The sequence below is a fragment of the Carcharhinus amblyrhynchos genome, chromosome 1, assembly GCF_965287045.1.
Source record: "Carcharhinus amblyrhynchos chromosome 1, sCarAmb.v2.hapA, whole genome shotgun sequence".
NCBI classification, from domain to species: domain Eukaryota; kingdom Metazoa; phylum Chordata; class Chondrichthyes; order Carcharhiniformes; family Carcharhinidae; genus Carcharhinus; species Carcharhinus amblyrhynchos.
Window position 1 is genome coordinate 17914396 of NC_137324.1, and position 72089 is coordinate 17986484.

Below are 72089 nucleotides of genomic sequence, written 5' to 3' on the forward strand. Positions count from 1 at the left end.
TGCAGTGCATCTTGTACACACAGCTGCCACAGTAAATCAGTGTTGGAGGGAGTGAATGTTTGTGAAAGGGGCATTAATTAAGCATGCAGCTTTGTCCTGGATGGTGTCGAGCTTCTGGAGTTGTGCTCATCCAGGCAAAAAGTGGAGAGCATTCCATCGCAATCCTGACTTGTGCCTTGTAGATGGTGGACGTGCTTTGGTGATGTCCCTTGAGGTGGCAGCTCCAGAGCTGGATTGGTGAACTTGTTTGCAGTTCTGCATCCAGAGTAGGATAGAGGACACCGCGGCAGGCTGCATCTAGCCAGTGTTCCAGAGCGGCATCACTAAATTTGGACGCTGCATTTTTCCTCCCTTTGGATGTTACTTATTTTCTGCAGCTCTCTTAAGCTGCAGGGCCCCCGTTTCAATATGGAACCCAGAGATAAGGAATACTGAAGTCACGGCAGGGTGAGTGAGTCAGAGGTGTGATCCTCATGATCTACCAATTACTTACAGCAGGAATTCACAATATGGCACAAAATTCCACCATTACGAGGGACGGAGCTTGGGAAGGTCCATTGGCATCAGGTGGGTTTTTAGGATGGTGGGATGAGCGAGGCTGTATAATCCCACCCAGGTGCCATGCCAATTTTTTTAATGCCCGCTAATGAACTTTATTAATTCCACAGAATGCCCCAGTCAGAGAACATGGGCGGGATTTTACAGCTTTGTTCATTCCAACATCCTAAAATCCCACCCGATGTCAACAGATCTTCCCATGTTCCGCCCCTCGCCCGTTCCGATCCCTGTGACGGACGTGATGGTAAAATTCCGGTCCATGTTTCTGGGGAAGAGCAAAACTAATGGCCAGCAGTATGAGACAGGTACCAAAAAAATCAAATTGGAAATTCCGAAGAGAATGTGGAACTCACTGCCACATGGAATGGTCGAGGTGAATAGTATCGAATAGCTGGGGAACCCAAGGGAGAAGGGGTCTGAAGATTATCTGCCAATTGTAGATTAAAAAGATAAGAAGAAGTTCTACTGAGTGTAAGAACTGACTTACGTTCAGTTGTGCGTCTCTGAAGCATTGAGGCGAATTGGTTCACCTGAATGGCCTGTTGGCAAAACCAATTCAAAATGTTCAAATCCCAGTAAAAATCAGCAATACTGACTTCCATTTTAAGGGATATAAGACTGGTTCAGACAGGTTTAACTGGTGCCCTTCATTTCCGCATTTGACTGTTTTTTTCCTTCTTCAATGTAATCCTTTGTCATCCATGTGGACGTTTTGCTGGTCAAAATGTAAGGGCCAACTGTTACTAATAAACTCATTACGTAATCAACAATGCTTTTTGGTCTGAACACTTGCTACATTCACTGCTTATTTGTTCGTTAATATTGTACCTACCCTGAATGATATGCACAATACCTTCCATCAAGCCAAGTTCCAGCCACAACAAGCCATTGAGGGAAAATACAAGAGGTCCAGGTGTTAGAGAATTTCTCTCATTCAGTCTCCAACAGCTTTACCTCTGCATGCACTTAAACGCAAATTGAAGAATGAAAATTGAGCACTCTTGTCAGATGAAAATGGAGCTCTGACTTTATTAAATGCCAAGATAGACTGAAACTGGTCATAAACACTTGAGAATTACTGCTAACCAATTCCATGGCTGACTGTGTTGGATTGTGACCTTGTTTTATAGAATATTTAAGGTTCAATTTTTAAACTACACTATTACATTTTTTATCTTATTTATGAGAATACTCTATAGATTCAGAAGGCATTCATCTGTAACAACATGGGGTAACTTTTCACTCTGTGATTGGGGCGTACCAAGGACATGGACCAATTCCTGCTCTCAATCTGCCTGGCATCATTTCGAACACTCCTGGACATGCATGACCAGAGTGCCTCTCTGTCTCAAACAGGCGTCTCATTTATCCATGCAAATCAGTCGGGGCCCTGTGACTTGGGAGGCATGGTGCCGCAATGGTTGGCATTGTTGCCCCACAGTGTAGGGACACGGGATCAATTCCAGCCTTGGGTGTCTGTGTCTGCGTGGGTTTCCCCTGGAAGCTCCGGTTTCCTCTCACACTCCAAAGATGTGCGGGTTAAGTGAATTGGCCATTCACCTGGGGAGGAATTTCACAGTAACTTCATTGCAGTGTTAATGTAAGTCCTACTTGTGACCTAATAAATAAACTTTAACTTTAAATTCTCCCTTAGTAACTCAAGATACTTGTAGGCTAGGGGGATTGGCAGGGTAAATGTGTGGGGTTCAGGGAATGGGGCAAGGGCTAGGCTGGGGTAAGATGCTCTGTCAGAATGGCCTTCTTCTGCACTGCAGGGATTCTATAATTCTATGACTGTAATGCAAACTTGATTGGTACAAATTCCTGGACTCTGGGGGTAATTATTGATTACAGAGATGAGGCGGGACAGTGAATGGGAAACACTCGAAGGCTCTCCTCCCAATTCTCATATTCTTATGAAGGGTCATCCTGACTCAAAACATTGGCTCTATTCTCTCTCCACAGATACTGTCAGACCTGCTGAGTTTCTCCAGCTCTTTCTGGTTTTGTTTCAGATTCCAGCAACGCAGTTTTTTTGCCTCGATCTCATGTTCTTAGTGGAATCATTAAAGGGAAACCACCATCGGATACCTGGAACCAACTCTTGTATGTTTCCAGTCTCCCGGTGGGGTTAGGAAGTGCATGACTGATCTCATTTGGATTCCCTCCTCTCCCCTTTTCAGTCTTAGCCTCAGCAATGGAACTAATGGATTTCTCAGATTTCCAGATCAACGTTCAGAGGGCACAGAGCAGATTCAAATAGGGTCCGAGCACCAAACTGGTCAGGAACACTTGCCCAGAATGTCGGGTGGGCAAACCTGAACCTTGCCAACCATCCCCTGCTGTCAATTCGACTCCTCACATTCTATCTTTCTCTGATTAAATCCACCTCGCTGCTGCCTGTCTGGGATTAATTGGTTCTGCACTCCCTCCTGACAGGACACTACAGCAGATTCACACAGCATGACACTATCAAGATACATTTAAACATAATCAAGCTTGTCATTATTGATAGGTTCAAGAAATCTTTTTTTTTACAAATTTGCGGTTCAGAGCCTTGGAATTAATACAGGAATGCTTTTAACACAGATTATTATGTTAATTCGGCTGTAATTTGGTTAACAATGGGTTGTAATTATTGAAAGGCTCACGATGCTGAATTAACTCAGTATCAAGGGGAAACTGTCAGAACAGTATCATTTTGCTAACTGACCACATGTGAAGCAGGTTAAATTTCATAACTTCATAAGACATAGGAGCAGAATTAGGCCATTCGGCCCACCGAGTCCACTCCGCCATTCGATCAAGGCTGATATCATGGAATCCTACAGTGCAGAAGGAGGCCATTCAGCCCATTGAGTTTGCACTGACCACAATCCCACCCAGTCCTTATTCCCATAACCCTGTGTATTTATCCTAGCTAGTTCCCCTGACACTCAGGGGCAATTTAGCATGGCCAATCCACCTAACCCACACATCTCTGGATTTGTTTTTCATCCCCATTTTTCTGCCTTCTCCCCATAACACTTCAACCCATTGCCAATTAAAAATCTGTCCAACTCGTCCTTCAGTTTACTCAGTGTTGCAGCGTCCACTGCACTTTGGAATAGTGAATTCCACAGATTCACAACCCTTTGGGAGAAATGGTTTCTCCTCAACACTGTTTTAAATTTTCTACCCCTTATCCTATGACTATGACCTCTCATTCTACAATGCCCCATCACTGGAAGCATCTGCTCCACGTCTACTTTACCCAGGCTTTTTATCATCTTGTACACCTCAATTTAATCTCCCCTGCTTTTTGGCAGCATTTTCTGTCCAAATTCCGGATGGTGTCATTGCAGGAATGAACAGTCAATGCTTTTTGCCTTCTACAGATGTACAAGTGTGTGGACTGAGCTCTGGTAATTTTTATGTACGGCACTCTTTGTACAACAAGTATTAATTGATTGAGCAGTGCTCTCTGATGCTTTTGTTTCTCATCAGCGTCTCTGCTTTTGAATATGACGCATGTTAAAGGATAGATAGGAGTTCACAAACCGATCTGTTTCTTGGCTTCTTCAGAAACCCACTCATCTGACATTCCAGCCTTGTTTCAATGCTCTTGGTCTTTCCACTAAGGGCTTGACATTTTCTTCATTTTTTTTTACAGGATATGGGAGTCGCTGGCTGAGCCCAGTATTTGTTACCCATTCCTAATTGCCCTCCATTTCAGAGGGCATTTGAGAGCCAACCACACTTCTGTATCTGCAGGCCAGAACAGGTAAAGAAAGAATATAGAACTTAGAAAATTACAGCACAGGAACAGGCTGCAACTTTTCACCCTTTAAATAACGTTCCTTCCTACTACTACATTTACCGAAGTGGATAACCTCACATATGCTAACGTTATACTCCTTCTGCGGAAAAGAATCTTGATGGTTGTAGTGCAGACTTGCAATGGACTGAAGAGCTTGAGCATGTAGATATTAAGAAAGAGGATGTGTTGGAGCTTTTGAAAAGCATCAAATTAGATAAGTTGCCTGGACTGGATGGGATGTATCCCAGGCTACAGGAGGCAAGAGAGGAGATTGCTGAGTCTCTAGCGATGATGTTGCATCATCAATAGAGACAGGAGAGCTTCCAGAGGATTGGAGGATTGTGGATGTTGTTCCTTTATTCAAGAAAGGGAGTAGAGATAGCCCTGGAATTATAGACCAGTGAGTCTAACCTCAGTGGTTGGTAAGTTAGTGGAGAAGATCCTGACAGGCAGAATTTATGAACATTTGGAGAGATACAATATGATTAAGAATAGTCAGCATGGTTTTGTCAAAGGCAGGTCATGACTTACGAGCCTGATTGAATTTTTTGAGGATGTGACTAAACACGTTGATGAAGGAAGAGCTGTAGGTGTAGTATATATGGACTTCAGCAAGGCATTTGATAAGGTGCCCCATACAAGTCTTATTGAGAAAATGAGGGGGCATGGGATCCGAGGGGAAATTGCTTTGTGGATCCAGAACTGGCTTGCCCATAGAAGGCAAAGAGTGGTTGTAGATGGGTCATGTTCTGCATGGAGGTCGGTCACCAGTGGAGTGCCCCAGGGATCTGTTCTGGGACCCTTACTCTTTGTGGATAGTGTGGAGGGATGTCAGAAGTTGCAGTGAGACATTGATAGGATGCAAGACTGGGTGGAGAAGTGGCTGATGGAGTTCAACCCAGATAAGTGTGAAGTGGTTCATTTTGGCAGGTCAAATAGGATGGCAGAATATAATATTAATGGTAGGACTCTTGCCGTGGTGGGATTTGAATGCGCGTCCCAGAGCATTACCCTGGGTCTCTGGATTCTAGTCTATTGGCTATAGCTGAGCCTTCAACACTATTATTCCCATGAAACTCATCTCCAAACTCCATGTCCTGGGCCTCAGCACCTCCCACTGCGATTGGATTCTGAACTTCCTAACTCACAGACCATAATCAGTAAGGATAGGCAACCACACCTCCTCCAAGATCATCCTCAACGCTGGTACCCCCCAAGGCTGTGTTCTCAGCCCGCTACTATTCTCCTTATACACCTATGACTGTGTGGCCAAATTCACTCCAATTTTATTTTCAAGTTTGGTGACGACACCACCGTAGGGGGTCAGATCTCAAACAATGACGAGACAGAGTACAGAAATGAGATAGTGAATCTGGTAACAATATCCTCCCCCTCAATGTCAACAAAACAAAGGCGATTGTCATTGACTTCAGGAAGCAAGACTGCAAGAAACTACAAAAGGTCGTGAATGTAACGCAATCCATCACGCAAACCAGCTGCCCATCCATTGACTCTGTCTACATTTCCCACTGCCTCAGCAAAGCAGCTGGCATAAGTAATGACCCCACACACCCCAGACATTCTCTCATCGACCTTCTTCTTTCGGGAAAAAGATGTAAAATTCTCAGGTCATGTACCAACTGACTCAAGAATAGCTTCTTCCCAGTTGCTGTCAGACTTTTGAATGGACTTACCTTGCAATAAGTTGATCTTTCTCCACACCCTAGCTTTGACTGTAACACTACATTCTGCACTCTCTCATTTCCTTCTCTATGAACGTATGTTTTGTCTATATGGAGCACAAGAAACAATATTTTCACTGTATGTTAATACATGTGACAATAAAAAAACAAATCAAATCAAAATCAAATCTAGTGACAATAGCTCTACACCACGGCCTCCCCTAGGTTTGTTTATCCCCTGAGGTATTAAGTTGAAGAAGGAAAGACCGGCATTATTATCTTTCTTTGGTAACTCCCAGGAGCTATCAGTATGACAAGCATTTCCTTGCCATCCAAGATTATCGCAGCATCAAGGCCACAAAAGTCCAAACCCAAAATCTTTGCAGTGGAGAAAAGAATCTGCAGGGCTACGGGTAAAAGGGCAAAGGATCGAGACTTAATTAGACAAAGAGACAGCACAGGCATAATGGGCCAATTGGAGGTTTTCTGTGCTTTATATATTTCCACACTATACTTGCCGAAATCCAAAGCAAGTCGATGGTGGCGAAAGTCTCTTCACTCCTTTTCAGATGTACACCATGAGTGATGAGCTTGCAACATGCATTTTACCAATAGTAGCATCTTTCTCACTGAAACATTTGGAGACATGGCATTAGCTGTTTTGCTTGGAAAGCTATATATATATAAAAATAATATATATAAATATATACACCAACTATCATATGTCTCACAAGTATTTTGAGTGTTTGAGAGAATTCTTTAAAAGTTGTTTGCCCGCAGGACAGAAGTCCATGTTAAAATAATTTACTGCATGAGGAGCACTCTGTCAAGCTTGTGACATGATACTATATAAAAGTAAGTACTTCCAGTTCCTTTTATCTTTCTTGTCCTAGTTGTACCTTGCTGCAGTTTAGTGACACTGGAAAGTTTGATAATAACCCAGATTTTGCAGTTGAAGGCAAAACTATCAGTGTTCGCTTCATTACTCCACCGTAATGCCTGGAGCCTGCACGTGTTCAGAATAAAAATTGAAAACCTGAAGTTGCTGTCAGTGATTCTGCAGAAAATATACTGTTGAGGCAACATCAGGCTGCAAACAATGAGAAATCAATTTACACGACAAAAGCTTCCACTCTGACGCTGGCAGTCTCACTGCTGAAGAAGTTACACCTTGTTGCATGAAGTGTAATCAAGCTTTTAACAGTAGACTCCATAAAGACTGCTAAACATTCTCACGCCTGAGAAGTTAATTTTACATTTGTGGCATGTCAAATTCACCATAATGATAAAAATGTCACTTTCTATAAAAAATATGCTTTTACATTTCACGCCAGTCACAGTTATTCATTTTGCTTTCTGAGAGCCTAAATTGAAAATTTGGGCCATTAAATGTAGGAAAACCAATGACTTTCCCTTCTTGTTGACATCACTTAATTGTTTGCTGACATCATCACTGCTGACTTCAATGCTGATATCATTAGTGCTGACATCATCAACGCTGACATCATCGGTACTTACATCATCAATGCTGACATCACCACTTGCTGACCTCACTGCGTCCTGACATCAATATTCGCTTACATCATCACTAATGACATCATTTCTATTGACATCATCACTGCTAACATCATGACTGTTGACATCACCACTGCTGACATCACCACTGCTGACATCATTGCTTGCCTACATTACACTGCTGACCTAATTCTTGTTCAAAGTTAGCCCCTTGACTTGCTGCCAGATTTAAACTGCTGCCAGGGAAGTGGAAAGCCACACCATAGTGACTTTTAGATCCTTATAGGCAATTTCCTCTGAGGTCAGTGGAGAGTGCTATTCCTTCATCACTTGACTCCAGAATCCAACCAACTATTGTATACATTGGTGTTGATTCCGCCTTCCTAAGGTATTAATGTAGCAATATATTAGTGAAAAACAGCAGCTTTTATACTACCTAACTGCGTCTTTATTTTGATTTATTGACAAAATCAAACTACAATGGATCAGCCCCATAAATGCTCCGGCTACTCATGCAGGTCAGTATCTGAGTATTCTGAGGTAAGTGATTTGCCTCCAAACTTGTTTCTTGCCTTATAACAATGACAAAACTTTGAAAAATACTTCATTATCTGGTTGTGAAAAGCAATCCTTTCTTTTCCTCACCTTAATAAAAATTTATATTACATCTATCTGTTCACATATAATCAATGATATATGGGGTCTGCTTGCTAATCAACACCTTATGGTGCCTAGACGTAGCAACACTGGCAACTTTCTGCTTCCCAGACCGAGAAAACCTGATGCTAAATTGCCGCACACTACTGCCTGGGAAATACTAGTGATGACAAAGGACTGTTGAAAAAGAGAGAATCAGCCATGGATATTGAAGGAAATAAAGGAGAGTATCAAATTGAAAGAAAATGCATGCAAAGTGGCAAAGATTAGTGGGAACCTAGAGGATTGGGAAATATTTAAAAGTCAACAGAAAGCCATGAAAAAAGCTATAAAGAAAAGTAAGATGGATTATGAGAGTAAACTAACTCAGAATATAACAACAGATAGCAAAAATTTCTACAAATATATAAAACGAAAAAGAGTGGCTCAAGTAAACATTGGTCCTTTAGAGGATGAGAAGGGGGATGTAATAACTGGAAATGAGAAAATGGCTGAGGTATTGAGCAAGAATAATTGTGTCAGTCTTCATAGTGGAAGGTACAAATAACGTGAAAAATTGACGACAGGAAGGCTATGGCAGGTGAGGATCTAGAAATGATCATTATCATGAAAGAGGGTTATGGGGCTAAAGGTAGACAAGTCTTCTGGTCCTGATGGGATGCATCCCAGGATACTAAAAGAGATGGCGGGAGAAATAGCAAGTGCACCAGTGGCAATTTACCAAAACTTGCTCGACCCTGGGGTGATTGCCACGGATTGGAAAACAGCAAATGCAACGCCACTGTTTAAAAAAATGAGATAGACAAAAGGTGGGTAACTATAGGCCGGTTAGCTTAACTTCTGTAGTAGGGAAAATGCTTGAATCTATCATCAAGGAAGAAATGGTGAGACATCTGGATATGAATTGTCCCATTGGTAAGACGCAGCATGGGTTCATGAAGAGAAGGTCATGTTTGACTAATTTCATGGAATTCTTTGAGAACATTATATGTGCAGTCGACAGTGGGGAATGTGTGGATGTGATGTATCTGGATTTCCAGAAGGCACTCGGCAAGGTGTCACACCAAAGACAGCTGCATAACATAAAGGTGCATGGTGTTACAGGTAATGTATTGGCATAGGTAGAGGATTGGTTAACTAACAGAAAACAAAGAGTGGGGGTAAATGAGTGTTTTTCTGGTGATCAGTGACCTAGTGGTGTGCCTCAGGGATCAGTGTTGGGACCACAATTGTTTACTATTTACATAGATGTTGGGGACTTGGACTTGGGGACCAAATCTAATGTGTCAAAATTTGCAGGTGACACTAAGATGAGTGGCAGAGCAAAATGTGCAGAGGATGCTGAAAGTCTGCAATGGGATATAGATAGACTAAATGAGTGGGTGAAGGTCTGACAGATGGAGTACAATGTTGGTAAATGTGAGGCCATCCATTTTGGTAGGAATAACAGCAAAATGGACTACTATTTAAATGGTAAAATAATTGCAGCATGCTGCTGTGCAGAGGGATCTGGGTGTCCTTGTGCAAGAATCTCAAGGAGTTGGTTTGCAGGTGTATCAGGTAATTAAGAAGGCAAATGGAATTTTGTCCTTCATTGCTAGAGGGATGGATTAAAAACAGCAAGGTTATGTTGCAGCTTTATAAGTTGCTGATGAAGCCATACCTGGAGTACTGTGTACAGTTTTGGTCTCCTTACTTGAGAAAGGATATACTGACACTGGACGGGGTGCAGAGGAGATTCACTAGGTTGATTCCGGAGTTGAGCGGATTGGTTTATGAGGAGAGACTGAGGCTATACTCATTGGAATTCAGAAGAATGATGGGAGATCTTATAGAAACATAAAAGATTATGAAGGGAATAGATAAGATAGAAGCAGGGAAGTTGTTTCTACTGGCAGGTGAAATTAGGACCGGGGGCACAGCCTCAAAATAAGGGGAAGCAGACTTAGGACTGAGTTGAGGAGGAACTTCTTCAGACAAAGGGTTGTGAATCTGTGGAATTCCCTGTCCAGCGAAGGAGTTGAGGCTACCTCACTTTTAAGGCAAGGATAGATAAATTTTTGACCAGTAAAGGAATTAAGGGTTATGGTGAGTGGGCAGGTAAGTGGAGCTGAGTCCACAAAAAGATCAGCCACGATCTAATTGAATAGAGATAGTGATCATAATTCTATCTCCTTTACATTAACATTGGAGAGGGATAGGATCAGTCAAGTTAGAAAAGTGTTTAATTGGAGTAGCGGGAATTATGAGGCTATCAGGGAGGAAATTGGAGGCTTAAATTGGAAAGAGGTTTTCTCAGGGAAATGTACGGAAGAAATGGGGCAAATTTTCAGAGAATATTATCTGGAGTTCTGCATAGCAACATTCCAATGAGACGGGCAAGTTATGGTAGGTTACAGGAACCATGGTGTACAAAGGCTGTAATAAATCTAATCAAGAAGAAAAGAAAAGCTTACAAGAGTTTCAGAGAGCTAGGTAATGTTAGAAATCTAGAAGAGTACATGGGTAATAGGAAGGATCTTAAGAAGGAAATTAGGAGAGCCAGAAGGGGTCATGAGAAGGGCTTGGCAGGCAGGATTAAGGAAAACCCCAAGGCATTCTACAAATATGTAAAGAGCAAGAGGATAAGACGTGAAAGAATAGGACCTATCAAGCGTGACGGTGGGAAAGTTTGTATGGAACTGGAAGAAAAGCAGAGGTACTTGATGAATACTTTACTTCTGTGTTCACTATGGGAAAGGATCTTGGTGGTTGTAGTGCAGACTTGCAACAGACTGAAAAGCTTGAGCATGTAGATATTAAGAAAGAGGATGTGTTGGAGCTTTTGAAAAGCATCAAGTTGGATAAGTCGCCGGGACTGGATGGGATGTACCCCAGGCTACTGTGGGAGGCAAGGGAGGAGATTGCTGAGCCTCTGGAGATGATCTTTGCATCATCAATGGAGATAGGAGAGGTCCTGGAGGACTGGAGGATTGCGGATGTTGTTCCTTTATTCAAGAAAGGGAGTAGAGATAGCCCTGGAAATTATAGACCAGTGAGTCTAACGACTGTGGTTGGTAAGTTGATGGAGAAGACCCTGAGAAGCAGGGTTTATGAACATTTGGAGAGGTATAATATGATTAAGAATAGTCAGCATGGCTTTGTCAAAGGCAGATCATGACTTGTGAGCCTGATCGAATTTTTTGAAGATGTGACTAAATACATTGATGAAGGAAGAGCATTAGATGTAGTATATATGGACTTCAGCAAGGCATTTGATAAGGTGCCCCATGCAAGGCTTACTGTGGAAGTGAGGGGGCATGGGGTCCAAGGGGACATTGCTTTTTGGATCCAGAACTGGCTTGCCCACAGAAGGCAAAGAGTGGGTCGTATTCTGCATGGAGGTCAGTCACCAATGGAGTGCCCCAGGGATCTGTTCTGGGACCCTTACTGCTTTGATTTTTATAAATGACCTGGATGAGGAAGTGGAGGGATGGGTTGGTAAGTTTGCTGATGACACAAAGGTTGGAGGTGAAGTGGATAGTGTGGAGGGATGTCAGAAGTTGCAGCGAGACATTGATAGGATGCAAGACTGGGCGGAGAAGTGGCAGATGGAGTTCAACCCAGATAAGTGTGAAGTGGTTCATTTTGGCAGGTCAAATAGGATGGCAGAATATAATATTAATGGTAGGACTCTTGGTAGTGTGGAAGATCAGAGGGATCTTGGGGTCCTAGTTTATAGGACACTCAAAGTTTAACGTCTGTTGTAGGTAAAATGTTAGAATCCGTCATCAAGGAGGAAATAGTGAGGCATCTTGAGAGGAATTGCTTGATAGAGCAGACGCAGCACGGTTTCGTTAAAGGGAAGTCGTGTCTGACAAATTTAGTGGAGTTCTATGAGGATGTGTCTAGGGCGGTGGATAGAGGAGAGCCGGTGGATGTGGTCTTTCTGGATTTTCAGAAGGCATTTGACAAGGTACCTCACAGGAGATTATTGCAGAACGTCAGGGGACATGGAGTTGGGGGTAGGGTGTTAGCGTGGATAGAGGACTGGTTGTCAAATAGGAGGCAGAGAGTGGGGGTCAATGGGTGCTATTCAGATTGGCGGATGGTGACTAGTGGAGTGCCTCAGGGGTCGGTGCTGGGGCCTCAGCTATTTACCATTTATATAGATGATCTGGAGGAGGGAACCAAGTGTAGGGTGTGGAAATTTGCTGATGACACCAAGATTGGAGGAAAGGCAAATTGTGTGGAGGGTGATTAAGATTACCCTTCTCATCCTCTAAGGGTCCAACGTTCACCCTAGCCAGCCTCTTCCTTTTTATATATTTATAAAAACTCTTGCTATCCTTTTTTATATTAAGCGCTAGCCCAGCTTCATAGTTTCTCCTACCCTTCTTTATAATGTCATTGAGGCCCTCCAGTCCTACTACCTTTCCATCTCTAACACCCGGCAAATTATTCACGTCCTCCTCCATGAAGACCGAAACAAAAAAGTTATTCAAGACCTCAGCCATATCCCCATCCCCTACCACTAAGTCCCCCTTCTCATCCTCTAAGGGTCCAACGTTCACCCTAGCCAGCCTCTTCCTTTTTATATATTTATAAAAACTCTTGCTATCCTTTTTTATATTAAGCGCTAGCCCAGCTTCATAGTTTCTCCTACCCTTCTTTATCAACTCCTTTGTCAATCTTTGTTGACATTTAAACCTCTCCCAATCCTCTTCTCGCCCACTACTCTTAGCTACTCTAAACGCCCCCGCTTTTAATTTAACACTTTCCTTCACCTCCTTCGTTATCCACAGCTTGATGAAGTCCAGGTCTGAAGCGTTCAAGTCAGGTAACACTGACCTATACAAGAAAGCCAATTATGATCGAAGGATACCTATCAAAGATACCAAAAGACAATGGTGGACCAAGCTAGAGTCCCAGGCTAGCCACACCGAACCCAGCTGACTATGGCAAGTTCTGCAAGACATAACAGGCTACAAGATGAAGGCATGTAAAATTGCCGGCTCCAACGCACCCCTCCCTGATGAGCTCAATACATTCTACACCCATTGTGAGCAAGAGGTCAGCAAGAGCGTGCCCTCCACACTGGAAGCCCTGGATGAACGTATATCTGGCGTTACCTTTGCAGATGTCAGAGCAGTTTTCTCGATGGTCAACCCACGGACTGGGTTGACCTTCAAGATGGGATACCCGGACGTGCCCTCAGATCCTGCATGGATCAGTCGGCCGAGGTGTTCACAGACATCTTCAACCTCTCTTTACAACAATCTAAGGTCCCTATCTGCTTCAATAAGATGACCATCATCCGGGTACGTAGGAAAAACCCAGCAGCATGGCTTAATGACTATAGGCCGGTGGGTCTGACATCCATCATTGTGAAATGCTTCAAAAGGTTAGTCATGGCACGAATGAATTCCAGCCTGCCGGACTACCTGGATCGACGACTGCTGCAACAGTTCCACTGCAGACGCCATTTCCCTGGCTCTGCACTCAACCCTGGAGCATCTAGATAATAAGGATACCTTTGTCAGATTTCTATTTATTGTCTACAGCTCAGGATTCAACACTATTAATCCCACAAAACTCATCTCCAAACTCCGTGGCCTGGGCCTCGGCACCTCCCTCTGTGACTGGATCCTGAACTTCCTAACTCACAGACCACAATCAGTAAGGATAGACAAGAACATCTCCTCCACGATCATCCTCAAAACCGGTGCCCCACATGGCTGTGTTCTCAGCCCCCTACTCATTATACACCTTTGACTGTTGGCTAAATTCCACTTCAATTTGATTTTTCAAGTTTGCTGACAACACCACCATATTGAATCTCAAACAATGACAAGGTAGACTACAGGAATGAGATAGAGAATCTGGTGAACTGGTGCGGCAACAATAATCTCTCCCTCAATTTCAACAAAACGAAGGAGATTGTCATCAACTTCAGGAAGCGTAAAGGAGAACATGCCCCTGTCTACATCAATGGGGATGAAGTAGAAAGGTTGAGAGCTTCATGTTTTTAGGTGTCCAGATCACTAACAACCTATCTTGGTCCCCCCATGCTGACACTATAGTTAAGAAAGCCCATCAAAGTCTCTACTTTCTTAGAAGACGAAGGAAATTTGGCATGCCAGCTACAACTCTCATCAACTTTTACAGATGCACCATAGAAAGCATTCTTTCTGGTTATATCACAGCTTGGTATGGCTCCTACTCTGCTCAAGACTGTAGGGAACTACAAAAGGTCATGAATGTAGTCCAATCCGTCACGCAAACCAGTCTCCCATCCATTGACTCTTTCTACACTTTCTGCTGCCTTGACAAAGCATCCAGCATTATTAAAGATGCCACTCATCCTGGTCATTCTCTCTCCCACCTTCTTCCTTCAAGAAAAAGAAGTTTGAGGTCACTATCAACTGACTCAAGAACAACTTCTTCCCTGTTGCTGTCAGACTTTTGAATGCACTTACCTTGCATTAAGTTGATCTTTCTCTCCATCTTAGCTATGACTGTGACACTACATACTGCACTCTTTCATTTTCTTCTCTATGAACGGTATGCTTTGTCTGTATGGCGCACAAGAAACAATATTTTTCACTGTATGTTAATACATATGACAATAATAAATCAAAGCAAATCAAATCAAAATATCTCCTTACAACTTCCACCTCCAGTCTGTTTTAGATGAAAAATTAATACCTGGTCTCACCTGTCTTTTCAGGTGAACATAAAAGATCACAAAACATCATTTCAAATAAGGGTAATCAAATTCTTCCATTTTTTGACTATGTTTGTGATGTTACTGTGCCTTTCAATAATGTATTTTAATCATGTTTCTCTGCAAGTTTTTCAAACAGGCCCTGTTTATTTTTGTTGTTGTGATATAAGAACATAATAAGAACATAAGAAATAGGAGCAGGAGTAGGCCATCTAGCCCCTCGAGCCTGCCCCGCCATTCAATAAGATCATGGCTGATCTGTCGTGGCTCAGTTCCACATTCCCGCCCTCTCCCCATAACCCTTAATCCCCTTGCCTATCAAAAACCTATCAACCCGCGTCTTAAAAATATTGAGTGAGGCAGCCTCCACCACTTCAACGGGCAGAGAATTCCAGAGATTCACTATCCTTTGAGTGAAGAAGTTCCTCCTCAACTCTGTTCTAAACCGCCCCCCCCTTTATCCTGAGGCTGTGCCCTCTCGTCCTACTGTCCTTTCTGAGCGGGAAGACCCTCTCCACCTCTATCCTATCCATCCCATTCAACATCTTATACGTCTCAATGAGATTTCCCCTCATTCTTCTAAACTCTAATGAGTACAAGCCTAGTTTATTCAGCCTCTCCTCATAGTTCAACCCCCTCAACTCCAGAATCAGCCTAGTAAACCTCCTCTGCGCTCCCTCCAAGGCCAAAATATCCTTGCGTAAGTGTGGCGACCAAAACTGCACACAGTACTCCAGCTGCGGCCTCACCAGTGCCCAATACGGCTGCAGCAAGACCTCCCTACTTTTATATTCAATCCCCCTCGCTATGAAGACCAGCATCCCATTAGCCTTCCTGACCACCTGCTGCACCTGCAGGCTGGGTTTTTGCGACTCATGCACAAGGACCCCGAGGTCCCTCTGCACCGTCGCATGCCGCAGTTTTTCGCCATGTAAGTAATAGTCCTTCCTACCATTATTCCTACCAAAGTAGACAACCTCACATTTGCCAACATTAAATTCCATTTGCCAGTTCCTGGCCCATTCGCCAGGAACTATAGCAGTGTCCTCTAATTGTTACCGAAACAGTACAATGGGCATCATGTTTATTTTTAATCTGGCCTATCGTAGTGTCCTGGGGTTTTATGGTCCTTTTGGAATTGTTGGGTGGAGCATTTCCACTGTTACTTTCCACAGAAGAGTCCAAAGCTTTAATTTCATTTCTCTCAGATAATGTTTGGACTTGAGGCAGAGAGCAGTGTCTCTTGATTCCCCCTCCCTCTGGAGTTCAAAACCTTACTGTCTGTGAGTTGCTCTTAGAAGCTATTGGAAGAAGGCAGTGTGTTTCTGTCTCTCTCTCTCTCCAGAGGCATGCTGAAGGATCCAGGGCTGGGAAGCCTCAGAATTTTAATCCAACGTTCAAACGACTCATTCATGCTAAGTGTAAATAGTTGCAAAATCCAGCATCATATGAGCACACTGCTTTTGTACCAAGTCCAGAATAGGCTTGGCACAAAATGTTTGTGGGTGTTGTTTGACTTGGACCATCATAGATAGCTAGCTGTTCAGGTTTATACCATAACATGTCTGATTCTTATAATTGGTAAAAGCTATATTAATGTTTCTTATTGTGTGTTAATTGTGTTCTTAAATAAACTTTGCTTGATAAAAGCGTCCTAGTGGGTCGCTTAAATCACACCTGGAGTAAAACACCTTATGCTTACCTGTGTCAAATTTTAAGGCAAAAACTGGATCTAGGCTATCTTCATAAAACACCTTGGAGTTTCAGGCTTGAGTCATATCAAGTTTTATCCCTCACTCAATATCTGAAAACTGTTTACTTAGTCATTGCCTCGTTGCTGTTTGTGGAAGCTCATTCTGTGCAAATTGACTGCTGTGTTTCCCATGTTAGAACAGTGAGTACACTCCTAAAGACATACATTGGCTGTAAAGTGATTTCCAAAGACCTGAGGTGGCGAAAGAAGCTATATAATTACAAATTGTTCTTTTACATGTCACATACAAATGATAATTGGATCATTATTTTGGCAGTGGAATCATTCGATCCATTTCGCAACCTTGCTCTTTATAAATAAGCAGAATAGCAAGTCTGTAAAATGCTCAGTTTCCTCCAAAAATGCTGCCCGTTTAGAACAAAATCGATTTCAGCCAAGACAGAAGGTTAAAAAAAATTGCTTCAAGTGAGGATTAATTAATGTTCTGTTTGACATCCAAAGCTTCAAAGGTTCTGAACGTGTTTGTCAGATACAGGCGCAATAAAAGCTAAGAGTCATAATTATAAATCACTATAGCACTCCTGTTCTATCGAACTCAGAGACCTTTTACAGAATGACACTCTAGCTGAAGATAGCACTCGACCTCAGTATCAATGCCTGTGCTTTTCTGTCGCTTGGTAATCTGCAGACTCCATCTCAGTGGCTCTCGGTTCAAAATTACGTTGTTTTGTTCTTGACTAGCTGCTGACGTTTGTGAGAACTTAACAATGTAAAATTGCACGGTTGAAGTTAAAGGGAGGGAATGTCTCTGTGCAGAACAACTTATATTTCTTTATGGAGGCGCGTTGTTGTAATAACAAGACCTCCATTGATTGACTGCCTAATCTTCAAAATGCATCACTATCGGACAAGGGTGAGATCTTGGCATGTGCTGAGATACATCTCCCGGGCACTTGACTAGGCATCAAGTTGAGTGATTGTAATCTCCTACAGATCATTGCGAGACAGCGGTTAATATAGAGCGTGTCAAATTTAGGCACCCGGTCTTTGAAGTGACATTGAGGGTCAGAAGGAAAAAACAAAGAGAATTTTGAATGATGAAGCAATTAGGTTGGCAGGAACGAACCGAGTTCTATTAAAAAAATGGACGTGCAACATTATCCTCGTTTTTGTGGATAACCTGGCTGCAACTGTAGGCTGCGAGGACGCGACTGGGCTGCACATTTGTACAATTAACAAACCTCAAGCAAGTTGGAATGTTTTGTTCTGTCGTGACATCTTTGAAATACAAGCAAGCTCTCAGATAAACCAAATATATTTCCTTTCTGAGCATTGAAATTCCCCTGTGGCCTTGGCCACCCCTAACTCTGTGGTGCCTTCCAGGCCTATAACCCTCCAAGAACTCTCATTATTTTAGAACAATGAGAGGTGATCTTATCGAAATGTAGAGGACTTGGTAGGGTGGCTATTTGGGAAGGCAATGGCCTAGTGGTATTATAGAAAGGGACCTCCCAGTGAAAGGTAAAATCGCCATAGTCCAAGATAAGTCCTGACTGGTGGTGATTTAAGCTGAGGTCACCACACTTCAGGCGAGGGGCAAGGTTGAAAAGGCAGGGCCTTCACGAATAACCTCAGCCGGCACGGGAATTGAACCTGTGCTGTTGGCATCACTCTGCATCACTAAACAGCTGTCCAGACAACCGAGCTAAAGGCCAGACCTTATTGCCAGATTATTAATCCAAAATCTCTGCTAATGTTTCTGGGGACCCAGATTCGCATCCTGCCATAGCAGATATTGGATTTTGAATTCAATACAAAATATCTGGAGTTAAGAATCTACTGATTACCATAAAATCATTGTCGGTTGTGGAAAAACCCATCTGAGTTACTAATGTCCTTGAGAAAAGAAAATCTGCCATCCATTGCGTGGATAGAGGATTGGCTGTCTAATCGGAGGCAGAGAGTTGGTATCAATGGGTGCTATTCTGATTGGCGGTTGGTGACTAGTGGAGTGCTGCAGGGATCGGTGCTGGGGCCTCAGCTATTTACCATTTATATAGATGATCTGGAGGAGGGGGCTGAGTGTAGGGTGACGAAATTTGCTGACGACACGAAGATGAGTGGAAAAGCAAATTGTGCAGAGGGTGTGGAAAGTCTGCAGAGAGATCTGGATAGGCTGAGCGAGTGGGCGAGGACCTGGCAGATGGAGTACAATGTTAGCAAGTGTGAAGTTATCCACTTTGGCAGGAATAATAGTAGGAGGGATTACTATTTAAAGGGTGAAAAGCTGCAGCATGCTACGGTGCAGAGGGACCTGGGGGTCCTTGTGCATGAGTCGCAAAAACCCAGTCTGCAGGTGCAGCAGGTGATCAGGAAGGCGAATGGGATGCTGGCCTTTATAGCGAGGGGGATAGAATATAAAAGCAGGGAGGTCTTGCTGCAACTGTATAGGACACTGGTGAGGCCGCAGCTGGAGTACTGTGTGCAGTTTTGGTCGCCGCACTTGCGCAAGGATATTTTGGCCTTGGAAGGAGTGCAGAGGAGGTTCACTAGGCTGATACCGGAGATGAGCGGGTTAGACTATGAGGAGAGGCTGAATAGACTGGGTCTGTACTCGTTGGAGTTTAGAAGGATGAGGGGGATCTTATAGAGACGTATAAGATAATGAAGGGGATGGATAGGGTAGAGGTAGAGAGATTCTTCCCGCTCAGAAAGGACAGCAGGACTAGAGGGCACAGCCTCAAGATAAGGGGGGGAGCAGTTTAGAAAGGAGTTGAGGAGGAACTTCTTCACTCAAAGGGTGGTGAATCTCTGGAATTCTCTGCCCGTTGAAGTGGTGGAGGCTACCTCGCTAAATATATTTAAGACACGGATAGATAGGTTTTTGGTAGGCAAGGGAATTAAGGGTTATGGGGAGAAAGCGAGGAAGTGGAACTGCTCCACTTCAGATCAGCCATGATCTTATTGAATGGTGGGGCAGGCTCGAGGGGCTGGATGGCCTACTCCTGCTCCTATTTCTTATGTTCTTATCCTTACCTGGTGTGGCCTATATGTGACTCCAGAGCCACAGCAATGTGGTTGACTCTCAACTGCCCTCTGAAATGGCCCAGCAAGCCACTCAGCCAAAGGGCAGCTTGGGATGGCAATAAATATTGGCCAGCGGTTACACCCACATCTCATGAATTAGTGAAAAAAAAGGATGCTGGAAGTATGTTTCCTTTTAGGGAGAAACTAGAACCAGTGGACACCATTTAGGAATAGGAGGGTCTTCCAATTAAAACAGAAGAATTTATTTTTCCAGAATGTCATTGATCTGTGGAATTCTCTCACTTGGATATCAGTGGTGGTAGGGTCAATCTCTTGCTTGGACAGCAGTGGTGGTAGGATCAATGTCTCACTTGGACAGCAGTGCTGGTAGGGTCAACCTCTCACTTGGACAGCAGTGGTGGTAGGGTCAACCTCTCACTTGGACAGCAGTGGTAGTAGGGTCAATCTCTCACTTGGACAGCAGTGGTAGTAGGGTCAATCTCTCGCTTGGACAGCAGTGCTGGTAGGGTCAGTCTCTCACTTGGACAGCAGTGGTGCTAGGGTCAATGTCTTATTTGGACAGCAGTGGTGGTAGGGTCAACCTCTCACTTGGACAGCAGTGCTGGTAGGGTCAATGTCTTATTTGGACAGCAGTGGTGGTAGGGTCAATCTCTCACTTGGACAGCAGTGGTGGTAGGGTCAACCTCTCACTTGGACAGCAGTGGTGGTAGGGTCAACCTCTCACTTGGACAGCAGTGCTGCTAGGGTCAATGTCTTATTTGGACAGCAGTGGTGGTAGGATCAATGTCTTATTTGGACAGCAGTGGTGGTAGGATCAATGTCTCACTTGGACAGCAGTGGTGGTAGGATCAATGTCTTATTTGGACAGCAGTGGTGGTAGGGTCAATGTCTTATTTGGACAGCAGTGGTGGTAGGGTCAATCTCTCACTTGGACAGCAGTGCTGGTAGGGTCGATCTCTTGCTTGGACAGCAGTGCTGGTAAGGTCAATCTCTCGCTTGGATAGCAGTGGTAGCAGGATCGATCTCTCGCTTGGACAGCAGTGCTGGTAGGATCAATCTCTCGCTTGGACCGCAGTGCTGGCAGGGTCAATCTCTCGCTTGGACAGCAGTGGTAGTAGGGTCAATCTCTCACTTGGACAGCAGTGGTGGTAGGGTCAAACTCTCACTTGGACAGCAGTGCTGGTAGGGTCAATCTCTCGCTTGGATAGGAGTGCTGGTAGGGTCGATCTCTCGCTTGGACAGCAGTGCTGGTAGGGTCAATCTGTCACTTGGATAGCAGTGCTGGTAGGGTCAATCTCTCGCTTGGACAGCAGTGGTAGTAGGGTCAATCTCTTGCTTGGACAGCAGTACTGGTAGGGTCAATCTCTCACTTGGACAGCAGTGGTGGTAGGGTCAGTCTGTCACTTGGACAGCAGTGCTGGTAGGGTCAGTCTCTCACTTGGACAGCAGTGGTAGTAGGGTCAATCTGTCACTTGGACAGCAGTGGTAGTAGGGTCAATCTCTCACTTGGACAGCAGTGCTGGCAGGGTCAGTCTCTCACTTGGACAGCAGTGGTAGTAGGGTCAATCTGTCACTTGGACAGCAGTGGTAGTAGGGTCAATCTCTCACTTGGACAGCAGTGCTGGTAGGGTCAATGTCTTATTTGGACAGCAGTGGTGGTAGGGTCAATCTCTCACTTGGACAGCAGTGGTGGTAGGGTCAACCTCTCACTTGGACAGCAGTGGTGGTAGGGTCAACCTCTCACTTGGACAGCAGTGGTGGTAGGGTCAATCTCTCACTTGGACAGCAGTGGTGGTAGGGTCAACCTCTCACTTGGACAGCAGTGGTGGTAGGGTCAACCTCTCACTTGGACAGCAGTGCTGCTAGGGTCAATGTCTTATTTGGACAGCAGTGGTGGTAGGATCAATGTCTTATTTGGACAGCAGTGGTGGTAGGATCAATGTCTCACTTGGACAGCAGTGGTGGTAGGATCAATGTCTTATTTGGACAGCAGTGGTGGTAGGGTCAATGTCTTATTTGGACAGCAGTGGTGGTAGGGTCAATCTCTCACTTGGACAGCAGTGCTGGTAGGGTCGATCTCTTGCTTGGACAGCAGTGCTGGTAAGGTCAATCTCTCGCTTGGATAGCAGTGGTAGCAGGATCGATCTCTCGCTTGGACAGCAGTGCTGGTAGGATCAATCTCTCGCTTGGACCGCAGTGCTGGCAGGGTCAATCTCTCGCTTGGACAGCAGTGGTAGTAGGGTCAATCTCTCACTTGGACAGCAGTGGTGGTAGGGTCAAACTCTCACTTGGACAGCAGTGCTGGTAGGGTCAATCTCTCGCTTGGATAGGAGTGCTGGTAGGGTCAATCTCTCGCTTGGACAGCAGTGCTGGTAGGGTCAATCTGTCACTTGGATAGCAGTGCTGGTAGGGTCAATCTCTCGCTTGGACAGCAGTGGTAGTAGGGTCAATCTCTTGCTTGGACAGCAGTACTGGTAGGGTCAATCTCTCACTTGGACAGCAGTGGTGGTAGGGTCAGTCTGTCACTTGGACAGCAGTGCTGGTAGGGTCAGTCTCTCACTTGGACAGCAGTGGTAGTAGGGTCAATCTGTCACTTGGACAGCAGTGGTAGTAGGGTCAATCTCTCACTTGGACAGCAGTGCTGGCAGGGTCAGTCTCTCACTTGGACAGCAGTGGTAGTAGGGTCAATCTGTCACTTGGACAGCAGTGGTAGTAGGGTCAATCTCTCACTTGGACAGCAGTGCTGGTAGGGTCAGTCTCTCACTTGGACAGCAGTGGTAGTAGGGTCAATCTCTCACTTGGACAGCAGTGGTGGTAGGGTCAATCTGTCACTTGGACAGCAGTGGTAGTAGGGTCAATCTCTCGCTTGGACAGCAGTGGTAGTAGGGTCAATCTCTCACTTGGACAGCAGTGGTAGTAGGGTCAGTCTGTCACTTGGACAGCAGTGCTGGTAGGGTCAGTCTCTCACTTGGACAGCAGTGGTAGTAGGGTCAGTCTCTCACTTGGACAGCAGTGGTAGTAGGGTCAATCTCTCACTTGGACAGCAGTGGTAGTAGGGTCAATCTCTCGCTTGGACAGCAGTGGTAGTAGGATCGATGTCTCATTTGGATAACAGTGGTGGTAGGGTCAATGAATATTTTGGGCCACTTCACAGTGTGATAAAAGCAAATTATTGTAGATGATGGAATCTGAAACAACAAAAAAAGCAGGAAATGCTAGAAAATCTCGGCAGGTCTGATCTATGGGAAGAGAACAGAGCTAATGTTTTGACTCTAAATGACCCCTCAGATTCCAAAGATTAGCTCTGTTCTCTCTTCACAGATGTTGTCAGAGATACTGCGATTTTCCAGTCTTTTCTGCTTTTCTATCACAGTGCAAACTAAGCTGACACTCCTGTGCAGTATGCTGAACTGTTCAAGGTGCTATCATTAGGATGAGTCGTGAAATGACAGGTGGCATATAGTACCGTGGTTAGAATGGCCAGGGACCTGGGTTCGATTCCTGGCTTGGGTCACTGTCTTTGTGGAGTCTGCATGTTCTCCCCCTGTCTGAGTGGGTTTCCTCCAACAGTCCGAGAGATGTTCTGGTTGGGTGCATTGGCCATGCTGAATCCTCCCTCAGTGTACCTGAACAGGGGCTGAAGCGTGGTGACTAGGAGATTTTCACAGTAAACTCATTGCAATGTTAATGTAAGCCTACTTGTGATCAATAAATAAACTTTAACTTTAACTCTTAAAAGAAGTCTTGCCCAACCTCTCAGATGGATGTTTTTGATCACATTGCACTATTTACATTGGGGAGGTGATGGTCTAGTGTATTACCTCTAGACTGTTAGTGCAGAAACACAGCTTACGTTCTGAGTACCTGGGCTCAAATCCTGCCAAGGCAGCTGGTAGAATTTGAATTCAATAAAAAAAATCTGGAATTAAGAATCTATTGATGAGCATGATACCATTTCCGATTGTTGGAAAATCCCCAGCTGGTTCACCAGTGTCCTTTAGGGACATTTAGGTTTTGTGAAGGGGAGGTCGCGTCTCACAAACTTGATTTTTTTGAGGAAGTGACGAAGATGATTGATGAGGGTAGGGCAGTGGATGTTGTCTACATGGACTTCAGAGAGACCTTTGACAGACTGGTGCAGAAGGTGAAGTTGCATGGGATCAGACGTGAGCTGGCAAGGTGGATACAAAACTAGCTCGGTCAAAGAAGGCAGAGGGTAGCAATGGAAGGGTATGTTTCTGAATGGAGGCCTGTGACAAGTGGCGTTCCTCAGGGATCAGTGCTGGGACCTTTTCTTGTAATATATACATAAATGATTTGGAGGAAAATGTAACTGGATTGATTAGTAAGTTTGTAGTTAGTGATGAGGATCATCAGAGGATACAGAAGGATATAGGTCAGATGGAGACTTGGGCAGAGAGATAGCAGAGGAAGTTTAATCCGGACAAATGTGAGGTAATGCATTTTGGAAGGTCTAACACAGATGGGAAATATACAATAAATGGCAAAACCCAAAGGGATCTGAGTGTAGAGGTACACAGGTCACTGAAAGTGGCAATGCAGGTGGAGAATGTAGTCAAGGAGGCATACGGCATGCTTGCCTTCATTGGCAGGGGCATTGAATTTAAAAATTGGCAAGTCATATTGCAGCTTTACACGACCTTAGGCCGCACTTGGAATATAGTGTTCAATTCACCACACTACCAGAAGGATGTGGAGGCTTTGGAGAGGATACAGAAAAGATTTACCTGGTATGGAGGGCATTAGCTAAGAGGAGAAGGTGGAGAAACTTGATTTGTTCTCACTGCAGCTATGGAGGGAGAGGGGAGACCTGATAGGAGTCTACTAAATTATGAGAGGTATGGACAGAGTAGATAGAAGCTTTTTCTCTGCATGGGGATCGGTCTAAGATGGAAGGAGGGCTGCGATTGGGGTGGGCTGGCGGAGGTTGTCTGCTGGACGTTCAGTGCTTTTGGGACAATTGTGGTCAATGTTTCCATGGTGGTGGAGTCCAGAACTAAAGGCCATAGTTTGCGGCTAAGGGGTAAATCTTTTAAAACTGAGGTGAGGAGAAATTTCTTTGCCCAGAGAGTGATGAATGTGTGGAATTCACTATCACAGAATGTAGTTGAGGCCAAAACGTTGTCTGATTTCAAGAAGAAATTAGATATAGCTTTTGGGGCTAAAGGGATCAAGGGATATGGAGCATGAGGGTATCAGGATACTGGATTTGATGATCAGCCATGATCAAAATGAATGGTGGAGCAGGCTCGAAGGGCCAAATGGCCTTCTAGTTTCTAGTTTTTATGTTTCTACCTCTCTATTCTGTGATTTTGAGCACCTCTATCAAATCTTCTCCTCTCCAGGGAGAACATCCCAACTTTCCCAATTTTTGTCACCCCTGGGACCATTTGTGCAAACCTCCTCCGTGTTCTCCCCAGTGTGTTCACATCCTTCCTTTGATTGGTTCCCAGAACCGTACACAATACTACAGCTGAGGTGTAACTAGAAGGGTCTTGTATAAGTTTAGCATAACCTCCTTGCTCTCAATCTTATTTATTATACTCTGTATGTTTACATACTAGCATAATACTACTACCTTGATTTACACTACATTACCTTCTGAAAACTGTGGACTATACATGGCAACAACTGGATACTTTAGCTTAAAACAGTACAGGATGGAGACAATTTGTCCATGACCCATGCTCCGTCAAGGAGAATATTTTGTGCACCGGGGTATTATTCTCAATTCTCTCCTGGTTCCCACTCCCCTTTTAACTCTGTGGTGGGGAAGCTCCTAAATGGTTTTCCCTCCATGATGTCAATTGAAGGCCTTCTGTGGACAATTAGTACACACTTAAGGGCCTCATCCTTCCCCGGCTAGTATTAACCCTAGTTACTGTTGGGTGAAGGAGATCGGGGGTCTGGCGCTTGTCGTGAGGAGGGGTGCGAGGTTCCCTTGTTAAAAGCACTCAATGCCTGGTTGAGAGTCCTGACATTGAGAAGGGGACAGCTCACTGAGAGCTAACCACTTCCCTTCCTGCCAGATCCCCTCCCCTGCAACTCCCTTCCTGCACAGTTTACCTGTGCCTAGGTAAATCCTGCCTTGATCTAAGGCCTCTGGTGAGTGCAGTACTGGCAGCATCCACTTAAAACAGTATACAATAATGCTGCTGATCCTCAGGCTTACTTTTATTTGTGGCAACTTTGAACCTTTCCTCCTTTGATCTAAATCTCCTTGACATCCTTTGTTCTGAGTAAGCTTGTACATAAAGTTGGTATAATGAAGTAAGATGTCCCCCCAAATCAATATCAGATCATATCGAGCACACTCCATTTGCCACAGGGGAGTAGCAAGTTTGTCACTGTTTTGTGATAAGCCATCAGTCTCATTCAGATACATATACATTATCTATACAGATCTGTAATGATACCAGACTAGGCTGACTCTGGAACCAGTCCAAAAGATGCACTTCCCCAGGCAAGGATTGCAAGGGGATTGCCTGGGAAACTTAAACATTCAGTGGGTATTACCCTGCACCTTGAACATTACGAGATCCAATTTAAGTTGCAAAGTGTAGGTGGTTCTGACTCTCTCAGCAGAATAGATAGCCAGACAAAGTTAGAAGAATTAAAACCACTGCTAACTCCTGGGTGACGATAGCAGTGAACTGCATTCCCCCACATTAACCCAGTTGCTGTAGAGGGAGGGAGAGTGAGGGTTTGGTGCTTGCTGTGAGGGGGGTGTGAGCTTCCTTTGTTAAAAGCATTTAATGTCTGGTCACAGATCCCAATCACCTTATTCCCTCACCCACCTGGTCACACACTCCAACTCCATTTCAAGTCTGCTGATATACCACCATAGTGGGTCCGATCTCAAACAATGATGCGATGGAGTAAATAAAACAGACAGATAGTGTGACAACCTTTCCCTCAATGTCACTAAAACAAAAGATATAGTCATCGACTTCAGAAAGCGTAGTGGAGAAAATGCCCCTGTCTACATCAACAATGGTGAAGTGAAAATGGTTAAGAGCTTTAAGTTTCCAGGTGGCCAGATCACCAACAATGTGTCCTGGTCCCTCCACACTGTGTTATTGTTAAGAAAGCTCACCAATGCTTCTACTTTCTCAGGAAGCTCATGAAATTCAGCATGTCTGCTACGACTCAAACCAATTTTTAACGATGCACAATGGAAAGCATCCTTTCCAGATTTATCACAACTTGGTATGGCTCTTGCTCTGACCAAGACCGCAAGAAACTGCAAAGGATTGTGAATGTAGCCCAATCCATCACGCAAACCAGCCTCCCACCCATTGACTCCATCTACACTTCACACTGCCAGCAAAATCAAGACCCAAAGAGAAACTGCTGGAAAATCTCAGCAGGTCTGGCAGCATCTGTAAGGACAGAAACGAGCTCACGTTTCGAGTCCAGGGACATCTGGACTCAAAACATTAACCCTTTTCTCTCCTTACAGGTGCTCCTTACACTCCCTCCTTTCCTTCTCCCCATGTACTCGATGAACAGTATGTTTTATCTGTACAGCGCGCATGAAACAACATTTTTCACAGTATCTCCGTACGTGTGACAATAATAAATAAAATCAGATCAAAACTTACCTTCTCCCCGGCTTCTCCAAGTAGCTGTGACTTTTAAACTTAGCACTTTGTGGCAGCTAGTGCTGTAACAAATGACTGTGTTCTCATCTTCCCTTGTACAGGACATTGCTGCCCTGTACTCAAAGGACTCATGAGGTGTCATGCTGCACATTTCTCATAGGAACATAACAGCATAAGAACTAGGAGCAGGAGTAGGCCCTCTGTCCCCTCGAGCCTGCTCCGCCATTCAATAAGATCATGGCTGATCTTTGCATGGACTCAGTTAATGGACCTTTGTTGTTTGTAATCTACATAAATGATTTGGAGGAAAATGTAACTGGATTGATTAGTAAGTTTGCAGGTGACACAAAGGTTGGTGGATTTGTGGGTAGTAATGAGGACCATCAGAGGGTACAGCAGGATATAGACCAGTTGGAGACTTGAGCGGAGAGATGGCAGATGAGTTTAATCTGGACAAATGTGAGGTAATGCATTTTGGAAGGTCTAATACAGGTAGGAAATATACAGTAAATGGCAGAACCCTTCAGAGTATTGAAAGGCAAAGGGACCTGTGTGTACAGGTACACAGGACACTGAAAGTGGTAATGCAGGTGGAGGAGGTAGCCAAGAAGGCATACTTAACCACCCATAATCGTCATAATCCTTAATTCCTTTATTGTTCGAAAATCTCAGAAAGCCTGGGAGCCTGATGCGGAGGGACAATCTGACTTGTTTGCCACTCAACGGAATGAGATTGAACTCTTCATTTCAGTAATTATCCACATCACAATCACTGAATCCAGAAATAGCTAATTCTTCTTACAACTCCCTCAGCACCTTTTTTAAATGGGTTATTATAACATTAAGGAGGGTTTATTTAGGCTCACATTCTTCGGGGAGGGAGGTGAAATTTCTCTAAACCCCTAATCCTAGTCTGGTGTTGTGAGACTTCTTAATGTGCCCACCCCAGTCCGATGCCAGCATCTCCACATCATGGCTACCACTGACACCGCAAATTGTCAGCTCAAAGTGAAGAGGATCTCCAAGAAGAACACGCATATTGGCACTGATATCAACCTTCTCACATTCCAGCCATTCTTCACATTCCAGTCTGTAATTATCTTGCAATTATGTCTTTGCTGAAATATGCTGTGCTTGTGAACCTACCCCTCCACTCATCTGATGAAGGTGCACCGCTTTGAAAGCTCATGATTGCAAATAAACCTGTTGGACTTTAACCTGATGTTATGAGACTTCTTACTGTGTCCACCCCAGTCCAATGCCTGTATCTTCACAACAACAACTTGAATCAGCACTTCTTAAGATCGCAAAGCATCCCAAGTCATTTCACCTTGGTTGAAGCGTCAGTTAGAAGGGGACACAAGTTAAAAGTGAGGAGTGGGAGGTTTAGGAATGATTTGAGGAAAAATGTCTTTACCCAAAAGATGGTGACAGTCTGGAATGTGCTGCCTGGGGGAATGGTGGAAGTGGGATGCCTCACATCCTTTAAAAAGTACCTGGATGAGTACTTGTCTTGTGGAAGGGTGCATTTCTGAATGGAGGGCTGTGACAAGTCGTGTTCCTCAGGGATCAGTGCTGGGACCTTGGCTGTTTGTAATATATATAAATAATTTGGAGGAAAATGTAACTGGATTGATTCGTAAATTTGCGGACGACACAAAGGTTGGTGGATTTGCAGATAGTGATGAGGACCATCAGAGGATACAGCAGGATACAGGTCAGTTGGAGACTTGGGCGGAGAGAGGGCAGATGGAGTGTAATCCGGACAAATATGAGGTAATGCATTTTGGAAGTTCTAATACAGATAGGAAATATACAGTAAATGGCAGAACCCTTAAGAGTATTGATAGGTAAAGGGATCTGGGTGTACATGTGTACAGGTCACTGAAAGTGGCAATACAGATGGCGAAGGTAGTCAGGAAGGCATATGGCATATTTGCCTTCATTGGCTGGGGTACTGAGTTTAAAAATTGGTAAGTCATGTTGTAGCTTTATAGGACCTTGGTTAGGCTGCGCTTGGGATATAGTGTTCAATTCTGGTCGCCACACTACCAGAAGGATGTGGAGGCTTTGGAGAGGGTACAGAAAAGATTTACCAGGATGTTACCTGGTATGGAGGGCATTAGCTGTGAGGAGAGGTTGGAGAAAATTGGTTTGTTCTCACTGGACCGATGGAGGTTGAGGGGAGACCTGATGGAATTCTACAAGATTATGAGAGGCATGGACAGAGTGAATAGTCAGAAGCTTTTTTCGGGGTGGAAGGGCCAATTACTAGGGGGCATAGATTTAAGGTGCAAAGGGCAATGCTTAAAGGAGATGTACAAGGCAGATTTTTTACAGAGAATAGTGAGCACTTGGAACTTGTTGTTGGGGAAAGTAGTGAAAGTGGATGCGGTAGGGACATCTCGGCAAGTACATGAATAGAATGGGGATACAGGGATATGGTCCCCATTTGTCTAGAGGGTTTTAGTTAAGTTGCGTAGCACGTTTGGTGCAGGTTTGGAGGGCTGAAGGGCCTGTTCCTGAGCTGTAATTTTCTTTGTTTTTTGTATAACATTCAAGGCTAAGGGCCAAGTGCTAGAAAATGGGATTAGGTGGGCGGGTCAGGACTTTCCATGCATCAGTGTGGACTCGATGGGCTGAAGGACCTCTTCTGCACAGTAGTATTCTGTGATTCTGATTCTGTGATTTCACTGGTGAGTTCTCAAACAAAATTTGACACTGAACTGAGGAGGCGATGGCCTTGTAGTATTATTGCTAGACTATTAATCTAGAAACTCAGCGAATGTTCTGGGGAACCTGTGTTTGAATCCTGCCACAGGTGGAATTTGAATTCAGTAAAATTCTCTGGAATTAATATTGGAATTACTGATGACCACAAAAACATTGTTGATTGTTGGAAAAACCCATCTAGCACTAATGTGCTTTAAGGAAGGAAATCTGCCGTCCTGACCCAGTCTGGCCTACATGACTCCAGCACCACAGCAAAGTGATTGACTCTCAACTACCCTCTGAAATGGTACAGCAAACTATTCAGTCTGAGGGAAACTAGGGATGGGCAATAAATCAGCCCATGTCCATGGAATTAATATAAAAAAAAGATGTTAGTGCCGATGACCAAAAGTTTAGTCCAAGAGTGGATTAAAAGGAGCATCACAAAGGAAAAGACAGATGTGGAGATGCAGAGAGGTTTAGGGAGACAACTTTAGAGTCTAGAATTGAGACTCCGAAAAGCTTGCCTACTAATGGAGGAGCGCAAAAAAGCAGGAGACATTGAATAGACCAGAATAGGTCAAATGTGTTGATAGGTGTTGGATACCAGCCGGTGGGTTTTGATGAAGTATTCTTAATCTTAACTAGGTTACCTGCATAAGGTTTGGGGGGTGGGGGGGGGCGGCGGGAGGTGGCGGTGGCGGGGGCGCGAAGACCTCCCCCTGTGTTTTTTATATGATATAATATCATTATGGCTAATTTATAAGTGCTTAAAAACTGGACAAAGCTTTACAATAACCAAAGCTATGTCTAGCCAAGATCAAACAACAGGAGTGTTCTGGCATTCAGAGTAGCTGCAACCCCGTTACCTCAGAAGACTCACTAGCACTTCCTCACTTAGGACTTGGTAACCAAATAACAATGGAATTGTACAAAGGCTATTTACATTTCTAAGGCCAGTCCTGGCCAGCAGGGGATCTGTCTGGAGGACAAATGGCCTTGAAATCTCTTTTCAGGTTATTAATGGTTGACGTATGAGCTATTCCAAAAATTCAGACAAAGGATATCATAGAAACCCTACAGTACAGAAAGAGGCCATTCAACCCATCGTGCCTGTGCTGACCACAATCCCATCCAGGTCCTACACATATATTGCTACATATTTACCCACTAATCCATGCATCTCAGGACACTAAGGGCAATTTTAGCATGGCCAATCAACCTAACCCGCACATCTTTGGACTGTGGGAGGAAACCCACACAGACATGAGGAGAATGTACAAACTCCACACAGACAGTGACCCAAGCCGGGAATTGAACCCAGGTCCCGAGAGCTATGAAGCAGCAATGCTAACTGCTGTGTTACCGTCCTGCCCACTACATCCTTTGTCCAAACCAAGGGGCTTTGTCCACATTTGCTCAATTGCAACGTTTCTACTTGAACTCCTGTACCAGCACCTACAAGACTAACTCATCGCTACGTGCCTATTGTGGAAGTCATCCCATCCCTGGAAAAATGAATTATCTAACATTAGCAGTCAGCCTGTCAACTCTGTGAAAGAAGACACCATTGAACTTTGGATCTTAGCACAGCATCCTGGAGTGGGAGGGTGAGAATCCGATCATTGTAGTACATGTGGGTGCCAACGACGTAGGCAAAATGCAAACTGAGGATCTGGGGAGGGAGTATGAAAAGCTGGGAATGGAATTAAAAAGTAGAACCGACAAGGTGGTTATCTCTGGACTACTGCCTGAACCGAGTGCACACGGGTGTAAGGTTGATAAGATTAAGGAAGTGAATGGGTGGCTCAGGGATTGGTGTGGGAGGAATGGGTTTGAATTTATGGGGCATTGGCATCAGTATTGGGGTAGGTGGGACCTGTTCGGGTGGGATGGGGTTGGTCTGAACCGTGCTGGGACCAGAGTCCTGGCGAATTGTGTAAATAGGACTGTAGGTAGGGCTTTAAACTAATTAGGAGGGGGGGAGAGTGCGAGGGTAGGTGACATTACGGGGTCTAAAGTTAAGGAGAGGGTACAGGTAAGGGAAGAGGCCGAGGATGTCCCAATAATAAAGGGAGTAGGGGGCGTGAGTATGGTTGGTGGCGTTCTGGAAATAGGGTCCAGGCGAAGGCTGGGATGAAGGCACTTTATCTAAATGCACGAAGCATTCGGAATGAAGTGGATGAGCTGGTGGCGCAGATCAGCACAAATGGATATGATCTGGTGGCCATTACAGAGACGTGGCTGCAAGGTGACAGGGACTGGGAGCTGAATGTACAGGGGTATCAAGTGTTTAGGAAGGATAGGTGGGAGGAAAAAGTCGGGGGGGGGGGGCGTAGCTCTGCTGATTAAGGAAAACATCAGGGTGGTAGCAAGGGATGATATAGGAACCAAAGAGCAGAAAGTGGAATCGCTGTGGGTGGAGATTAGGAACAGCAAAGGGAGGAAGATGCTGGTGGGTGTCGTCTATAGGCCCCCGAATAATGATCTGGAGGTGGAGCGGGCTGTTAACGCGCAAATAAGTGCAGCGTGCAGGAATGGGACGGCGATAATTATGGGGGATTTCAATCTGCACATTGATTGGTCGACCCATGTTGGACGCGGTGGGCTCGAGGAGGAGTTCTTGGAATGCTGCCGGGATAGTTTCCTTGAACAGTGTGTGTTGGAGCCGACGAGGGAGCGAGCTATCTTGGATCTGGTGCTATGTAATGAGGCGGGTAGAATTAGGGACCTTGTGGTGAAGGATCCTCTTGGGGAGAGTGATCATTGTATGGTGGAGTTTCTGGTGCAGATGGAAGAGGAGAAAGTGGGTTCCCGGACACGCGTCCTTTGTTTGAACAGAGGTGAGTGCGGAAAGATGAGAGAAGAAATGGCGAATGTTGATTGGGGGAGCGCGTTGGAAGGTAGGTCTGCTGAGGAGCAGTGGAGGATCTTTAAGGAGATCTTTCTTGGTGCTCAGCAGAAATTTATTCCGATGGTTAAAAAGGACCGTAGGAGGAGAGGTAATAAGCCGTGGATGACGAAGGAGGTGAAGAATAGTGTTAAATTAAAAGCGGAGGCGTTTAGAGTAGCTAAGAGTAGTGGGCGAGAAGAGGATTGGGAGAGGTTTAAAAGTCAACAAAGATTGATAAAGAAGTTGATAAAGAAGGGTAGGATAAACTATGAAGCTGGGCTAGTGCTTAATATAAAAAAGGATAGCAAGAGTTTTTATAAATATATAAAAAGGAAGAGGATGGCTAGGGTGAATGTTGGACCCTTAAAGGATGAGAGGGGGGACTTAGTGATAGGGGATGGGGAATGGCTGAGGCCTTGGATAACTTTTTTGTTTTGGTCTTCATGGAGGAGGACGTGAATAATTTGCCGGGTGTTAGCGATGGAAAGGTGGTAGGACAGGAGGGTCTCAATGACATTATTGTTACTAGAGAGGCGGTGCTCGACAGACTGGAGGGACTGATTGTGGACAAGTCCCCAGGACCGGATGGAATGCATCCAAGGGTTGTGAAAGAAATGGCGGAGGTGATAGTGGATGCCTTCGTGGTTATTTTCCAAACGTCGCTGGATTCCGGGGAAGTACCGGAAGATTGGAAAACAGCTAATGTTACGCCGTTGTTTAAGAAGGGTGGCAGGCAAAAGGCAGGGAATTATAGGCCAGTTAGTTTAATGTCTGTTGTAGGTAAAATGTTAGAATCCGTCATCAAGGAGGAAATAGCAAGGCATCTTGAGGGGAATTGCTTGATAGAGCAGACGCAGCACGGTTTCGTTAAGGGGAAGTCGTGTCTGACAAATTTATTGGAGTTCTATGAGGATGTGTCTAGGGCAGTGGATAGAGGAGAGCCGGTGGATGTGGTCTTTCTTGATTTTCAGAAGGCGTTTGACAAGGTACCTCACAAGAGGTTATTGCAGAAGGTCAGGGGACATGGAGTTGGGGGTAGGATGTTAGCATGGATAGAGGATTGGCTGTCAAATAAGAGGCAGAGAGTGGGGGTCAATGGGTGCTATTCGGATTGGCGGTTGGTGACTAGTGGAGTGCCCCAGGGGTCGGTGCTGGGGCCTCAGCTATTTACCATTTATATAGATGATCTGGAGGAGGGAACCGAGTGTATGGTGTCGAAATTTGCTGACGACACCAAGATTGGTGGAACGGCAAATTGTGCGGAGGGTGTGGAGAGTCTGCAGAAGGATCTAGATAGGCTGGGCGAATGGGCCAGGAACTGGCAAATGGAATTTAATGTTGGCAAGTGCGAGGTGGTCCACTTTGGTAGGAATAATGGTAGGAAGGACTATTACTTACGTGGCGACAAACTGCAGCAGGTGACGGTGCAGAGGGACCTCGGGGTCCTTGTGCATGAGTCGCAAAAACCCAGCCTGCAGGTGCAGCAGGTGGTCAGGAAGGCGAATGGGATGCTGGCCTTCATAGCGAAGGGGATTGAATATAAAAGTAGGGAGGTCTTGCTGCAGCTGTATAGGGCATTGGTGAGGCTGCAGCTGGAGTACTGTGTGCAGTTTTGGGCGCCGCACCTGCGCAAGGATATTTTGGCCTTGGAGGGAGTGCAGAGGAGGTTTACTAGGCTGATGCCGGAGTTGAGGGGGTTGAGCTATGAGGAGAGGCTAAATAAACTAGGCTTGTACTCGTTAGAGTTTAGAAGAATGAGGGGAGATCTCATTGAGACGTATAAGATGATGAATGGGATGGATAGGATAGAGGTGGAGAGGCTCTTCCCACTCAGAAAGGACAGTAGGACTAGGGGGCACAGCCTCAAGATAAAAGGGGGGCGGTTTAGAACAGAGTTGAGGAGGAACTTCTTCACTCAAAGGGTGGTGAATCTCTGGAATTCTCTGCCCGTTGAAGTGGTGGAGGCTGCCTCGCTGAATATTTTTAAGATGCGAGTTGATAGGTTTTTGATAGGCAAGGGGATTAAGGGTTATGGGGAGAGGGCGGGAAAGTGGAACTGAGCCACGACAGATCAGCCATGATCTTATTGAATGGCGGGGCAGGCTCGAAGGGCTAGATGGCCTACTCCTGCTCCTATTTCTTATGTTCTTATGTTCTAACAGGATGGTGAAGTTGTGACAAGTCCATTTCAAGAAGTATTTCATTTGCTGTAAAGAGCTTTGGGCCATCCTAACGTCATGAATGTTGTAAGATGCGTGTGGTTCAATAGGTCTCAGTGAGTCTTGTGCAGTTTAACAATAAGTATTTATCACAACTACATATATATTCTTATGACCAGCCCAGGTAAGTTCCTGAAAAGTTGTTGATTTGGATGGGAATCCTGATTTGTCACCGTCATTCACACACATGCACACACACACACACTCACACATACTAACGCACACCCAGTGCACACAGACTCACATTCATATATACCCCACACACACACACACACACACACACACACACACACACACACACACACACACACACACACACACACACACACACACACACACAAAGGGCCTGATTTTACCATTGCATTGCACCCGTTTTCAGGTGTGGTAAAGTTGGCTATGAGGCCTTTAACACGATCTGTGCCCGTATCCACGCAGATGGCCACTTTACTGAGACCCGGGAATGGCCGTGATCCGACTTGTGATACCCAAAACGGGCGCAACAGCGATTTAAATGCATTTGCAATTAAATTGAATTAATGAACAGCCTGCCCAACTTTATCAGCATTTCCCCCTTTACCACCACGTTCACCAATCCAGAATTGTGTTGAAACGAATCTGCTGAATAAAAGTCTGAATCGGGTGCTCCAGCTGCCGAAGAGGCAGGTTCAGAGCTTCCAACAGCCCTCTGACTCAGATCGGTGGTGGGGGAAGGATGGAGGTGGGCCAGATCATTCTGTGGTTGGTGGGGGGAGGGATGTGAGGCCAGATGTTGTCTGGTTGGTGGAGGAAGAAGAGGAAGCGGGTCAGATATATCTCTGGTGGGGAGGGGGGGGGGCGTGATCGTTGTCTGGTGAGGAGGTGGGAAGGGAGGAGGAGGTGGGTCAGGTGTTCCTGTGGAGGTGGCAGGGCGGGGGGGGCGCGGCGGGGGGGGGGGGGTGATGGTGGTGAGTGGAAATGAGGCCAGATCATTCTCTGGTGGGGTGGGGGGGGGAGTGGTGTGGAGGCTGGGAGGGTGGTGAGGCCAGATCATTCTCGGGGGTGGGGGTGTGGTAGTGAGGCCAGATCATTCTCTGGGGAGAGGGGGGGAAAGATCAATCACTCACTCTTGGGGGGCAGATAGATCTCTGGTGGGGGGGCTGCAGGGGGTGTCCGCTGCCACCCTGCAGGCGATCGGTGGGGGGGAAGTGGGCAAGGGGTCACGATCGATCTGGGTAGTGGTGGGGAGGGTGGTGGATGGATAAGGAGGACAGTGATGTCTGTGGGGGCCGTCGTTTCCGATGGTCCATTGTTCCTTAGATAATCACCCTGCAGCCTTTCCTGTCAGTGGCTACATTCACATCCTTTGAGATTTGTATCCATTTTAAAATATAAATCTCACGTCATTTTAAAGTCCAATTCCCTTGTACAGTTCCTTGTTTTGTTGTCCATATCACTAACAGTCTTTGATCACACAAGAAAATGAACAGATCTCAAGCAGATGAAGGAATACGGGAAAAATAAACTTACTCGATGGCAAAATGAAGGTGCAACAGGACTCCTGAACAATGCAATGTCTTTAAAATAAGGAGCTGTACAGACAAGGAGGGGGTCAGCAGGTATGTACTGATGTGAACAAACTAATAGACTGAAACTTCAGATTCCACCTGCTCGTAGACTCTGGAAGATTCCCTTCTTAAACTCATTCCCAGACACGAATGTTCAGTCAACATTCTATCAGAAATTATAACTATCAATATTCAGACAAAGATAAATACGGATGAGGGACGCCATTATTTCATCCCTGTACCATATCAACTATGGATCCTGGGCTGAGTCAGAAGTTTATGGGGTTCAAGTTTCTTCAAACAACCGCACAATGTTAAACAGACCATTGTCCGCAGCAAACTACCCAGCCTTCAGGAGAACAGTGGCCATGACACCACACAACCCTGCCACAGTAACCTCTGCAAGACATGCCGGATCATTAATATGGATGCCATCATCTCATGTGAGAACACCATTCATCAGGTACATGGTACATACTCTTGCAACTCGGCCAAGGTTATCTACCTGGTATGCAACAGGAAAGGGTGTCCCGAGGCATGATACATTGGTGAGACCATGTAGACGCTACGGCAACAGATGAATGGAAACACTTGACAATCACCAGGCAAGAGTGTTCTCTTCCTGTTAGGAAACACTTCAGCAGTCATGGGCATTCGGCCTCTGATCTTCGGGTAAATGTTCTCCAAGGCGGCTTTCATGACACACGACAATGCAGAATTGCTGAGCAGAAACTGATAGCCAAGTTCCACACACATGAGGACGGCCTCAACTGGCATCTTGGGTTCATGTCACACAGTCTGTAACCCCTATGACTTCCTGGGCTTGCAAAATCTCAGTAATTGTCCTGGCTGGAGATAATACACATCTCTTTAACCTGTGCTTAACTCTCTCTCCACTTGATTACCTATTAAGACTCGCATTCCAACCATTATTCTACAGTTGAGTTTGTGCCTGTGTATGCCCTGTTTGTGGAACAAATCCTGCACTCACCGGATGAAGGTGCAATGCTCCAAAAGCTCATGCTACCAAACAAACTTGCTGGACTTTAACCTGGTGTTATGAGAGTGCTTACTCTGCACAATCCCTAAACTGATAGTCCAGTGCTGTACCGAAGGAGGGCACAGTATGAAATCTCACGACACCAGATTAAAATCCAACAAGTTTATTTAGAGTCATGAGCTTTCGGAGTCCTGCCTCTTTGACAGCTGAGTTTAACCTGGTGCTGTGAGACTTCTTATTGTGCCTACCCCAGTACAATGGTGGCATCTCCACATCACATACTGAAGGAGTGTTGTACTGGCTATCAAATGAAGTGTTAAACTGAGACACCATCTACCATCTCAAGTGGGTGTAGACGATCTCATGGTGCTACTTTAAAGGTCAGCAGGTGAGTATTTCCTGGTGCCTTGCCAAAAGTTTCACTTAATAAGATCCACCCACCTCCACACCTCTCTCAAGCCACTCACCATCCTGACTCGGAAATATATCACTGTTCCTTCACAGTCGCTGGGTCAAAATCCTGGAATTTCCTCCCCACCCCCCCCAACAGCACTGCGGATGCACTTTCACCTCATGGACTGCAGCAATTCCAGAAGGCTGCTTTGCCAGTACCTTCTCAAGGGCAATTATGGTTGGGTAATAAATGCTGGCCAGCCAGCGACTCCCACGAGCCTGTGAGAGGATTTTTAAAAAATCAACATCACTAAAAGTAGAGGATCTGATCACTCTGGGAGGAGTGGGTGGAAGGTGAACCTCCAGGTGGTGGTGTTCCTATTTGTTTGCTGTTCTCATCCTTTGAGTTGGTATTGGACTTGGGTTTGGAAGGTGCTGCCTGAGGAGTCTTAGCGAGTTCTTGGAGTGCATGTCGCAGATGGTACACACTACTGCCACTATATATCAATGGAGGAAGGTGTGAATGTTTGTGGATGTGGTGCCAATCAGGTGGGCTGCTTTGTCCTGGATGGACTTGACCTTCTTGAGTGTTATTGGAGTTGTGGCCATCCAGACAAGTGGAGAGTATTCCATCACACTCCTGACATGTGCCTTGTTGATGGTGGAGAGGCTTTGGGAAATCACGAGGTGAATTACTTGCTGAAGAATGTTCTCTGACCTGCTTTGTAGCCACAGTATTTATATGGTTAGTTCAGTTTCTGGCTAATGGTAACTCCCAGGGTACTCATAGTGTGGGGATTCAGCATGGTACTGACAGTGAATGTCAAGGGACAATGGTTAGATTCTCTCTTGATATGGAGTTGCCGGTGTTGGACTGGGGTGGGCACAGTAAGTAATCTCACAACACCAGGTTAAAGTCCAACAGGTTTATTTGGCAGCACGAGCTTTGGAGTGCTGCCCCTTCATCAGTGTTGCCTGATGAAACACTCACCCGATGAAGGGGCAGGCTCCAAAAGCTCGTGCTACCAAATAAACCTGTTGGAATTTAACCTGGTGTTGTCAGGTTCTCACTTGTTGGAGATGTCCTGGCACTTGTGTGGCACAAATGTTACTTACCATTTGTCAGCCCAAGCCTGGATATTGTTCATGTCTTGCAGCATTTGAACATGGATTGCTGAGAAGATGCCGATGATGCTGAACATTGTGCAACCACCGGCGAACATCCTCACTTCTGACCTTATGGTGAAAGGAAGATCATTGATGAAGCAGCTGAAGGTGGTTGGGGCCTAAGACACGACCCTGAGGAACTCCTACATGATGTGCTGGAGCTGAGATGACTGACCTCCAACAACGCAGCCATTTTCCACTGCGTCAGGTACGACTCCAACCAGCGGAAAGTTTCCCTTTGATTTCCATTGACTCCAATTGCCACACTCATTGCGGCCTTTAACATTTATTCAAAATGTTTCGATTAACAATACACTTGCTGGCAGTTTCACACTTTGCCTACCTTAATTTTCCCTTTAAGCATAAACTCATTGACTGGAGCCAAACTATGCTTGATGTTATTTGTAGAACAGATAGGGCCAATTATTAATCACACACATGGCCAAAAATTACTACAGGAATATCAGAAGCTCCGGGGGGCAAGCTGTGATTTACCATCCACAGCTTCTCCTCCAGCTATTTCAAAAAAATAACTGCTCTCGAGCAAGTGACTCTCTTGTTGCAGCGAGTGGCTTGGGGCAAATTTTAGAATTTGGCTGACCGAGAACATGGAACAAAAACATGATTAAAGCATTCTTTTCCACCCCGTACGTGCCCCACCTCGGGGAAGCAACAATTCCTTTTGAGGAGCTTTAAGAAGATCTTAATCTTGTTTAATGCATTCAGACATTTGGTTCTCGCTAATGACCATGACTTGGAGGCAAATTTTCATTTCTGATCGTACAAACTCTATTAGTAGCAATATTTAGATTGTTTTCCAAGCACACATTAAAATACTTTGATCTGTGTTGGGAATAGAGGATAACTGAATTTGTGAAAACATCACATTAGTTAAAGTCTACCAATTATCATAGAATCATAGAATCCCTCCAGTGCAGAAGGAGGTCATTTTGCCCATTGAACGTTACACTTTGCCTGTATAGTGCAAGGAGCAATCCTTTTCACTGCATATGAATACATGTGACAATAATAAATCAAATCAAATCAAATCATTGAGTCTGCACCAACAACAATCCCACCCTGCCCCTCTCCTCATAACCCCATGTATTTATCCTGCTAAGCCCCCTGACACTAAGGGGTAATTTATCATGGTCAGTCCACCTAACCTGCACATCTTTGGACTGTGGGACGAAACCGGAGCACCCAGAGGAAATCTGCACAGGGGAGAATATGTAAACTCCTCACAGCCGGTCACCTGAGGCTGGAATTGAACTCAGGCCCCTGGCATGTGAGGCAGCAGCGCTAACCAGTGTGCTACCGTGCCACCCCAATTGAGTTATCATCTCAGCACTTCGCTGGCGGAATGACGAGTTGGTTAAATTTTGAGTGGGCAGTGTGACAGAGTGGACAGAGTGGACACTCATGTATGTTACTGCAACAACTTGCATTTACATAACACATTGTCCCACATTCCAAAATGGTGTCTTAAAGGATGAGAAAGGTCAGAATTCAGAGAGATTTGGGGAGGCAATTTCCAGAGCTTGGTGCTCAGGTAGCTGAAGGTACAGCCGTCAAATATAGGGTGAAGAAAATTACATTCAGTGGCATCACCATCTCTGAATCCCCCACTAGCAACATCAGGGAGGTCATCACTGACCAGAAACTGAACTGGGCTAGCCTTATAAATACTGTGGCTACTAGTAGGCAGGTCAGAGGCTGGAAGTTTTGAGGTGAGTAATTCACCTCCCAACTCCCCAAAGCCTGTCTTCCATCTATAAGGCACAAGTCAGGAATGTGATTGAATGCTCCCCACTTGCCTGGATGATTATAATTCCACAACACTCAAGAAGCTTGACACTATTAAGGACAAAGCATGTTTAATTGCCACAGAGTTCACCAGTTTAAATTTTCACCCCCTCTACCATTGGTGTTCAGTGTACTATCTGTAACAGGCATCATTGTGACTTATTAAGACATTTTTGAAAGCACCTTTCAAGTCCTTGTCCTCTGCCACGTTAAGGAAACATTGTAGGGGTCACGAGAGTCCCTTCAGAATCTCACTTGGGTTCAGAGCTGTAACCTGGGTATAACAGGAATGTCATAAGAATGAGTGACAGTGCAAAGTCATGTGTTAAAACAACAATTTTACTGAATCTTGAATAATGGTAATAATAATGATATGTAAATATAATTGATAATATAAAAAAAGCTCAAAAAGAAAGATAACTTCAAAGAAAGGAGAAAGCACGGCATAAGTAATCAGAAGAAAAGAAGAAAGATAAATTTTCTTGTAGCACAAACAATAATCATAAATTGATCTGTCTCACAACAGCTCCCCAAAATGGTTAACCCCAAACATTAGTCCATACTACAACAGGGTGCCAAATAGGTGAAAATTCCTCTTGATGCAAGATGCAAGTCTTCTGCGTAACCTCTTTGGCCAGTCACTCTGATGTCCCTTCATCCATCTTCAGTGGTTGACTGTCTGGCTGTAGCCTTGAGTCCTGGAAGCAGCTTCCATGGAAGCCAAATTTCTGACACTATTGCAGACTTTAGAGGCCTGGATCAGACATTCTCATAAAGAGTCCTGTGTCTTATCAACTCTCCTCACAGGAAATGCAAGACGTTCATGACTTCACAATGTCCAAGTTGTTTATGTTTCTTTTGATAAGAACATAAGAACATAAAAATTAGGAGCTGGAGTAGGCCAGCTGGCCCCTCAAGCCCGCTCTGCCATTCAATAAGATTTTTATGGACTTAGCTGGACTCAGCTCCACTTACCCGCCTGCTCACCATAACCCTTAATTCCTTTACTGTTCAAAGATTTATCTATCCTTGCCTTAAAAACTTTCAACGGGGTAGTCTCAGCTGCTTCACTAGGCAGGGAATTCCACAGATTCACAACCCTTTGAATGAAGAAGTTCCTCCTCAACTCAGTCCTAAATCTGCTTCCCCTTATTTTGAAGCCATACCCCTTAATTCTACTTTCACCCACCAGTGGAAACAACTTCCTTACTTCTATCTTGTCTATTCCCTTCTTAATCTTATATGTCTCTAAAAGATCTTCCCTCATTCTTCTGAATTCCAATGAGTATAGCCCCAGACTACTCAGTCTGTCTTCATAAGCCAATCCTCTCAACTCTGGAATCAACCTAGTGAATCTCCTCTGCACCCCCTCCAGTGCCCGTGTATCCCTTCTCAAGTAAGGGGACCAAAACTGTACACAGTACCCCAGGTGTGGCCTCGCCAGCACCTTGTATAGCTGCAACATAACCTTGCTGTTTTTAAACTTCAATCCTCTGGCAATGAAGGACAAAATTCCATTTGCCTTCTTAATTACCTGCTGCAACTGCAAACCAACTCCTTGAGATTCTGCAAACCAACTCCTTGAGGTGGTCTCTTCCTGTCTGCCATCCATCAAGTGTTATGTCCATCAATCAAAATCTATCTCCGAATGCTCATACTAATTGACCACTTCATTGTATGGCAAATCATTTTCCTGCTTTGTACTCCAAGGGTCATTTGGGTCAATATATTAAGACCAATTTCTCTTTTCAAATAATGGGAAAAGATATATACTTCTGTGTGTTTTTTTTAGTGGCAGCACACATAAGATTTTCAGTCAAAACAGCAACTGTGAATATGATGTGCAAGAAAAATCTTTGCAAGCATGTACAAGTCTGCAATTAATAATATTAGTGATTGTTTAATTAACCACTAATCAAAGCACAGTCACACCTAGGTTTAAATCAATGTCTGCGCAGTAAGACACAACACAAAATAACTTTAAATATGCAACATAGGCTTAAAAAAATAAAATTTAAAAACACAATATTTCAAAAATTAATGGCTGTAGGATGCAGACTTACAACACAACCGCCTGCAAGTTTTGTTCCAAATCACACACCATCCTGACTTGGAACTACATCATCAGATTAATAGTCACCTGAATTAGTATAGATTGGTATTTGATAGTCAGCACAGAATGATGGGCAGAAGGATGTGTTTCTGTGCTGTATGACTGTATGATTGTGCCTTCACTATCACTAGATCAGAATCCTGGAACTCTCTCCCTAACCGCACTGTGGGCTGCAGTGGTTCAAGAAGGCAGCTCACCACCACCTTCTCAAGAGCCATTAGAGTTGAGAAATAAATACAGACCTTGCCACGGACCAACCATCTTAAGAACAGCCTCTACTCTGCTGCCATCAGACTTTTGAATGGATCTATCATATATTAAGTTGACCTTTCTCTACACCCTAGCTGTGAAGGTAACAATATATATTGCACCCTCTCATTTCCTTCTGCCCTGTGTACTCTATGCATAGTATGCTTTGTTTGTATAGCGTGCAAGAAACAATACTTTTCACCGTATCCCCATACGAGTGACAATAATAAATCAAATCCAAGGAGGCCCATATTAAAAATTAAACTTCACCTTAATGGGAAGATAGGAATTGGAAAAATGGTCCATCTAGTTTGTGTTCTACTATTCTTTTAAGTCACATGCCACAATAATAATGGCGTTCTTTCAGAAAACAAAGTTCTGAGATAGAGTATGAGTAATTTGTTACCTACCATGTGGTAAGTGTAGCACGCTTGGAAGGAAAACTGTATCTCCATCTATTGTTCTAAATGCCTTCCAACACTTGTTTTCTTCCTGGATCTGTTGTTTTCTAATTGATGTGAGACAGACTGCTATGATTATTTAATAACAATGGGTGGCACAGTGCCACAGTGATTAGCACTGCTGCCTCACAACACTGGGGACCCGAGTTCGATTCCAGCCTTGGGTGACTGATTCTGTGGACATTCTCCCCGCGTCTGCGTGGATTTCCTCTGGATGCCCTGGTTTCCTCCCACAGTGCAAAAATGTGCAGGTTAGCTGGATTGGCCATGCTAAATTTCCCCTTAGTATGCCAAGGTTGGATGGATATAAATGCGTGGGGTTATGGACATAGGGTGAGGTTGAAGGTTTGGGTAAGATGCTCTGTCAGGTGCACACTCAATGGGCCAAATGGTGAGATTGCACTGTAGGGATTCTATGAGTCCCATTTTAACTGTATTATCCAAGCATAGAAAGCAAACTAGATGGGCTTTTATGTTTTTTGTCTCAAGAATTTGATAAAGACCTGAAGGGGAGAAATTGGGCTATCGGGAAACGGCAGGGGAAAGGGATTCACTGAATAGTTACTTCAAATAGCAGCAAACATCTCAAATAATCTACTGTCTTCTTCTGTGCTGTATCATTTTGTGATTCAATGATCAATGAAGGGAAGATTAAAATGATTCTAAGGTGTTACAGAAATGTGGGAGAGATGTGGTAATAAAATATGATGAATATGATGCAGATGCAAAAAAAGTTTATTTATTAACAACGCAAGTAGGCTTACATTGAGGCTTTTTGATTTGATTTGATTTTTTATTGTTACATGTATTAACATACAGTGAAAAGCATTGTTTCTTGTGCACTATACAGACAAAGCATACCGTTCATAGAGAAGGAAAGGAGAGAGTGCAGAATGTAGTGTTACAGTCATAGCTTGGGTGCAGGGAAAGATCAACTTAATGCAAGGTAAATCCATTCAAAAGTCTGTCAGCAGCAGAGAAGAAGCTGTTTTTGAGTTGATTGGTACGTGACCTCAGACTTTTGTATCTTTATTCCGAAGGAAAAAAGTCGAAGAGAGAATGTCCAGGGTGCTTGGGGCCCTTAATTATGCTGGCTGCTTTGCTGAGGCAGCAGGAAGTGTAGACAGAGTCAATGGATGGGAGGCTGGTTTGCGTGATGGATTGGGCTACATTCACAACCTTTTATAGTTTCTTACGGTCTTGGGCAGAGCAGGAGCCGTACCAAGCTGTGATACAACCAGAAAGAATGCTTTCTATGATGCACCTGTAAAAGTTGGTGAGGCTCATAGCTGACATGCCAAATTTCCTTAGTCTTCTGAGAAAGTGGAAACGTTGATGGGCTTTCTTAACTATAGTTTTGGCATGGTGGGACCAGGACAGGTTGTTGGTGATCTGGACATCAAAAAACTTGAAGCTCTCGACCCTTTCTACCTCATCCCCATTGATGTAAACAGGGCATATTCTCCTTTACATTTCCTGAAGTCGATGACAATCTGCTTTGTTTTGTTCATTGAGGGAGAGATTATTGCTGCTGCACCAGTTCACTAGATTCTCTATCTCATTCCTGGACTCTATCACATCATTGCTTGAGACCCGACCCACAATGATAGTGCTGCCAGCAAACTTAAAAATCGAATTGGAGGGGAATTTGGTCGCACAGTCATAGGTGTATACGAAGTATAGTAGGGGGCTGAGAACACAGTCTTGTGGGGCACCGGTGTTGAGGATGATTGTGGACGATGTGTTGTTGCCTGTCCTTACTGATTGTGGCCTGTGTGTTCGGAAGGTCAGGATCCAGTCGGAGAGGGAGATGCCGAGGCCCAGGCCACGGAGTTTGGACGTGAGTTTCGTGGGAATAATAGTGTTGAAGGCTGAGCTGTCATCAATAAATGGGAGTCTGACATAGGTATCCTTGTTATCTAAGTGTTTCAGGATTGAGTGCAGAACCAGGGAAATGGCACCTGCTGTGGACCTGCTGCGGCAGTGGATCCAGGTAGTCCGGAAAGATGGAATTGATTCTTGCAATGACTAACCTTTCAAAGCATTTCATAATGATAGATGTCAGAGTCACCAGCTGATAGTCATTAAGGCACCCTGCTTGGTTTTGCTTAGGTACTGGGATGATGGTCGTCTGCAATGAAAGCCCCCTAGTCGCCACAGTCCGGCCCCTATTTGGGTACACTGAGGGAGAATTTAGCATGGCCAATTCACTTAACCAGCACGTCTTTCAGGCTGTAGGAGGAAACTGGAGCACCCAGAGGAAACCCACGCAGACACGGGGAGAACGTGCAGACACTGCACAGGCAGTGACCCAAGCCGGGAATCGAACCCACTGTGAGGCAGCAATGCTAACCGCTGTGCCACCGTGCCACCTGCTGATAGATGCAGCAACTGCAGCAGCAGTCCTGGTGCTGACACATTCTAATAATAATAACAAAAGTGTTGGTGTCCGGCCCTTCAAAATAGGGATGAATTGTCCAACAAGAGTAATCAGCCTTCGAAGATCGCTGTTTTAATCTGCCATAGAGAGAAGGAAAAGATTTACTTGGCAACCGCACAGCAGTCAATTGCAGCAGCAATTTTCAGGCCAGTCCCAAATTAGTAAATTAACTCACTGCCACGAAGGTGACAAAAACATCCGTCTCGATACGCTTGACAAATCCCACCTGCGTGCTAACAGAACGTTCGCCTCTGCTGCAGCAGTGGCCTCCTCTAATGTCAGTAAGTGAACAGATTGTGATGTGAGTACAATCAATCACAACAGGTTAATTGGGAAATCAGCAGTGACACGCAAAGTCTATCATTCCTCGCTGCTTAGGCAGCATAGGAATAAAGCAATCGCAACTTTGGCAAGTGCTTTATCCATTGTTCGCCCACTGGGCTCCATGATTTCGCCAACAGGAGGAGGCTGCATCAAGGAAGGAAGTCAGTGGCCTCGTGGTAAGATCGCTGGACTGTTAATCCAGAAACTCAACTAATCTTCTGGGGATCCAGGTTTGAATCAGATGGTGGAATTTGGGTTCAATAAAAAAAATCTGGAGTTAGGAATCAACCGACGACCGTGAAGTCATTGTTGGAAAAACCCACCTGGTTCACGAATGTCCTTTTGGGAAGGAAATTTGCTGACCTTACCTGGTCTGGCCTACATGTGACTCCAGAGCCACAGCAATATGCTTGACTCTCAACTGCCCTCTGAAAAGGCCTAGTAAGCCACTCAGTTGCAAGAAGACAGCTCACCACTGCCTTCTCAAAGGTGACTGGGGATGGGCAATAAATACTTGTCCAGCCAGTGACCCTCATGTCCTACGAATGAATAAAACAAAGCAGTGATGTGACCAGCACAGTTGTAAGCTGCTATTCTAAATTCAAATTCTCAAATATATCATAGAATCCCTACAGTGCAGAAGGAGGCCATTTGGCCCATCAAGCCCGCACTGACAACAATCCCATCAGGCCACATCCTGTATTCCCATGTATTTGCCCTGTAATCCCTCTGACACTAAAGGGCAATTTAACATGACCAATGCACCTAACCCGCACATCTTTGGGCTGAGGGAGGAAACTGGAGCACCCAGAGGAAACCCACGCAGACATGAGGAGAATGTGCAAACTCCACACAGACAGTGACCCGAGACTGGAATTGAACCGGGTCCCTAGTGCTGTGAGGCAGCAGTGCTAACCATTGTGCCACCGTGCCACCGGCAGAATTTTCTTATTAAGCACACATCAGCAGCAATGTTTGTGTTCCCGCTGATGGTTCAAACCATTTTCTCTGCTCTCTAAACTCAGTTTCTGAGGGTGTGGGAGGCTAACCCCTTGCATGAACTGACCGTGTATCCGGGGGGATGGTACGGCTACACTGGGAATTGCTTTCACCCTGTCTGAAACTTTGCCTGTTGATGGCAAATGTGAGATTCATTCTGGGTCTTAAAAAGCCCCAAACATTGGTGGAAGGTGAGATAATTGATGGAAACGGTGTCCCACTGTCCCTGGTTTCTCACTGAGACTGCTTCATTCCTTTGCCTTGCCAGCCTCAGCACTAAGTCCTACCTTGTTCCCATTGATTTTAATCTCTGTTAATTCAGTTTTCCTGAACATCCTGCTACTAATTTTACTGCCCTCCTCTCCTACCTATATGAACTCTCCGAACCATCACCCTGATCCAAAGTGCTATTTCTTTTAACGTCCTCACCAGGACCATTTTAAACCTCCAAGTGTGGGCATCAGGAAAAAGGAGTTGTGTGGTCAGCACTTTAAGGAAATGGCCTCAAGAGCAAGGGTTGGGTCCCATGGAAAAGATGTACATTAAAAAGATAAATATCACACAATTTAGCTCTATATCAGAATGGTGTGAGTTTGGAGAGAACTTGCAGTTGGTGGTGTCTTCAGATGCCTGCTGCCCTCGTCCTTCGAGGTTGCAGATCTCACCGGTTTTGAAGGTCTTGTCAAAAGAGCCTTGATCACTTGCTGCAATGCATAGGGGAGGTGATAGCCTCGAGGTATTATCACTAGATTATTAACCCAGAAACTCAGCTAATGTTCTGTGGACTCTGGTTCGAATCACACCATGGCAGATGGTAGAATTTGAATTCAATGAAAAACATCTGGAAGTAAAAATCTGCAGATGAGCACAAGGCCACACTTGGAGTACTGTGTACTATGCTGGTCCCCCTATTATAGAAAGGATATTATTAAACTACAAAGAGTGCAGAAAAGATTTACTAGGATGCTAATGGGACTTGATGGATTGAGTTATAAGGAGAGGCTGGGAGTTTTTTCTTTGAAGCACAGAAGGCTGAGGGGTGATCTTATAGAGATCTGTAAAATAATGAAGGGCACAGATCAGCTAGATAGTCAATATCTTTTCCCAAAGGTAGGGGAGTCTAAAACTAGAGGGCATAGGTTTAATGTGAGAGGGGAGAGATACAAAAGGGTCCAAAGGGGCAATTTTTTCACACAGAGGGTGGTGAGTGTCTGGAACAAGCTGCCAGAGGTAGTAATAGAGGTAGGTACAATTCTGTCTTTTAAAAAGCATTTAGATAATTACATGGGTAAAATGGGTATAGAGGGATATGGGCCAAATGCATGAAATTGGGACTAGCTTCGGGGTTTTAACAAAAGGGCGGCATGAACAAGTTGGGCCGAAGGGCCTGTTTCCATGCTGTAAACCACCACGGCAAAACCATCGTCGATTGTTGGGAAAACCCATCTAATTCACTAATGTTGTTTTGGGAAGGAAATCTATGGTCCTATCAGGTCTGGCCTATATGTGACTCCAGGACCACAGGAATGTTGTTGACTCTCAACTACCCTCCAAAGGGCAACTAGGGATGGTCAATAAATGCTGACCAGCAAGGGTGCCCATGTCTCATGAATGAATAAAGAAACAATTTGCAGATGTCACATACTGCTATGTGTGTGTTGGAGAAAGAAGAAGTAAATCACAGAATTGTGACTGCACATTTGACCCAACACATCAGCACCTGTCCTCCAATTAAACAATTCGCCTAGTGTCTGCACCCTGCCATCTTCCTGAAACTCTGCACATCTTCCTTTTCAAACAATAATCTTATTCCCTTTTCAATGCATTTATGGAACCTGTGTCCCACCATACTCAGGCCATACTCACACAATTCCCAACTTTGTTTTCTGTTATTTCGGACAGTTCATTTGTCCCACTTCATCCTGAGTTGAGCATCTGACCTCACATCCTCACTATTACAGCTCTGTAACATTGCCAGTGTTCACACCTACCTCAACCCTATTTCAACCCTCACATATGTCGTTCTCACATTGCAGTCTGAGTGTTCCAATATAAAACACGTAATTCCAAATAAATTTTACATGCTTTGACTTTTGCAACTTTATAATTGCAGATAAATGCTTAAAATACAAATGGTAGGGCATATTTGACAAATTTTCTCTTAATGGATGAAAGATTCCATGGAACACATTTATCCAAGGCCTCAATTCCTAACATCTGCCCCCATTGTGAATCCCCATGCTTAAAGCGCCAATTTACAAAACTTACGTTAAATTTCTTCTTATCTGAAAAAGGCAATGTAGAGCCAGGAACGTTTCTGACCACAAAATTGAAAGCTTAATATAATGTTCTGTGAATTATTCTATATAAAGATGAGCCGCAGAACGTGATGGCCTAGTGATATTATCGCAGACTATTAATCCAGAAACTCAGCTAATGCTCTGGGAACCCGGGTTCCAATCTCACCACAGCAGATGGTAGAATTTGAATTCAATAAAAAATATCTGGAATTAAGAATCAACTGATGACCATGAAACCATTGCCGGTTGTCAGAAAAACCCACCTGGTTCACTAATGCAGAACACGAGGGCAGCACAGTGACATAGTCGTTAGCGCTACTGCCTCACAGTGCCAGAGACTTTTGTTCAATTCCCAGCTCTGGTCACTATCTGTGCAGAGTCTTCACGTTCTCCCCATGTCTGCATGGGTTTCCTCCAGGTGCTCTGGTTTCCTCCCACAGTCTGAAATACGTGCTGGTTAGGTGCATTCACCATGCTAAATTTTCCTCAGTGTATCCAAACAGGTACTAGAGTATGAAAACTAGGGATTTTCATAATAATCTCAACAACTTCCTCAGATGCACCATAGGAAGCATCCTTTCTGGTTGTATCACAGCTTGATATGCAATAAACTACAATGAGTCATGAACAAAGCCCAGTCCATCACTCAGCCTCCCTTCCATTGGCTCTACTTACTCTTCCTGCTGCCCCGGAAAAGCAGCATTCATAATCAAGGACCCCATGCATCCCTGACATATTCTCTTTCACCTTCTTCAGTCAGTGTTAATATAAGTCTACTTGTGATACTAATAGATAAACTAATGTCCTTTAGGAAAGGAAATCTGCTGTCCTTATCTGGTCTGGCCTACATGTGACTCTAGAGCCACAGCAATGTGGCTAGCTCTCAACTGTCCTCTGAAATAACCTAGTAAACCACTCAGCCCAAAGGATACTAGAGATAGGCAATAAATGCTGGCCAACCAATGATGCCCGTGCCCCAAGAGTGAATAAAAAAACATAGTTCTGTGAAATTTCTTTGCCCAATTCTATTATGAAGCCCTCATGGCAACACTGGCGTGAAATGTCATTAACGGGCAAGGGAATATGTCAATTATAGTACACTATCATTTTTTTGATTTATTATTGTCACATGTATTAGTATACAATGAAAAGTATTGTTTCTTGCACGCTATACACAAAAAGCATACCATTCACAGAGAAGGAAAGGAGAGGGTGCAGAATGTAGTTTTGGTCGCCGCACTTAAGCAAGGATATTTTGGCCTTGGAGGGAGTGCAGAGGAGGTTTACTAGGCTGATACCGGAGTTGAGGGGGCTGAGCTATGAGGAGAGGCTGAATAAACTAGGCTTGTACTCGTTAGAGTTTAGAAGAATGAGGGGAGATCTCCTTGAGACGTATAAGATGATGAATGGGATGGATAGGATAGAGGTGGAGAGACTCTTCCCGCTCAGAAAGGACAGTAGGACTAGAGGGCACAGCCTCAAGATAAAGGGGGGGCGGTTTAGAACGGAGTTGAGGAGGAACTTCTTCACTCAAAGGGTGGTGAATCTCTGGAATTCTCTGCCCGTTGAAGTGGTGGAGGCTGCCTCGCTAAATATATTTAAGATGCAGGTTGATGGGTTTTTGATAAGCGAGGGGATTAAGGGTTATGGGGAGAGGGCGGGAATATGGAACTGAGCCACGACAGATCAGCCATGATCTTATTGAATGGCGGGGCAGGCTCGAAGGGCTAGATGGCCTACTCCTGCTCCTATTTCTTATGTTCTTACGTTCTTATGTACCGTTACAGTCATTGGGTGTAGAGAAAGATCAACTTAATGCAAGGTAGGCCCATTTCAAAGTGTCATGGCAGCAGGGAAGAAGCTGTTCTTGAGTTGGTTGGCACGTGATCTTAGAGATTATAATCTTTTTTCCTGATGGAAGAAGGTGGAAGGGAATATGTCAGGGGTGTGTGGATCCTTGATTATGCTGCTGCTTTTCCAGGGCACCAGGAAGAGTAAATAGAGTCAATGGAAGGGAGGCTGAGTGATCGCCTGGGCTTTGTGCATGACCCTTTGTAGGTTATTACAGTCTTGGACAGAGCAGGTGCCATATCAAGCTGTGATCCAACCAGAAAGGATGCTTTCTATGGTGCACCTGTAAAAGTTGTTGAGAGTTGCAGCAGACATGCCAAATTTCCTTGGTCTTCTGAGAGAGTTGAAGCATTGGTGGGTTTTCTTAACTGTAGCGTCCACATGGAGGAATCAAAGCAGGTTGTTGGTGACCTGTCTTTAGGCCCAAAGAAGAATTGTGCTGACATATTTAAGCCAGCAGCGACACAATAGGCATATTTCACCAGCACTGGATTAGATGGCAAACTATTCAACACAGCTGAACATTGAAATATTTCAGTTTCCAATGAAGGTGAATGACTAATGATCCACCATAATCAGCTGATGAATGAATCTAGATGAAAATTGTCCATTATACTAATTCACATTGAAGGTCAAAATAACTTTGTGACCAAGATCAGTCTGCAGACTTAGAAAAATCATTCTTTTTATTTTGTGTTTCAAGGTTAAACTTTGGTTGAAGTTGCAACAACAGTAGGAGCCAAGAGAACACAGGAAACCTCAGGAGTTGCACATCGATTAATCCAACAGGGAACTCAGGGGAGAATGGTTAGATGTAGAACTAGCTATTGCAAGGCGTGTATGAGGCAAATAATATAAGTGTATTTCCATGTTTGGAAGCAACTCGTTTGTGCAAAAAACTTGCAGTCAGCAAAAAGAGTCTTTCAGTACCTGCCACATCAATCCTCATAGACCTGCGCAAATTTAAACAACTATAGAAGGCACCAAGCACTTGTAGCAGCAGCTGAAATAGAGATCATCCAGCTAGCAACCTGTAATTGTTGAACATTTGAGTGCCATCGTGGCACAGTGGTTAGCACTGCTGCCTCACAATACCAGGGACCCGGGCTCAATTCCAACCTTGGGTCACAGTCTGTGTGGAGTTTGTACATTCTCCCCATGTCTGCGTGGGCTTCCTCCGGGTTCTCCAATTTCCTCCCACATTCCAAAGATGTGCAGGTTAGGCGGATTGGCCGTGATATGTTGTCCCTTGGTGTCCCAAGGTGGGTAGATTAGCTAAATGTGTGGGGTTACAGAAATAGGATGCGGGGGTGGGATGCTCTTACAGAGGGTTGGCACAGACTTGATGGGCTGTTTGGTCTCTATCTGCATGATAGGGATTCTATGATCCTTCTCTGATCATTTTAAATAGCATTGGAGGGGGATGCTTCCTGCAGTTGACGTGTTCTCAGCTTTGTGAGGTCATGAGGGGGCCACAGCTGAAGAATTGAGCTCCAATGTGACACTGTAGCATTGCTCACTGATAGGCGCCATGATCTGTCTGTTTTGCATACTTCCAGCAACCATTCACTGCGGGCCAATGTGGCGTGACTCACCCCTAAAATTACGCTCATCGTACCAGAAAAATGGGGCACTAACAATTCCAATTTCACACTCACAAAATCAATCTTTGCATTCAAGAAAAGAAAATAGATACCTACTGGGAAAATCAGGACACTATACGGCATGAAGTAAGGGTGAGGAATTGAAATAATAAGGTCGAGCTGATCAGTCTAACAAGATAGTGGTGAGGACTCAGTGGGCCTATTTATATTGTTACATTTGTGAGAACAGGTGATACCATCACTGAAGAGCAACACACCCAATAATTTTATTCATATTGACTGGATTGCTTGGCACGATCCGTTGATTTATGCATTATGAAAAAAAAATTACCTCTGGACAGGAATAAGCCAGATCTGCAACTTGAAAAGACTAGCAATTAAGTGCTTCGCAACAGTTTGCATTCAGGGATATACTCTATTCTGATTTCTAGTGTGGCAGCATCAAATTGAATTGGCACAATCCCAATTCTATTATGAAGCCCTCATGGCAACATTGGAAAACGCTATCAGTCAATGGACACTGGCTGCAGCTCATAGATACCCTGGAAGCATTTGGAAGTCAAAGAAGTTAATGATCATGGCACTTTGTGTTCAGAAGCCAGACAATCAGCCTTTCTGTTCTTAATAAATTGCCTCCAATAGGGAGGCATCGAAGACGGTAGCTCTGCATCATTTGTAAATTAACCCAACTTCATGTTGTGCTGCAGAGAAGTTGGATTTAAATTAATGAACGGTAATTAGGGGCGATCTTCGTCGGATAAGGCGTGCAGCCTGAACATATAATTATAGAAGGGGGATTAACCCTCCGCGCACTTTTAATCAGCGCTATTGCAGTTTGAAGATTTGACCTGACGTAGAGACTTTATCACAAGCAATTCTCAGGTAATTTCAGTTCAGATAATTGAAATGACAATAAGTTGTCTGCTACACAGTGTGAGAGATGGTGAACATCTTAGCACATTATTTAAGTAACGTGGCCTCACTATTCACTGCACAATGCAGCATCCATTTGACAAATTACAGAAAGAATCCCATTCCTAGATTACCAGATAAATGCACCCTTTTAATGTCAAGGCAGCAATGATTTGAGTTGAAAAGTTAGTGACAGTTGCAGACGGTTGCAGATCTAAGCTGAAATAGCAAAATCATCGAATCTCTTACAGCGCAGAAGGAGGCCATTATGCCCTTCGAGTCTCCGACAGTGCATCTTAACCAGGCCCACCACTAATGCGCCCCCCCCGCCACCACAGACCTTTACCCTTCCCCTCCCCCCCACAACTCCCCGCTCCCCCTACCCCACCCCTACCCCCGCTGGCCACAAATGTCAGCCTGTGAAGGGTAAATCCACCTCGGATGGAACAGTGATTGAATGCTGAACTGCTGGCACCAATCTGAACCTCACCAGCGATCCAGTCAACTCATCACCAAGGCGTCCAAATTGCTTTGGCAGCACTCACTTTTGCATGCATGCTGCAGTCCAGAGCTACAAACAGCAGTAGTAGAAATTCCAATTTTCTTTTCATCCCACAGCTGGCCAGGATTTCATCCTACTCTTACCACGTGCTTTTGGCATTAGTTTGGAAGGATTTACAGGTTGATAATCAACCTGTCTGGCCACGTTATGGACGCACCTTCCTTGGCCATCAAGTCATGGAGTAGGACCTGAACCTGATGCTTCTGGCTTAGAGACAGGGATGCTACCCAGTGTGCCACAAGCCATCCGCAACAGTATCAACATCTGCTGAGAAATAAGAGAGTGGTATCAAGGCAAGTAGGGGAAGAAACTGAGAATTCCTTAAAGCAGATGTTTAACTGGTGGGGCTAGGGTGAGTTCATGATGGAATGAATATGCCTCGGCTTGGGATGGAGGAGTGACTGGATGGGCCGAATGGTCACCTTGCTGTCTGAATTCTTTGAGTGTTTGTCATGAGCGCCATGACTTTCAGCTATCTGTCTGGCTCTATGATCTTGTGTGGAGTTACATAGAATTATATGGGTTACATCAGATTACACAGAAGTGACAGCATAGAAACACCTTCATCTGGTTAGAATTTAAGTTCCACACAAGTTTCCTCCCATATCACCTTGTCAGCATAAGTTCTCTTCCTTCTTCTCTCACTTCTCTAATTTCTCCTTAAATATATTGATGCTCTTTGCTTCAATTACTCAAATTAAAGTGTGGAGTAGAGGTGCCATTAATGGGCTATCAGTAAGAAAATAACATTGCTTAGGGATATCCTTTTTGCTTTACCAAATATCTGTTAAAACAATTAAATAATACTGGAATGATGCAGGAAGCTTTATTTGGTGTGGAAACACCATTAGCTGGCAAAAATTATTGTGTGCCTCTATTTGCCATGAAGGCATTAGGAGTCTACCACATTAAGAAGAACTTCCCTCCCATTGCAGTGGGTTTAATGGTGGATATGTGGGTGGGAAATGAGTGTGTGTGTGTTACGATGTGGCAGGAGCTGAAAACTGTTTCCTGCCAATAGTCATGGCAGCCATGGTGGGCCACCCTTCCCACCAGAGGCTGGTGTGAAAAGACTTCCTGCCCTGTTAATGGGACACAGACAAATGTCTTGGGATCACGCCGCACGCATATCCTCCTCCACCCCCCCTACCCCTGCGGGCCTGAACATGCCTGTCCCCAATGGGGCATGGAGATGTCAGACCTCCTGTAGAAGGCCTGGCACAGCCTGCTGAGTTCTGAATGCAGGAAACGACCATAAACCCTGGAACATGCAGCAGTGGGGGGATGGAGCATATACCAAGTGTATCCTTGAGCTTCCTAGTGTTCCAGGAGGTCCATCTTCAACATTCTGAGTCTTCTTCCAGGTTAATCTTTCTATTTTATGGTTGCTCAGTTGATGTCCGGGCACCTTTTAAATAAGGTGCCCGGAAATAATGGTGAGACATGAGCTATTCAGCCTATCTCACCATGCGATACACCAGGAAACTCTGACTGCATAATTAATGAGGTCAGCATCACATGATACAGCATGGATTCCCACAGGTCTCCATGGTGGAAAACACCCCTCATTCCTGAGCTCACCAAGGGATTTAGTCCTGCAATGGAAGATTCTGCTTCTAGTGTGGTGCTATGTTGATGTTTCTCTAAATCTCAGTTACGACTGCAACACTACATTCTGCCCCTCCTTTCTTTCTCTATGCTTTGTATAGTCCACAAGGGGCGGCATGGTAACACAATGGCTGGCATTGCTACTTCACAGTTCCAGGGACCTGGGTTCGATTCCTGGCTTGGGTCACTGTCTATGTGGAGTTGGCACATTCTCCTCGTGTCTGCGTGGGTTTCCTCCGGGTGCTCCGGTTTCCTCCCACAGTCTAAAGATGTGCGGGTTAGGTCAATTGGCCATGCTATAAATGCCACTTCAGTGTCCTGAGATGCTTAAATTAAAGGGATTAGCGGGTAAATGTGTAGGGATATTGGGAGTAGGGCCAGGGTTGGATTGTGGTCGATGCAGACTCGATGGGCCAGATGGCCTCTTTCTGCACTGTGGGGTTTCGATGATTCCATGAAGAAGCAATACTTTACACTGTATATTAATATATGTGACCAGGCATTGGCCAAGTAGTGTTATCGTTAGATTATTAATCCAGAAACTCAGCAAATGCTCTTGGGCCCTGCGTTTGGATCCCACCACAGCAGGTGGTGGAATTTGAATTCAATAAAAAAGAACCAGAATTAAGAACCTACTGATGACCAAGAAACCATTGTTGATTGTTGGAAAAACCTATCTGGTTCACTGATGTCCTTTAAGGAAGGAAATCTACCGCCCTTACCTGGTCTGGCCTACATGTGACTCCAGAGCCACAGCAATGTGGTTGACTCTTAACTGCTCTTGGGCAACTAGAGATGGGCATTCAATGCTGGCCTGCCAAGGATGCCCATGGCCCATGAATGAATAATAAAAAATAAATCAAATCAAAAATCCATGCAGGCACAGGGAGAACACATAACCTCCACATAGACAGTCACCCAAGGCCTGAATTGAACTCAGGTACCTGGTGTTGTGAGGCAGTAGTGCTAACCGTTGTGCCTCCGTGCCGTTCTGTGTTCAGGTTCATCCATTCCTCCCATCCACTGACTCTGTTTACACTTACTGCTGCTTCATAATTAAGGACCCCAAGCACCCCAGACATTCTCCCTTCCACCTTATTCCTTCGGGAAAAAGATACAAAAGTTTGAAGTCACATACCAACCGACTCAAGAACAGCTTCTTCCCTGCTGCTGTCAGACTTTTGAATGGACTTACCTTGCATTAAGTTCGTCTTTCTCTACACCTTAGCTATGGCTGTAACACTACATTCTGCACTCTCTCATTTCCTTCTCTATGAATGGTATGCTTTGTCTGTTTAGTGCGCAAGAAACAATACTTTTCACTGTATGTTAATACATGTGACAATAATAAATCAAATCAAATTAAAGGTTTGCTTAAAGCTTTTTCTTAATTTCCTCAATTCTACCTGCTATGGATTGGTAAGTATCCGGGATCAGATTACAGATGAGAAAATCATGGGCTGGTTTAATTTTTTCTGGCTATCCTCTGCACGTGAAGTTTTTTCAAATTGTATTTTCAGGGTTATTTCATATTGCTGTTTCACTAGCTTTTCTTTTGGAACCTATTCAAAAAGATTTCAGGGGTGTAATGAACCTAAGTATATTCAACCTTCCTGACCATGTAGTCATTGCTTTTCTGCATCATTAGAGAGGACCGTGCAAACATTAGATCCGAGGGCATTTTCTACTCCACACAACTTCAAAGATGTTTGCGACTCATGAGAGATTTATTTAAGACACAGATAGTTAGAGATAACCTTCTGCAACAAATTGCTTTAATCACTTCTCATTGTGCATGACCTGCAGTGAGTGATGCTGTAATGGTTTGAGAGGAGAGAGCTTCTATAGCTCAGTCAAAAAATGTGTTGAGGACCAGGAGAACACAGGGTAATAAAGGTCACAATGGGCCATTAGGTTGTGTGTGCTATTCTAATCTCTCACTTTAAGTTGCAGCTGGCAAGTATGGGCAGTGGAAACAAGAGGCCATTCATTAATTTTTACAGATGCATCATGGAAAGCATCCTTTCCAGATGTCTCACAGCTTGGTATGCCTCCTACTCTGACCAAGGTCGCAAGAAACTACAAAGAGTTGTGAACGTAGACCAGTCCATCATGCAAACCAATCTCCCATTCATTGACTCTGTCTACATTTCCCACTACTTTGGGAAAGCAGCCAACATAATTAAGGGTCCCACACACCCTGAACACACTTTCCTTCACCTTCCTCCATTGGAAAATGGTACAAAATTTTAAGATCATGTACCAACCAACTCAAGAACAGCTTCTTCCCTGCTGCCATCAGACTTTTGAATGGACCTAACTCGCATTAAGTTGATCTTTCTCTACAACATAGCTATAACTGTAATACTACTTTCTGCACATTCTCCTTTCCTTCTCCACCTTGTGCTCTATGAACAGTATACTTTATCTATATAGCGTGCAAGAAACAATACTTTTCACTATATGCGACAATAATAAATGTGACAATAATAAATCAAATCAAATCAAATCTTGAACTTGCTGTGGCATTCAATTTTCTTAAATCCATTTACCCGCCTTTGCTTCACATTCCTTCATATCCTTATCCAGCAAAAACAATGGACGGAGCCTCTGGAGAAAGGGCATTAAGAGTTGAGAGAACAGTCAATTGTGCCATTTCCATAGGCCGGAAAGGAGGTTAAAAACTCTTCTATCAGAGGATAGTGAGTCTTTGGAACTGTCTTTCTGAAAAGGTGGTAGAAGCAGAGTTTTTGAATATTTCTAAGGCAGAAGGGAGTAGATTCTTGGTAAGGCGATGGGATTTTGGGGCTTGGCAAATGCAGATTTGGGGCTCCTATCAGATCAGCCATAGAATCATAGAACCCTACAATGCAGAAAGAGGCCCTTCAGCCCATCGAGTCTGCACCGAACACAATCCTATTCAGGCCCTACCTCCGTATCCTTACATATTATACCCACTAATCCCTCTAACTTATGCATCCCTGGACACTAAGGGGCAATTTCTTAGCATGGCCAATCAATCTAATCCGCACATCTTGGAGTGTGGGAGGAAACCGGAGCACCCGGAGGAAACCCATGCAGACACGAGGAGAACATGCAAACTCCACACAGACAGTGACCCAAGCCAGGAATCAACCCCAGGACCCTGGAGCTGTGAAGCAGCAGTGCTAACCACTGTGCTACTGTACCACCCACGGCTAATAAGGTCATAAATTAGTAAGATCATAATAATGATCTTATTAAATGGTGGAGAAGGCCCGAGGGGCTGAATAACCTATTCCTGTTCCTTATTCATAAGGTTGAATGTATGGTTGTAATCTTGCCACTGCACGGGGAGATCAGGGTGCATGTGCAACAGTACCCTCCAGCAGCCAGCAGTCAGCTTCCCAGTATAAATAGATTCTGTCTAGTTCCCCCCACTGGCAAGAATCACCCTTTGCCTTATTTACTTTTCTGTCATAAGGTTTGATTCTTTTCTCTCACCTGAGAAGGGGGTCTGAAACCCTCCAGCTTGCACACTCATTCAGCATTTTATTATGGTAAGGTCAGCCCTTTGTTGCGTGTTCATAAAACCAACATCACTATCAAGTCATGTGAATGGTCCTTAAAGCAATCATTCAACCAGTGAAATATATAACATCCCTCCCCCTTTACTTCTGTGGTCATGAAAACAAATTACTCCAATGTTATTAGTAGGATCAATAATACTGTAGACACAGTATCATGCACCATTAATTCTGCATCGTTCTTATGTAGTATAACAACAAAAGCATAATCATCAGGCACCTCCGATTCTATTAAGTTTTCAGTAGTAGTATTAACAATATTAGACTAAAGAATTTGTACCTCTGGACATGACTCGGAGAACTCGTTACGGAATGGCAAAAATGTCAGCATGGCATTACCAAACTAGTTTATCTTCAGGTTCAACCATGTGAGAAATTGAACCTGTTTCTGTTAAAACTATGGCTGATACCCATTTCTTACCCATGGCATTATTATGCACTAACACTCGATCTCCTTATTGAAATGAGTGTCGTTTTGTCCTCATCTAGCAACTTGAGATTATTGTTGATGCACAACTAACTCTGAAATTTCTGGAGATAATAACAAATCAAGTGCAGCTCTCAAACGCCTCTCTATAAGAGTAGTAATGTTCTCTCTATAAAGAGTAGTAAAGAGGTGAACTTTGGGTAGTCACATAAGCAGTATTTCTATAAGATGCTGAAAATCTATTCACATGATGTGATAATGAATCTTGCTCAACCTCCATCCTAATAGATTAACAACTTCAGAATCACACAGAATCTCTATGATTCACTCAGTATGATTAAGACATTCAGTTAGAGCTCTTATGGACATTCTCTTCTTCACAGTTGCAATTCTTTTCTTCCATGCTGCAAATTGTCGTGGTAGAATTTAACTTGTTCTTTCTTCGTGAAATACCCAGATTCTTCTTCTGAATATTCTTCTCAGGGAAAGCTGGCCTAGGCCAAAAAGCTTTTGCAATGTGACCCATTTTGCTACAATTCGTGCACTGACCACCCTTGTTTCAGCATTCACTCATAAAGTCGCCCATTTTGGCACAACTCTGACATGTTTGTTGCTATTTTGACTTCTTATGGGCCATTTCCAACTTGTGGATCTTCATTCTTGCACCAAATTATGAGGCTTGTTTAGTTTCCAGTTCCATCAACACAGTGATTTTTACAGCTGTCTTTAATGTGAAAGCATGTTTACTAAGCAATCTTCTTTGGATAGCCTCATTTCAGAATCCAAAAACCAGATGATCATGAAGCGTACCTTCCAATAGCTCATCAAACTCACAATGTTGTGCCAGTCTTTCTAACGTTGCCACAAGTTGAGCAATGTTTTCACCTACCACTTGATTTCTTCGGTGGAACCTGAAACGTTCCATAGTGACCAATGGTTTTGGAGAGCAATGCTCCTGAAAGATCTTTGTCAATTCATTGTAAGTTTTGGTTCCTGGCTTTGTTGGATGAATCACATTCCGGGGCAAATTGAAGGTTTTGCTTTCTATTTAACGGAGAAAAGTTAGGCACTAGCAACTAGTTTTCAAATTTATTTTAGTGGCATTGAAGTACAAAGGTCTGAAAACATTCTACATTGGAATACCATGATTCATTTCCATCATTGAAAGAATCCACTTTGCCTAATTGACGTGTTGTTTCTTTTGTAGGTGCGAGTGACTCGAGATCCTTAATATATTTATATTTTTTACTCAATTCCCAGTGCTCTCATTTTTACCCTGGTGACCATTGATCTGATTCTTTTTACAAATGACCTCAGCCATGCAGCAGAACATTCCCTCATTTTAAGTATGCCAGATACAACCTGGAATCTCACCCTTCTTTCATCAGTACACTGAGGGAAAATTTAGCATGGCCAATCTACCTAACCAGCAGATCTTTTGGGCTGTGGGAGGGAACCAGAGCACCCGGAGGAAACTCACACAGCCATGGGGAGAACGTGCAAACTCCACACAGGCAGTGACTCAAGCCAGGAATTGAGCCCGGGTTCCTGGCACTGTGAGGCAGCAGTGCTAACCATTTGCCACCATGCTGCCTTCTTCACACAAAGGGTTGCGAATCTGTGGAATTCCCTGCCCAGTGAAGCAGTTGAGGCTGCCTCATTGAATGTTTTTAAGGCAAGAATAGATACGTTTTTGAACAGGGTTATGGTGAGCGGGTGGGTAAGTGGAGCTGAGTCCACAAAAAGATCAGCCAAGATCTTCTTGAATGGTAGAATAGGCTCGAGGGGCCAGATGGCCTACTCCTGCTCCTAGTTCTTATGTTCTTAGGCCCTACAAAAACTGCACAGCAAGCCACCCAGGACTCAAACCCAGAGTCATCCATTGCTCCACTGGCCCAATATTTAACCCTGTTCTTGATTTTCCCCAGTCTTCCAGTATTCGAAGGTTGAGTTTTAACTTAGTATCTTTTCTCAATATTCTTGGTGAAATGAAATCCCAACTCATTACCAATTTTCTTTTCTTAATGTCTGAACTATGTTGAGGGCTGTCAGTTTTAAACATAAAGAAGAGATGTGGTTTGCACACTTAGATTCATTATAGGAGCTGTTGCCTGTAGATAATAGAAAATGAAATCTGGAGCCTACAAAGCACCCCAGTAACATTGTCATCAAATCATGTGACCAGCTCTTAAAGCAATCATGCAACACTTAGTTATATAACACACTTGCATATTCAAAAAACCCAGCTGTAATTTCCTTTCTCACATTATCACTCGGATGAAATTCATTCTTAATTACATCCAATATCCTGATCTGAACTATTGCTGGGAAGAGACAAATAGAAGAGACAAGTTCAATGATTTTTGAGTCTAACAGTCTGTACACAACTTGTTATTCAATTTTCTAATGATCTGAATGAAGGAATAGCATCTTCAATGAAAATAATAAAGTTGAAAACATAAAGGTAATTTTATTAAGATGGAGAATGATTGAGAGAGTTCAATCTTGGAGATACTGCCTGCGAAACTCTTGGACTTGTGATGACTCTTTAGAACCGAGATTAGAAGGAGTCTCTTCAGCCATAGGGTGATAAATCTGTGGAATTCATTACCACAGAAAGATGTGGAGGCCAGGTCATTAAGTATATTTAAGACAGAAGTAGATAGGTTCTTGATTGGTAAGGGGATCAGAAGTTATGGGGAAAAGGCAGGAGAATCAGTTCTATCATTTACTCTCTGAATGGACCATAAGATATTGGAGCATTCCCAATATATAAACATTTAAATAATATTCTTCCTTTCTGTTTTTCATATCGAAGTGTATAACTTCATACTTAGTCACATTGTGCCATATCTGCCATGTGTTTGCCCACTCGCTCAACTTGTCTAACTTGAAACCTCTTCGCATCCTCCTCACAACTCACAATTCCACCCAGTTTCATGTCAGCAGCAAACTTGGAAATGTTATATTTGGTTTCTTCATCCAGGTCATTTATTGACTGGATATAAATGTAGGACAGAAACGATGAGACATTTCTTCACCCAAAGAGTGGTGAGCTGTGGAAATCATTACCGCAAGAAATAACTGATCCTTAGCATTGAAGGTATTCAAGAGGTGGCTCGATATAGCACTTGGGGTGAATGGGATCAAAGGTTATGGGGAGAAAGCAGGATTAGGCTATTGAGTTGGACGATCAGCCATGATTGTGATGAATGGTGGAGCAGGCTCGAAGGGCTAAATGGCCTCCACCTGCTCCTATCATTTATGTTTCAATGTGACCAACTGGGTCCCAAGCAATGATCCCTGTGGCACCTCATTAGTCACTGTCTATCACTCAGAGAATGACCCAATTTATCCCACTCTCTGTTTCTTGTCTGTCAACCAATTCTTCATCCATGCCAAATCACTATTCCCATCCGACATGCTTTAATTTTGCCCACAAACCTGTTATGAGCCTCTGGAGATCCAAATGCACTACATCCAATCTATTCTACTGGTTATATACCTAAAAAAACTCCAGTGGCTATGTTAAGTATGATTTACCTTTCATAAGCCTCTACTGGCTTTGTCCAATCCCATTAATGGTTTCCAACTGTTCTGTTATAATAGACTAGCATCTTCGCCACTGCTGATATCAGGCTAACTGCTCTGTAATTCTCCCATTACCCGCTCCCGTTCTATGCACTGGAATTACAATTCATCACGCACAACATGCTTTGAGACTTTTCTGAAATTTAAAGTGTGATAAGAAGAAGCCTTTTTCATGCAGATATTTTCCAACTTTAAAGAAACAAAGGGGGAAAGGAGTTGCTCATTTGACCTTTATTTTAATGAAATATATCCAAGCTGTTAATGATCTGAAGTGTACTTAAAGCATTTTAGAATTGGCTTAGAAATTTAAATTGGACTTTTAATCAAGCTACATCACTGAGCAGTTAATGAATGATAACAGATGCTGCACAAAGCTGATTCTTTGTTGTAGGCCGTCCCTCGGGATTGAGGATGGCCGGCTTCCATTTATTCTAAGATGGATGATAACAGCAATGCCCGATCTGCAGACTCCCCCACACATAAGAAGGTGGTGTTTGAAGGTTCGGGTAGATGAGCTATCGCTCCAAACCTCGGCTTTGCCTCTGCAAGTTCCCAGTGGTGTCTCGATGTGTTTGGTAATCTCCCACGTCTGCCTTCTCCACTTTGGTCCGTCACTAGCCAGGTCTCCCGTGAGTCAGTTTGGATGTTTGCCCTCTTCAGGGTCCCTTCGAGGGCATCCCTGAAGAATTTCCACCATCTTCCCGGGCAATCTCCTGCTGAGACTGAATTCCAAGTTGAGGAATTGCTTTGGGTGTCTGGCATCAGGCGGATGGATAGCATATTCCACCCAATGGAATTGGGAAAGGATGCTGTCTTTCATGTCTCTGGATTTGGAGGATTTGGTGAAGCACCACTGGGGGGATTTCTGCAGTCCATTGAGGTACCTCCTGTAGGTTTCCTAAGTCTTGGAGAAGAATTAAGGAGAGTTGGGATCACTGCCACCCAGTCAAACTCAGTCTTGGGTTTGAGCTCCTCCTCCTCAAATACTCTTTTTGCCAAAAATTGCATTGGCACATTAGAAGCGATGATTAATTTTGTTGTCTATGGTTTTAGAAATGGGGTTAACAGACCTTCCAATTAAGTCCTAACTTGATATCAATTATTCGATCAAAGTCACTGATATATAAAGGAGCCAAAGGTGGCCCTGGGTTGTTGGTGGAGAATTGTGTGTGGAGTTGGATCAAGGAAATAAAGGTATTTAATGAAGAAGCAGAACATGTGTCTCCTTTACTGGACAGCAACCTAGAGGCTCAAATTATAACTGCCTCTATTGAGAGGAGGTTTCCCGGATACAGAAAGTAGTCCAGCTTTTCCAGGATCTCACCGCCAATCTCCGTTGTTTGTGCTGGTTGAAAGAGCTTTGTATTTTTCCAGATTTTAGTGAAAGGCCTGTTTTCTCAAATGCTTCACAGCAGAAGTGGACAGCGTCCTGGAGATCAATACCTGAGTGAGCACATGCACAAGCATCATTGATGCATTGAAACTCTTATGACTGAGACTGCAGTGATTTTGTATTGAAGGTTGAACAATTTCCCATCTGTTCTGTAGATTATCTCCATGCTTGTGGGTAATTTGCTGGATATGAGGTGATCTCCCTGATAAATGAAATAATGATAATGATTCTGCACAAGATACTGTGCAGAGAACATTGATTCATTATTTAGCAAATTGGAGATGGGAACAAAGATTCTTTGACTGGGTGGGGAGGCTGGAGATGAGAGCCATGAGATGAAAGCTCTAGGAAAATGCCCAGTCAGAGTTGACAGCTCTGAATTTATCCAATAGTTCTATGCACATGCAAATGCAATGCAGCAATTCACCAAAGATCCTTAGACAGCACCTCCCAAATCCACAACCACTTCCATCTAGAAGAGCAGCAGATACATGGGAACACCACCACCTGCAAGTTCCCCTCCAAGCCACTCACCATCCTGAATTGGACATATATCACTGTTCCTTCACAGTTGCTGGGTCAAAATCCTAGAATTCCCTCCCTAATGGCATTGTGGGCCAACCCACAGCACGTGGACTGCAGCAATTCAAGGCAACAGCTCACCACCACCTTCTCAAGGGCAACTAGGGATGGTCAATAAGTGCTGGCCAGCCAGCGACGCCCAGGTCCCGCAAGTTAACAATGATGAAAAAAAATCCAATATGGCAGCTGACACACTTCCGGGTCCCAGTACCTGGAACATGTGACATGTTTGATTGTCTGCTTCATGCCTGGAAAATGGACCACAACCGTTTAACTTCTTGGGCAATTTGCTTCAAAGTGACAAGAAGCCAGAATCCGATGTGCCACTTCCAGGTCAATTAATGAGTTTCATGTAAAGCTTTTCTGCATTTCCACCTCCATTTGTTGGTTTGGTGCCAGTTAAACCTGTGTACTGAGCAACTCTTGGATCCCAGCCTTGGAGCCTGGCATTTGAATCTTCCTTGTGTTCCAAAGCAAACAGCTGCCTGTTGCTGAACCGTTCCGCTATGTGTTCAGCCATTATATACTCTGCTTGATAAATTGTATTGCCCTGGGGCTTGGGGCTTGTTGCCTCGCATTTCTAAGGAAGCTATGAGGAGGGATAATATAAACCAACTGCTCCGATTTACAGGGAGGCGCAAGGTCAGAGAGAGTTGAGTGTTTACATGCAAAAGCCCTTGAAGTTGGCTGGACAGGTGTCTAATTCTGTCAAAGAAAAAGCATATGGGATATTTGGATTTCTAAATAAGCTAAAATATACAAAGCTAAACTTTTAGAAATTACCGATTTGGAGACTTCACTTGGAACATTGTGCACAATTCTCAGCATCACACTTGAGGAAAGCATTGGAGAAGTTGCAGAGAATGTTATCTGAATGTTGTGAGGTGAATTTTTAAAAAAAAATCATTTGTGGGACATTGGCATTGTTGGCTGGCCAGCATTTATTGCCCATCCCTAGTTGAGAAGGTGGTGGTGAGCCGCCTTCTTGATTCGTGCAGTCCACGTGCTGTGGGTTGGCCCACAATGTCATTAGGGGAGAAATTCCAGGATTTTGACCCAGTGACAGCAAAGGAACGGCGATATATTTCCATGTCAGGATGGTGAGTGGCGTGGAGGGAAACTTGTAGGTGGTGATGTTCCCATGTATCTGCTGCCTTGTCCTTCAGGTGGTATGGTGGCACAGTGGTTAACACTGCTGCCTCACAGCACCATGGACTCAGGCTCGATACCTGGCTTGGGTCACTGTCTATGTGGAGTTTGTATATTCTCCCCGTGTTTGCGTGGGTTTCCTTCAGGTGCTCCGGTTTCCTCCCAGAGAAGTGCTGGCCATGCTAACTTCTCCCACAGTGTACCTGAACAGGTGCCGAAGTGTGGCGACTAGAGGATTTTCACAGTAACTTCATTGCAATGTTAATGTAAGCCTACTTCTGACTAATAAATAAACTTTACTTTTTTCTAGATGGAAGTGGTCATGGGTTTGGAAGGTGCTGAATAAGATCTTTGGTGAATTGCTACTGTGCATCTTGTAAGTAGTACACACTGCTGCTACTGAGTATCGGTGGTGGAGGAAGAGGATATTGCAGATGTGATGCCAATCAAGCGGGCTGCTTTGTCTTGTATAGTGTCAAGATTCTTCAATGTTGTTGGAGCTGCAACCATCTAGGCAATTGGAAAGTATTCCATCACACTCCTGACTTGCGTCTTGTAGATGGTGGACAGGCTCTGGGGAGTCAGGCGGTGAGTTACTTACCTCAGTATTCCTAGCCTCTGACCTGCTCATGTATCTATTGTGTTTAGGTGCAAGTCTAATTGAGTTTCTGGTCAATGGTAACCCCAAGGATGTTGACAGTGGGGGATTCAGTGATGGTTACGCCATTGAATGTTAAGGGATGGTGGTTAGAGTGTTTCTTACTGGTAATGGTCATTGCCTGGCATTTGTGTGGCACGAATGTTACTTGCCACTTGTCAGCCCAAGCCTCGATATTGTCCAGGTCATATTGCATTTGAACGCCTTCAGTATCTGAGGAGTCGCAAATGGTGCTGAACATTGTGCAATCGTTGGCAAACATCCGCATTTCTGACATTATGACAGAGGGAAGGTCATTGATGAAGCAGCTGAAGATTGTTGGGCTCAGGGACACTACCCCGAAGGACTCCTGCAGAGATGTCCTGGCTTACGGACCATGTTCAAATTTATAAAGGCTTTTGATAGGGTGGGGAGATGATGGTGTAGTGGTAATGTCATTGTTTAGTAATCAAAGAACATAAGAACATAAGAAATAGAAGCAGGAGTAGGCCATCTAGCCCCTCGAGCCTGCCCCGCCATTCAATAAGATCATGGCTGATCTGAAGTGGCTCAGTTCCACTTTCCCGCTTTCTCCCCTTAACCCTTAATCCCCTTGCCTACCAAAAACCTATCTACCTGCGTCTTAAATATATTTAGCGAGGTAGCCTCCACCACTTCAACGGGCAGAGAATTCCAGAGATTCACCGCCCTTTGAGTGAAGAAGTTCCTCCTCAACTCTGTTCTAAACTGCGCCTCCCTTATCTTGAGGCTGTGCCCTCTAGTCCTGCTGTCCTTTCTGAGCGGGAAGAACCTCTCCACCTCTACCCTATCCATCCCCTTCATCATCTTATACGTCTCAATAAGATCCCCCCTCATCCTTCTGAACTCCAACGAGTACAAGCCCAGTCTATTCAGCCTCTCTTCATAGCTCAACCCCCTCAACTCCGGTATCGGCCTAGTATCTGCACTCCCTCCAAGGCCAAAATATCCTTGCGCAAGTACGGCGACCAAAACTGCACACAGCACTCCAGCTGCGGCCTCACCAGTGCCCTGTACAGTTGCAGCAAGACCTCCCTACTTTTATATTCAATCCCCCTCGCTATGAAGGCCAGCATCCCATTTGCCTTCCTGATCACCTACTGCACCTGCAGACTGGGTTTTTGCGACTCATGCACAAGGACCCCCAGGTCCCTCTGCACCGTAGCATGCTGCAGCTTTTTGCCCTTTAAGTAGTAGTCCTTCCTATTATTATTCCTGCCAAAGAGGATAACCTCATACTTGCCAACATTGTATTCCATCTGTCAGGTCCTCGCCCACTTGCTCAGCCTATCTAGGTCCCTCTGCAGACTTTCTACACCCTCCGCACAATTTGCTTTTCCACTTATCTTTGTGTCATCAGCAAATTTCGACACCTTACACTCAGCTCCCTCCTCCAGATCATCTATATAAATGGTAAATAGCTGAGGCCCCAGCACCGACCCCTGGGGCACTCCACTAGTCACCAACCGTCAATCCGAATAGCACCCACTGACACCTACTCTCTGCCTCCTACTTGACAACCAAAGGGTACAGGTTGATACTCTCTGGGGGTGTGAGTTTGAATCCCACTGTGACAACTGGTGGAATTTTAATTCAATGAAAACATTGGTGCAGTAGCACAATGGGTGGCACGGTGGCACTGCTGCTTCACAGCGCCAGGGACCCAGGCTCAATTCTGGCCTCGGGTGACTGTCTGTGTGGAGTTTGCACATTCTCCCCGAGACCAGATGCTATGGTTTCCTCCCACAGTCCAAAGTTATGCAGGTTAGGTTGATTGGACATGCTAAATTTCCCTTTTGTGTCAGGGGGATTGGCAGAGTAAACACATGGTGTTACAGGGATAGGGCCTGGGCGAGATTGTTGTCAATGAAAACTCGATGGGCTGAATAGCCTCCTTCTGCACTGTAGGGATTCTATGATCTGGAGTTGAAAGCTCGACTCAGCAATGGTGATCCTGAAACTAATATCGATTATTGTTAAAAACCCATCTGGTTCACCAATGTCCTTTAGGGAAGGAAATCTGCCATCCTGACCTGGTCTGGCTTTATATGTGACTCCTGATCCACAGGAATGCACTTGACTCTGAACTGATTTGATTTGATTTGATCTATTATTGTCACATGTATTGGGATACAGTGAAAAGTATTGGAGGTGATTCTCAATAAAAAAATTCTAAGTGTTGAACTTGTGCAAAAACTGGAGCAAATCCCGATGTTTATTTCAGCAGAAGTTTCAAAATGAATCCCCCACACTCTGCACATTGCACAGTGCGCTAGCGTGAATTACACCAGAAATCAATGGATTTTCCCACTGCAGAGGTCGGCAGCATAGCACTGAGTGGGCCACTGTCAGCGCCGAGATCAGCACTTGCACAGCAACCCCACACTGCCGGCCTCCCCATCACTGGCCAGCTCGATTGCTGGCCAGCCCTGCAGCAGCCCCTGCATCACCAGCCATGCAACTCCCCTAACCCCCACCATGGCTCGATCGCTGACCCCCTGGGTGTGTCCTGCCCAGCTAGTAACTTCCCCCCAACCTCTGGCTCATCTTGATCTTTCCACCACTCCTCCCCCTGCTCACCCCCCCACTCCGCAACCCCTTCCTCCTGCAGCCCGAACCCACCCAGCGGATTTGCATCTTCCACCCCATCATGATGCCAAGCCCCGATCACTGGCCTTCCTCCCTCTGTCACTCAACCCAAATGCAGAGTGACAGTGGGACCCCCTACTCTCACTGATTGCCCCAGAGTCCCCCACCTCCTATTAGGCCCTGCCACTGGCTGGTGCTAGTGGACAGTGCCAAGGTTCCTCCTGGGCGTTGGCACTTTGTCCCTTAGGCAGTGCCAGGGACACAGGCTGGCACTGCTGTGCTCCCTTAGTGCCCTCTGGGGAGCCTCACTTGCTCCCTCTAGCAGGGTCTTGCCACCAGCTCTCCGCAAGTGGGGAGTTATACTAAACCACGCTGCAATGAAACACTCGTGGCAGAGTGGAAGACATTAGCAGGTCTGGAGATCTCAATGGGCATTTGCATGAATTATGCAGATCCATGCCAATTTCTGATATGGAGCTGGCGGCATCAGAAACCCTGTTCCTGGAGATACTGGCAGAGGCAGTGGCACTGAACAGGGAGCTTGCAAAACATCCTCCGCTCGAGTCTCTCAGGCCACTGTGTTACAAAAGCAGTGCAGCGGGCCAGGAGAATCACCCTCATTGTTTCTTACACGCTGTTCAGACAAAACATGCTGTTCATTGGGCACATAGGGGAAAAGGAAAGGTGAGGATGCTGAATACAACATTACAGCCACAACTAGAGTGTGGAGAAAGATCAATTTAATATATGGTGGGTCCACTCAAAACTCTGATGGCATCAGCTGTTCTTGAGTCTTAACTGCAAAGGCTAAGCAAGCCTCCCAGTTCAGGAAGAGCAATTAGAGATGGGAAACAAATATTGGTCTCATGAAAGTGGGAAGAGAGGAGTACCTGAAGCTGTTTTCACTGGTGGGTAAGTCAGTAACAGGAGAAACAGGCTTAATGATCCCATGAGGAGATTTCTTTCCATAGCAACTTGTTAAGATCTGAACAGCGCTGAGTTGAAAGTGGTAACGTTGAAAAGGTAAATATACAGGAAGGGGAGAAAGATACAGGGCTATGGAGACAGAATAGGAGATTGAGATTAATCAATAACTCTTTTAATGATTTGGCACAGTCAGTTTCTCACAGTTTTGTGCTGCTCCACCGCCCTTTGCTGTACCATTGGTGTCCATGCCCTGTGCTCTTCAGTGTATGCACCGAACTCCTCTTCCCCTTTACCTCTCAACCTCCCTTCCCCTCTTTGGAACCACCCTTCAAAACTGCCTGTGACCTAGCTTCAGGTCACAAACATCTCCTACCCCCTTCCCTCCTCTCCTGCAGAGTCCCTTCTTTGCCTCGGTGTTCATTCTTCCCGCACACTCGCCTTTATCACTTGGGATATCGGTAGGTAATGAGGGAGTTGTATAGAACTTTGGTAAGGCCACAGCTGGAGTACAATGTGCCACCCTCGTCGCCACATTACAGGAAGGACGTGAACGCATTGGAGCGGTACAGAGGAGATTCACCGGGATGTTGCCTGGGTTGGAACATTTAAGTTATAAAGAGAGTTTGGAAAGGCTTGGGTTGTTTTCTCTGGTGCACAGAAGATTGAAGGGCGACCTGATTGAGTGTTGAAGATCATGAGGTCATGGACAGGATGGATAGGGAGCAATT